The sequence below is a fragment of the Phascolarctos cinereus genome, unplaced genomic scaffold (assembly GCF_003287225.1).
Source record: "Phascolarctos cinereus isolate Bilbo 61053 unplaced genomic scaffold, phaCin_HiC Scaffold_2;HRSCAF=192, whole genome shotgun sequence".
Classification (NCBI taxonomy): Eukaryota; Metazoa; Chordata; class Mammalia; order Diprotodontia; family Phascolarctidae; genus Phascolarctos; species Phascolarctos cinereus.
In genome coordinates this window covers 66,675,960-66,748,048 of record NW_027555625.1, presented here as the reverse complement: position 1 = coordinate 66,748,048, position 72,089 = coordinate 66,675,960, and positions in this window count along the sequence as shown.

Below are 72,089 nucleotides of genomic sequence, written 5' to 3'. Positions count from 1 at the left end.
TTTAAAGAATAAAGTAGATGTGGGAATATTTATAAGCAGTAAAGAACAAGCTAGTGAATAGAGAAAGATTGAAAGTGAGAAAGGGAGAGGATACAGTTGATGGGAGGAATGATACCACAGGGACTGGCATGAAGAGTACAAGCTGAAGAGTTAGTTTTGACAAGAAGGCCTATTTGTCCTCTTACACTGTACTAAAACAGGAGGAGTCAGGTAGAGAAAGCATGAGATATGTATTTGTTAATAAGAATTAAAGTCCATCTGGTGAGAGAAAGGCATTGGGAATTGTTTGAGGGGCTAAGAAAGAAATGAATTAGTTTGAAACTGCTACTGGGGGGAGTATGATAGCCAATCAAAAATGAAAAAAAAAAAGAATATTGCTGTGAAGCTGTTGGTGTGGATCTGAGTTTAAATAACATGAATTAGTATTTTTTTTCCAGTCAGCATGATTTTTTGCCTCCCTCCAACAGCTTTTAGAGGCTCAACAGTAGGAGTGAAGAAAACAAATAATAGAGATTAGGAAAATGTGACTAGAAGAAGTAGGCAAGGCATTAAAAAATGGAGAACAGATCATTGTTAGATCTATTACCTCTAGAGTCAGAACTAAGGAAAATGGAAAATGAGGCCAGAATAGGAGTTGATATACTATAAAATAATGTATATGAGTGACTTCAGGGTCCTATAAGAGTAAGGAACAGGTCTGGGAAGAGTGAGACAGGAAGAAAGGTGGAACAGTAGATCAAGATTAGAAAAGAACATTTCAGAATTCAGTACGTTTGGAATGATTGTGGTGTCTAAGATATGAACACCACTGAGGCTGACAGGTAAAATGCAGATGGAGGTGAGAGAGTTGAGCTGAGAAAACAGAATGTTTAAAAAGTTATTAACTTGAAGGCAAAATCATGAAGACTTTTTGTTGGTGTTGAAGAGGAGAGGAAGAATAAGAATCAAAAGACCAAACACCCTGAGATGCCTGATAAGTCAATCAGTTTGTAAACATGTATTAAGCACCAAGTACTCTGCTAAACTGAGGGAAAACCAAAAAAAAAAAAAATTAAAAAAGGCAAAAGACAATCTCTACCCTCAAGAAACTCATAATCTAATGGGATAGACAACAAACAATTAAATATGTACAAACAAGTTATATACAGGATAAGTAGGGATTGATTAAGAGAAAGAAAGCATCAGAATTGAGAGGAATTAAGAAAGCCTTCCTGTAGAAGACACAATTTTAGTTGGGACTTAAAGGAATCCAGTAGGCAGACCTTAGGAGGGACAGTATTCTAGGCATGGAGGAGAGACAGGGAAAATAGATAGAGCCTAGAGATGGAACATATTACTCATGGAATAGCAAGGGGATCAGAATCACTGGATTGAAGAACACATGGTAGACAAGAAAGTGTAAGAAGTATAGAAAGGTAGAAAGGGGTTAAGTTATGAAGGTCTTTGAATGTCATACAGAGGATTTTGGAAGCAATAAGGAGTCAATAAAGTTATTGTGTAGGAGAGTGACATGGTCAGACATGTACTTCAGGAAAATCACTTTAGTGGCTGAGTCTGCCATTCTGTGTATAGTCATGACTGAATGGCTGTGTCATGTGAATGGCTATGACAAGAGTGGACCATCTTAGTATGGAATTTGTTAACCATGATATGCCATCATTTTTCTAGTCATAAATTAATGAATTCCCATAGCTGTGTCTCTTAAAAAAGAGATTTTTTCCCCTAGGGTCAGTTTACCTATTTTCTTTGTAATTCATTCAGGTCATAAGGCCTCTCCTATTTCCCTATGGTTTTAATTTTAGTAGCTCTTATTAAAATAATTTCCCCACTACTTTAATGATTTCAGTTTTTAATATCAACCTTTTAGTTGTAGGGTTTTTTTTTTGTCTCATTTTCTAAAGAGGAAAGTACCTATTAATTCTGTCTTTCTAAAAATATAAAGTAACATGTTTCTTTCCATCTATTCTAACTTTGAACTACACAACTTAATGATTCATTTGCAGATAGCTGAAAAAAAAATATGTTCCTTAAGCAACCCACCATCATAATCTGGGGCTACAGGATTGCAATATAGGAAAGGAAGGAGGGAAATAGGTCTGATTACAGAATGACAACAAATTAAAATTATAAGGAACCTCGGAGTTCATATACTCCAACTCATTTCTTAACAAAATTATAGAACTGCAAGGTTAGTAGACCTCAACTTATATCTGAAGTCAAGTCAAGTCAGTTTCACAAATATTTATTGGGTACTTACCCTTACCTGGCACTGGCCTAAGTACCAGGAATACAAATAAAATAAAAAAGAAAGACAGTTCCCGTCCTCCAGAAAGTCACATTATCATGAAGGAAGATAACATATAAAAGGGGCCAAAAATCTGAGGGCGGGGGGGGGGGAGGTACACACAGAAGTTCATGATGGAGAAATCTGTAGAGATCAGAATGAGAGATTGAGAGAGTAAATATGGGGAGGACCTGGGCACTTCGTCTACAATGAGGTTCCTGGAGAAACTCACCAATCAGAGAGAAGGGCATTTTCCAGTTTGAGAACACTATGGAGGTAGAGGCATCTTACAGTGAAGAAAGCTGTGGCTGTAGGAGAAATATGGAGATGAAGGAATAGAAGTAGCAGAGCAGTGGGAGAGGAGGAACAAAAGTCTCTTTTACAATCCAGTATAATCCCAAGGTGGCCCTCTGGCCCCTGACTCATTACCATAAGTGAGGGGATGGATGAAAGAACTATTATATCCCAAAGCAGTCATTTTTATTGGTGAATAGTTCTAATGGTTGGTTATCCTGTAAAATGACATAATAGTATTAACCATGACTAATTTATACAACTTTAGTGAAGAGGATCAGTGTGTCAAAAACAGAAAACATAAAGGGGCTTCAGGAACATTTGTCCCTTTACTCTGCAGGGTATCAGAGAAAAAAGGGTTTTTAAAAAATAATAATATGAGAATCATTGGATTACATTGAATAAAGATCAGTTTAGGGAAGACCTGAATCAAATCCTGTCTCTGACAACTAATAGGTGACACTGGGCAAGTCACTTAATGCCTTGGCGTTCTAGGAAATTCTTTTAGTCTATAGATTGTAGACAATGTGCTTGGTGGAGGGAGTTTCATCATCTAAGAGTTTCCTTCACCAGTGAAGCCACAGCCCCTAATCCTGTCCTTTAAAAAAAAATTGTGAAAAAGGATTTAGTGTGTAAGTGTGTAAACAAAGAAGAGTAAAGGAAATGAAGTGATGCAAGGGAATTGATAAGAGACAAGGTGTTAAAGGAAAGGGAGAATTACATGGGGAAGAAGGCAGAGATGGAAAGAATATGTGGAGCTAAGCAATAGTTATGAGACCCTTCTTGAACAGCAGGGAACTGGATGCTTTTAAAAAGCAGCTGCTTATCTTCCACGAAATAATGATATAGATCTTCAGATGTTAACAAGCTAGAGATTGGCTTGTAATACTCATGGAAAGAATAGGCGAACATAGCTATTTGGTGATTGCTGACTGCTGAGAGACATTATGGGAAATATATGTTGTTCTGATAAGCAGCGTTAGAGTGGTGAAGGTGTCAGAAGAGAGAAAGAGGCATAATCAAGAGATGTTGAAAGACCTTGGCAGTGGATTGGATTTGAGGGATGAAACATAGAGAGGAATGAAATATGACACATGGGATGCAAATCTAAGGGATTGGAAGGATGGTGTTGCCCCTACCAATAATTACAGAATTTAGGAAGAGTTAAGAGATTAGGGGAAAGACAATGAGTTCTGCATTGGAAGATGTCTGAAAGAAAATTGGAGCTGTGATTTTGGAGGTCAGAAGAATAGTTGGGGCATGATATATAGGTTTGAGAATCATCAGCATAGATACAGTGATTTAATCCATGAAAGCCAAAGAGATTACAAAGTGAAGTAGCATAGAGGAAGAAGAGAACAGGATTCCAGACAGAATTCTGTGGGATAGTTAAAGCATATTAAGAAAATATATTCATTGAGGAAATACAGGAAGTGGCAGGGGAAAGCCAAGTGGAGAACATTTGGTAATAAATCCCTGCAGGCAGATACATAAGACAGATTGTCATCCAAGTATCCAGCAGACAAATTAGACAGGAAAAGGTGAAATAAATGAGAAGATGTGTAGATAGATCATTTGTCTGGAAAAGAATGATAATATAACACTGAATGGAAATAAGGGTGGAAAAGTATTTATTAAATGCTTATTTGTACTATGAATCCTGTTTAAACCCTGGTGATAAGGAATTCAAATATCCTAAGATCTGGTACAGCTTTCTTTTAAAAAAATAGAGGACATGATAATTTTGATTGATTAATGATGATTTCACCTTTCAAAAGTTTGAGAAGGCAATGAGATTAAATTCTATTCTGGATCTTCTTATTACCAGCAAGCCGCAGCTGGTTTTCAGGGTGGAAATATTGGCAATCTTGGGACCTTGTAGCCTTTCCATGTTATAATATGTGAAGGAGCAAGAGAATAAAGCTGGCATCCACCTCATATTGGACAAAATAGATTTTAGAGTCCAAACAAAAAATAGGTAGCATCATATGGGATATCGTTTACAAGGGAAGTCAACTTGAGATGAGTGCTATCGAGAAGGTATTCTTAAGACCCAAAATGAAACAGTTCTGGTGAGGAGAGAAAAAAAAAGTCTTAAGAGATGAATGTGGACAAAACAGAGAAAACAGACAACTTGAATTTCAAAAACTTTTTAAATGCACTTGCAAAAGGTAGACTTAATGATAGGTCATAGAAGATTAATACAAAATGATGGGATGTTGCTGCAATTATAATGTCAGGTGTGTTAAAGAGAAGAATAAGTTAAGGGTGGTGAGGAAAGTTGAGTGCAATAAACAAGTATTTTGTTTGTTACAGTTTTTAGCCATATTGGAGGAAAGAGGATGATCCAAGTAGGGATAGAACTGTTGTTCAGGAAGCATAGGCGAATGATCAATGAGAAAATATATGTAAAGTTCCAAGTGAATTAAAACACTGCAAACGCCAGTGGTGATGATGATGATGATGATGATGATGATGATGATGATGATGATGATGATGTTAATTGACATCAGACAGAAGGCAGAGATACTCAATTCTTCTCCTACACCCTCTTTCTCCTTCTCATCTTCCTCCCTCTCTCCCTCCCCCCTCCTCCTCCTTCTCCTTAGTGTTAAGTAAGAAGTTGGTAAGAGAGTATCTAACTGCCTTCATGAGTTCAAGTCACCTGGCCCAAATGAATGACATCCTAGGGCAATGAAAGAACTTGATACCGTATAATATCTGAAGAATGGAAAATACACAAAAAGAGCAAACACGGACCTTATTTAGCACTCCCTCCCAAGAAATCAACAATTGGGGGAAATATGCAAACTGTAGGTCAGTCAATATTATGTAAATTCAGTTTGGAATTCTGGAATCTATATGAAGAATGGCTAGTGAATATTGTACCATCTAGCCATTGAAGAACGGTGGTATATTTGAATGAGCATTGGATTTGGAGTCAGAAAACCTAGGTTTGAACTTTAACTTTTCTATATACTAAGTATGTATCCTTGCATTATTCATTTTCCCTCCATTGGGCTCAGTTTACCCTTCTATAAAATAAGGGACAAGGTCTAGCTGATTTCTAAAGTCCTCATAGATTTAAATCTGATGATTCTATTCAGTTGGAAGTATCAGTAATAGTCTGTGTTCACCAACCAAGGACTAGGCCAGCTGAATGTAGAGAAGCTTACCACCAGCAAGTTGGCCACTGAGGCACAATTTTATTTCAGGCACATTAGCCTATTAAGACATTTATTTCATAGAATGCCTCAAAACAACTCTTCCAGTCTACTAAAGTATGTGTAACCATCATATCAGAGCCCTCCTTTGGGTTGGTGCTAGGCACGACTTGGAGACCCTTTCATTCTCTAGTTTACTAGTTTCAATTATGTTCCAGATACTATGCTAAGTACTTTAAAATATCATCTCATTTAATGATATAATTGAGTTCCTCTGGGCATCTGAACACTCTCTGTTGCTTAGAGTACATAACTTGGAATACCTCCTGGAATGGGACTCCTGAAAGTGTTATAGAACTTGAGGTTTCCTACATGTTGGGCATCTTGGTCTCTTTACCCATTTCCCCAACTTTCCTTTTGCTGATATTCCTGCTTTGTTTATCTACTGTGCCTGTCCTTTATACCTGACAGGTACTATGGTTTATCTCACAACTGTTCACATTTCTCTACTCATTATCCTCTGCCTCATTATCCAATGTCACAGTGTGCATTTTTTTTGTTGTTGTTATGGCTTTCTTTCCCACCAGGAATTATGGGTTCTTCTCATACTATTCACATAGCTGTTTCTTAAATTTGCTACTTCTACTGGAGATATGATGCTACATGTCAAATAGCTCCATTGGGTCAATCATTACAGTATTGTAGTTTGTTTTGTTTTTTGTTTTTGTTTTTTGTTTTTTCATGACTAGGGAGAGATTTAACATGTTTTCCAGGAGTAAGGTCAGCATGCCTACTTTTTGTCTTTTGCTGATGGGTTTTATTCAGAAGGTAAGCTTAGATAGCTGCTTTTGTTGGGATTACTCCCAGTTGGGACAGCAGTCCCATTTAATTCCTCCTTTCAATTCCTTATAATCAGTCAACAACTCGCAGTGAATCTTGTGTTTCAGAGCAGCTCCAGGGCTTTCTTTCTGAGCTTATTTTTTTTTCATTCATTTTGTGTGTGTGTGTCTGTGTGTGTGTGTGTGTGTGTGTGTGTGTGTGAGTGTGAGTGTTTTAACGAGTATCAGCAAATTACCCCAAATCTTCATTTTTTTTAAACTTCTATAGAGATCATGGAAAGAATGAGACACAACAATGTTGTTCTGTTATGACTTAGGAACCATGCCTGTATAGCAAAAGGCTCACCTGGAAGGGAAGAGTAGAGATCTACATCTTCGGATTTGGAGTGCGTGTATCGGGAGGGTAGCAGCCACACTGATGAAACTACAGATCATAGCATCGTGCGTCATGTATCTAGAGATCTCAGAAGACATCTACTTCAAACCTCTCATTTAACAGATAAGAACTAACTCCGAAGGAGTTTATATAACTTGCACAAAGTGAACAGACAATAAGCATCAGAGGACTTATTTACACTCATGTTTTCTGGCTTTTTTTTGTTTGTTTGTTATTTTTTTTCCATTGTACCCTGCATGATTCCCTTTGAAATTCCAAAGTACACCATATAAAGGTAGCATGGTTTCTGTGTTTTGTCTGCCTAGAAAAATATGGGAGGGGAAGAGGGTAATTAAGAATTTTCCAAAAATGGTTTTTGCATTGCTAATTTTTGGGTTTTTTTGGAGTTAAGTGACTTGCCCAGGGTCACACAACTAGTAAGTGTCAAGTGTCTGAGGCCGGATTTGAAATCAGGTCCTCCTGACTTGAGGGTCAATGCTCTATCCACTGTGCCATCTATCTGCCCCTCCATTGTTAAACTTTAACAACCAGTCCAGACAATAGTCTACTCTCATAATAGTTCATACAGCCCAAAAGGGAAGTACTAATATACTTCAGAATTAATCCAGTTTGGTCAGATTCTATAAGATATACTGGCACATTGTAAAATGTCCCCTTCCCCCCACTCCCAACACAAGCATTTTCCCCTGGAGACAAAAAAAAGTATGAAACAAGAAAAAAATTCCTATTTGATATTTTGATGCTCATCTCATCCATCAGGTAGAATTGCAAACCCTCCCTATGTTCTGAACAAGGAAAGCCTTGGCTGTTTATTTCTTAGTTGTGGCTAAGAAACAGGGGAAAAAATGCAACCTCATAATTGTTAACATATCACAGGGATCATTTATTTTGAATGTTCACTGTGTTCATTAAACCTCACTTCTCGAGAATAACCTTGAACACAGCCTGCCTTTGACTGCCTGCAAATCAGAATCAGATCTGTAATATAATCTGCAGGGTATGGCTGGCTTTACTATGTCATTTATCTTTCCAAATACATTGTTATTGTAGTCTCCAGTCTAGACCATGAGCATTCCATTATTAACTTGCTTTTAAGTTCTTCAATAAAGCAACATTTAGGGCATTCATAAACATACTGTATGCTTATTAAACATTTGAAAAAAAAAAGGAAAGGCTATTTTAATGCTCCCTTTGCTACAATATGCTTCTATTAACCCAACTCAATTCAATTCAAGGAAGGAATTTTAAGTACCAACTATTTTCTACCAAATATGAGGAAAAGTTTCCAAACAATTAGAGCTATCCATAATGGAAGGAGCTACCTCAGGGAGAGAAAGTTTTGAGGTACCCACCCATTATGGCCTTTAAGCAGAGACTGGGGAACACTTGTTGAGACATCGTTGTGAGGATTTATGCCTTCTTTGTAGCTCAGAGTAGACAACGTCTATAATTATTTCCATTTCTGAGATTTTAAAGACTAGAGACAAGGAAAACATGCCTGTTAATTAGAAAGGTTAATGAGATTAATTTCATAGTTTTCCTTGAAAGTGATTTGTTAAAGATGCTAGAGTGTACAGTAGGACCTGCACTAGGCATAAAAGTAACAATTAATGGTAACAACATATAGCACTTGACATTTTTTTAAAAATATCCAAATTCTTGAAGGACCTGTGTTTTTCTCAATGTTGACAATTCTCCAGGTAGAAACTCCTTTAATCTAATCAGATGGTAAATATAGGATTTTGGGATCAGAACATTATATATCTACAATGAGAAGAGACCTAAGAGTCCATCTAGTCCAAATCTCTCATTTAAAAGATGGAGAAACTGACACCAAGAAAGTCCAAGATAGTTTCCCAAGGTCATCCAGCTACTTAATATCAGAGATAGGATTTAGACTCAGCTCTCCATATTCTGCTTATCATGTCATGCAAATGCATTTTCAGACTTTTTTTTTTATTGATTGGTTTTGCTAATTTTTTAAATTACTTTCTCTTTTTAAAGGAAGATAGGTGTCACAATGGATTGAGGGCTAGACCTGAAGTTAGGACACTGGTGATCCTTAGTTACTTCACTCCATAACCACGTACAGGTTACTTAACCTCCCCCTGTCTCCATTTCCTTATCTATCAAATGGGATAATGTTAGCACCTATTCCCAGGGTCATTATGAGAATCTATTGAGATAATATTTCTAAAGTGCTTTGAAAACATTCAAATGCTGTATAAATGCTAGCTCTTATTTTCTTTTTGTTTGTTTACTTATTTCTTATATGGGATGAGTCTCAGGGAGGAGCAAGAGTGAGAGATATTGTTGGAAAATCAGGAAGTATAAAAATCAAAAGACAGTAATGAAATTGTTTTTAAAATAATTAGAGCAAGATGAACGAGGAATGTTGCTGAAGGCCTTCTAGTTGAAGCTGCAAAAGCACTCATTTAGGGATGTTGTAGAGGGCATTTCCAGTCAAGAATGAACTGAATTAAGTGACCTCTAAGATTTTATCTCACACTGGCATTCTAATGAAGAATAATTAAATTCCAAAGCACCTTATAGCTTCCTGAACTTCTCAATGTATAAAATGTTGTTAATGGAATTCTATTATTAAGATTTTAGATTTGAGCCTAAGGGATATGTAAGAGCTACATGTGAGCCTGACATCAAAGCTCTTTTGGTAAAGTACAAATGCCGAATGTAATTTTTGAAAATTGGTAGCACTTCTAACTTAACTAAATCTGCATATTTTACATACAATTTGCTAACTCTCACAATAGATCTTCAGAAACCCAACTTTTTCCTGAAGCCTTTTGACCTTTGCATGAGTTCTAATCTATTGTCCCAGAATATTGTAGAGACAACACTTAGCAAGTGACCAAAGATCACGGCTGTTTTGGGGAAATAGTTGTTAATGTACTTTTAGTTGTTTGAAAAGATCACTTGGCTATTTTCCATGTCTACAAAGTAAAATTCTTCTAACATTTCTTTTCAAAACCATATTTGAGAGAAGCTTACTTTAGTTTGGATATTGCATCCTATTTTGCCTTTCATATTTGCATGACTTAGTGATCTTTGTGTCTTCAAAAGCAACATTGATGCTTGCTAGTTGGAGTTTAAAAAGGCTAGTTGAGATCTGTCTCTTGGAGCTAAGAAACTTCCTGAAAGCACTCATGTGGTCCTGGCCTAGCACTGGCTTCTGTCTTCCACTTTGAGGCTCATTGACCAGACCTGGTCTGGCGGTATTTCTAACCAAGGTTTTCTTAACTCACCTTTGGGCACCAGCATTGGACAGCTTCACTTGTAATTTATGCACTTTGAATATTTTACTTTGACTAAAGTTTTCTTGGCATGATCCTACCTCCTTCCTCTCAACAACCAAGAACCACAATTAAGTTTTCTTATCATTCATGTCCCCTACCTCCAGCAGAGATTAGATGTCTAGTTAACTTCAGGACCACTTCCTCCTCTACTTATCTAGTAACTGTTTCTTGGCCATACCTGACCCAAACTAGAATCTACCTTTCCCCAGATCCATCCATGATAAGCATATGTATATAAATGCATTACGCTTTATACATTATGTATGAATATACATAAACACATGGATATGTGAATATGAATATATGCATATATACATAAAGTTATCATTGCTGGACTTTAGGAAATTCATATATGAATAAATGGATGGATACATAGATAAAAACATATATATTTAAATTTATTTTTAGTTTTCAACATTCATTTCCATTAGCTTTTGAGTTTTAAATTTTCTCCCCCTCCCTCCCCACCTTCCTCCCCAGGACGGCATGCAATCTGATGTAGACTATACATATACATTCCTACTAAACATATTTTCACAATGAGTCATGTTGTAAAGAAGAATTAGAACCAATGGGAAGAACCACAAGAAAGAAGAAACAAAACAAAACAGAAGAGGAAGAAAAAAGAGCAAATAGTATGCTTCAATCTACATTCAAACTCCACAGTTCTTTCTCTGGATGTGGATAATATTTTCCATCACGAGACTTTTGGAGAAGTCTTAGATCCTTGCATTACTGAGAAGAGCTAAGTCTATCAAAATTAGTCATCACAGAGTATGGCAAAATAAAAATCTTTTAAAAGAATTAACAAGCTATTGGATTTGTTTTCCTGCTTTGCAATTTTGTATTATTATTATTATCTACTTATTATTATTATTTTTCAAAGCTCTTTTAAAAGGCCTCCAAGATGCTCCTTAGGCTGGCATTCAGGGACCTTCACTGCATTGCCCTACATGACCTTTCTACTGTTCTTTGTGAATACTCTACCTCAGTGAGCATGATCTATCCCTTTCCCACAGATCATGTTTTATACTTTGCCATATTCTACATTTCACTAAAAGTCACAGAGAGATATGGTAGGCAATATGGTCAGCAAACAAACAATTTGAGTGGGCAAATAAACCAAAAGCAAAACACCAAGTACTGGGTGAGACGATCTGAGTCTGGGTACTTTCTCTGCTATTTGTTAGTGGTATGACCTGGGGTAGAAGATGCAACATCTCTGGGGTCCCCTTTTCTTTCTTGTGAAATGAAGAGTTTTGAGTCTTTCCTGTTTCTCTTGTTTCCCACATGCCCTATCCTATTCCATTTTACTATTCTTTGTTGGTTCATCATCCTTATTATTTTAACTAACTACAGGTGTTTCCTAAAGCTGAGTCCTGAGTCATCTCTTTACATGCAGTTGCTTTACCTTCTCCTTTCATTTATTTATTTATTTAAAAATGCTTTCCATGTCAATGACCCATAAAACTATATCTTTTCCCCTGAGCTTCAGTCTGTTTACATGAACAATTGTCTATTGGCCATTTAAAGCAGTGTGCTCAGGAGACATCTTAAATTCAAAATGTCCCAAATAGAAGTAGTTATCTCTCCCTTTTCCTAGTATTCCCCATTTCTATAAAAGTCAGAATTATCCTTTGCTCATCACTCTCCCTTGACCCATAATCTAAAGTTTCCAATTCTTGTTTCAAGCACAAAACATATCTCCCATCTCTCTCCTCTCTATTCACACAGAAACCATAGTACTTCAGGAGTATCATATCTTTCCCTAATTAAGGCAAAAGCCTCCTAAGTGTCTCTCCCTCCTAAAATCCATGCTACCCATTGATGTCAAAGTAACTTTCCTGAAGCATAGATCCCACCATGTTACTGCACTACAAAATGAACTCCAGCTTCTAGCTTACCAATCACTTCTAGGAACAAATTTATTCTCTTATTTAAGTTTTAAGAACTTTTTTAACCAAAGTCCAAAATATGTTTACAGCCTTAATATGCATTACTTCCTCTTCTTCATTTTGTTGTTCGTCTACTGTTTTTTTTTTTTTCGATCATATATAGTACTCCATTTTCCCTCCAATAAATGAGATATTTGTAAAGAACTTAGCATGGTCCTTGGCACATAATAGATGCTTAATAAATGTTCTTTCATTTTGTTTCCCTTAGCTCTATACCTTTGCACTGGCTATGTCCCATGCCTAGAATGTACTTCCTCTCCTCTGTGTCATAGAATCCTTCTCTTAATTCGAGATACAGCAAAAGCACCACTTTTTACACTGTCTTTCTGATGCCTTCAAATGCTACTGCCCTCTTTCTCAACCTTCTTGGTATTCAACTGTTTCGTATTTATTTGCCTTTTAATTTATCCTATATATTCTTATATATGTACTTGTCTCTCCAGTTATACTGCAAGCTCCATGTAATGGGATTGTTTTATTCATTGCATTGTATCCACAGTTTCCTTTTATATAGATGGACTGAAATCATCTAAATAGCAAGAGACTATTCTCCAGGAGATCAAGAATGCCTCCATCATCTATCTCTATGAAAGAAAAGGAAATAGGTTGTCTTGTGACAAGCACAGGGATGTTTCTCTCATATTCATTGCCAATAAAATTCTCACCAGAGTCCTCCTTAACAGGGTTGTGCTTCACCTAGAAAATGGCCATCTAATGAAAGCTAGTGTGGTTTAAGAAAGGGCTGAGGAGAAGTCAATTTGGTGTTTGCTATCCAGCAACTCCCTGAGAATGCCATCAACAGAACCGAGTTTAGCATACAATGTTTATCGATCTGATCAAGGCCTTTGATACTGTCAGTCCTAAGGGCTTGTGGAAGATTATAGTAAAATTCAGATACCTAGAGAAGTCAACAGTATTCTAAGCCAGTTCCACAATGGCATGCTTGCATGGGTTCTAGATAATGGATGATACTCTCAGAGTATCAAGTCAGCAATAGAATGAAGCAAGGTTGTATTGCTCCCATAGCGTGATATTTTCAGCAACATTCTTGTATCACTTCAACATCAGCATCAGCTACCACATGGATAATAAATTATTTAACTTGAAAAGGCTACAAACCAAGACTAAAGTGGAGGGAGACTTGATTCATGACTTTTTGTTTGCAAATGATTGTGTACTCAGTGCAGCCTCTGAGGCTGAGATGCAACAGAGTATGGATGAATTTGGCTGCTTATGATAATCTTGTCCTGACAATTAACACCAAGAAAGCAGAGGCTCTCCACTAGCCAGCACCACATCATCCATATCTGAAATAATTGATTAAAGCAAAGGGAGACATCTCAAATACTGTGGATAAGTTTACTCTCCTTAGCAGTATACTTTCCAGGGTTGTACACATAGATGATGAGGTTGATGTACACACTGCCAGACCTAGCTCAGTGTTTGGGAGTCTCTGGAGGAAAGTGTGAGAGAGAGTGGTGTTAGAATGACTACCAAAATGAAAGTCTGCAGAGCCAATGTACTTGACCTCACTGTTTTGTGTGTGTGAAGTCTGGACACATACTATCCCCATACCAGAAAACTGAATTTCTTCCATTTGCATTGTCTTAGGAAGATTCTGAAGATCATCTAACAAGATAAGGCATCAGACGCTGAAGTTCCTACATTAAACGAACGGCCAAGCATTGCACCTCTACGTCAGAAAATGCAATTCTGATTGTCTGGATCCATTGTTCAAATACTAAATACACATTTGACTCGTTGGGAGTAAATATACAAAACACAAAAATACAAAAATATGCAGTTTTCTCATTTAGAACTCACATAAGGCAAGCACTTACATGATCCGAAGAAGTGATGCAAGGACACTTTGAAGGTCTCTCTGAAGAACTTTGGAATTGATTATGAGACATGGGAAACACTGCTACAGGCCTGTCCAGTATGATATACGCACATCAAAGAAGGTGCTGCGTTCCATGGGCAAAACAGAATTGCACTAGGTCAAAAGAAATATGAAGTGCTGTACAAATGCAGTGAATCTCTATTTCAAATGTTTACGTGAACTATTTGCATCCAACTTATGGTAGAGTCTTCTGAGTTCACATTGGTCTGATCAGTTACAGTTGGACACACTTGACCCTAACATAGTGATGCCTTTTGTTTTTGTTTTTGTTTTTTTTGAGTATGAAGGACAACAACCAATCCATAGATTCTCTCAAAGGATCTGGCACATTGTCGATACAGAGTAAAATAGGGTTAAATGATGGATTGATTGATCAGCTCTTGGAACTCCTAGAAAAAAATATAGAGCTAAGTTTATATAGGGCTAGGGTACAGATGTGTGGGGAGTGGGAAGCTCCCTTGACTTGAAGTCAAAGGACCATGATCCAAGGTGTAGTACTCCCATTGATTAACTACATGCTATTAAACAACTCAGTGTCCTTTTCAAAGCCCCAGTTTCTTTATTTGTAAATTAGGATAATAAAACAGCTAAATAGCTAGGCAGTACAGTGGATAGAGTGCTTGATTTGGAGTCAGAAAGACCTGAGCTCAAATCCTTCTTCAGATATTTACTAGTTCTGTGACTCTGAAAGAATCACTAAACCTTTACCAGCCTTTGTTTCCTCATCTGGCCAATGAGTATTTTAAAATAGCACCTACCCCACAAGATTGTACTGATGAACAAATTAGATTACACATTTAAATCACCCTGAAAATTTTAAAATGTCCTAAAAATTGTCACGTAGTAGTAGTAGGAGGAGGAGGAGTAGGAGTAGGAGTAGGAGTAGTAGCAGTAAAAACTTTCATAATCTATCTTATAATGATGTTAGGAGAAAAAATTATAAAAAATAAAGTAATGTGTTATTGTCAGTTGTGTTATTATTACTTGTTGTGGTAGGACCTATGTATTTCAAGGCTAAATAATTTAGTTAATAAGAAAAAGCACTGTGGTTAGTGTGGTTAGTTATAGAAGCATTAATGAAGAAAGTGACCTTTTATCTGAGAATTAAATGTATTTTAATGAGTCCCTTGTGATTGAAAGAGTCTATTAAGAACTAATGGGAAAAATTCTTATCGTTAGCCTTTAAAATATCTTTAGATAATATTCCTTATTATATATATGTATATATACACACACATATATGTATATACATATATACACACATATGTGTACATGTGTCTATACTTATATATTCACATACAAATATGCATATATACATTCATATGCATGTGCATATTCATGTAGAAAATGTTTGTGTGTATGTAATGGAAGACTGGCCAACAATACCAGTTGCTATGAGCACGAACAATGTGCCCACCTAATGAAATATGAACATGGACTTGGAAGTAAGCACCAACATTCCATAACTGCTTCTGGTCTGCTAACCATATACTGAAGAAAGCATACCTTGATTGGCTTTAGAGTCAGAACTGGGAATGGTGGAATCCCAAAGACACTAGTCTACCTAGCACTAGTATGACTCTTAGTCTGACTCATTCCTACTTAACTGTGTTCCATTTGGGGTGGGGAGAGAGAGAGAGAGAGAGAGAGAGAGAGAGAGAGAGAGAGAGAGAGAGAGAGAGAGAGAGAGAGAGAGAGAGAGAGGGTTAGACAGATAAATTTCAATATCACTATAAAGAGAGGCATAAAGCCCACCCTATCTAAGATCAACACATGGTCCATGAATATTGGCTGATTCTTTGGCTCCACATTTGTTCTTTCTTCTTCCTTCTTTCCTTCCTTCCCTCCTTCCTTCCTTCCTTCCTCCTTCCTTCCTTCCTTCCTTCCTTCCTTCTTTCCTTCCTTCCTTCCTTCTTTCCTTCCTTCCTTCCTTCTTTCCTTCCTTCCTTCCTTCCTTCCTTCCTTCCTTCCTTCCTTCCTTCCTTCCTTCCTTCTTTCTTTCTTTCTTTCTTTCTTTCTTTCTTTCTTTCTTTCTTTCTTTCTTTCTTCCTTTCTTTATCAAAGAACATCAGAAGTACCCATGATCTTGTGGAAAGGTCAAGAGAAAAGTCACCAGGAGGTAAGAAAGTGGAGTACAAGCTGGGTTTTATAGACAGACTGTTCAGCATCAATAAGAGGTGATTGTAATTGCCCAATCTGCAAGAAAAACCACTGAGGCAAAGCTCTGAGCCAAAAGTGCTTTATTAAAGGTTCCATGGTCCCCTCCAATGAAGTGGACCTCAGATTTTCCTGTCTGAGATGCCCCCTTCTCCCAGGACCTTGTTTTTATAAGATTTGAAACCCAAATATGTAAAAGAGTTGTGGTAAAATACAGAATCTCATTGGTTGATAGACCTTGCTCTTAAAGGCAAAAAATGACATGTCAGCAAAGGTTGACAGTGACACAATGGACAGAGCACTGGGACTGGACTCATAAAGATACATGGGGAATCTCCACTGACTAAGTGGTCATAAGATGGTCACCTGCTCATGTTGTATGAGAGAGAATAATCTGGAGGTACAAAAATAAGTTGAAGGACTTTCAAAAGCATCAAGGAATCCCACCCAGGCAGGGTTTGGACATGAAATTAGAGTAAAACAGGATGGAAATATCTTTGTCAGCATTTTTGTGGCTGTGCAAGTGAGCTTCATAATTGGCAAACAAGTTGTGAACATTACATTACAGTCTGAAGGCCATTATAAAGCCCTGCTATAAGAACCTATCTTATCTAATTATCTCTATATGGTTTATGTAAAATATCAAACTAATTAATACTGACTGGAATAGAGTAGGGGTTCAAATAAGTCATTTCTCACAGATACTTCAATGTGAAGAATGACCTTGAAGACCACTAAGTGTCAGTCTGCTTGTATCTAAGACAGACTCTTCTAGCTGCTATGCTTTATTTGGAATTGAACTTGTTGGAAACAATGCTATTTAGAAATTGGGTTAGATATGTACCCACTCTCCCCTGGTACTGAGTATGTAGGGAAGAATTTTCTCCCCTTCTACATGTAGGGGAGGGGAAAGTGTGCATTTCTGTACTTATTAAATATTCAAAGTAAATATTCTTTTGGAAAATCTAATTGATGTCAACTGGTTACATGGAACTGAGGAATTAATAATTGCCTGCTAGAAATGGGGTAAAAGCACATGGAAAATGGGCAGGCATTCAAGCTGATAGAATTTAGGAAAAGACTTACTAATCCTCCCCACCAAGAGTACGCTTTGAACCTTGGCAGTGATGGGCAGGTAAGGCCAGAGAAGAAATTATTACATAGCTAGCTAGCTAACTAGATGCACACATATATGAATATATATATATATATACACACATATATATATGTATGTATGTATGTATGTATATGTATACACACACACATATATATATGCATATATATATATACATACATGCACGCATGTTTATATACATATACATCTATAAACCAGAAGTTGTCAGTGACACAATGAATAGAGCACTGGGACTGGATTCATAAAGACCTGAATTTAAAATCTGAGGCCTCAGACCCTTACTAGCTGTGTGACCCTGAATGAATTATTTCATCTCTGTTTGCCTCAGTTTCCTCAATTGTAAACTAGAGATAATAGCACGTACCTTAAAGGGTTGTTGTAAAGATCAAATGAGATAACATTTGTTAAAAGAACGTAGCACAATGCCTGGCACAAAGTAGGCAGTGTATAACTACTTATTCTTGTCTTCTTACCTTCCATATATACACATATGTGCGTGCAAGTATGTATATTTGTTTGTGTATATATGCACCCACATACATGCAATAGATATAATGATAGATAGAATCACTGATAAATAATTAAGGAATAAATATTTAGTCAAAACTTCACTGACTGGCAACAAGGAATGCTGAAACAAGAAATTGATTTATTAAAGATGAAGTGTTTTCTTCGAGCAACATTAAAGATGCCAGTGACACTTGATCTCAGAGTATGGATAAGGAATAGGTATCATAAGACTAGAAAGGTAGGAAGGGGCCAGTTTTGTAGAGTTTTATGTTTGATTCTGGAGGCAATGAGCCACTGGGGTGGACTGAGTAGTGGGGTAGGGAGTTAACATGGTTAGACCTAAACGTTAGGTCTACTGAATAGAGGATGAAGTGGAATGGGGGTCAGGGACTGGGGAGAGATTTGAGACAGGTAGAACAAGTAGCAGGCTATTGCAATAGTCCAGATATGAGGTGTTGAGAGCCTTTACTATCAATCAACCAATAGACATTAGTAAGTGTTACTTCATGCCAGGCACTGTGCTAAGTAATGAGGATACAAAAAGAGAGACAAAAGACAGTCTCTTGCAATCAATCAAGGATCTTATAATCTAGTGGGGAGACAGCATGCAAACATAGATAAACAAAGCAAGCTACACACTCACACACACACACACACACACACACAGAAATGTTAGTACAGGGCAGGTACAAAAATTAAGATTGGAAGAGGAATCTGATAAAAGTTGGGTTTTTAGTTGGGATGTGAAGGAAGACAGGAAATCAGTAAGTGGAGTTGAAGAGACAAACATTCTAGGAGTGGAGGAAAGCCAGAGAAAATACTGGTAACCAAGAAATGAAAGATCTTGCTCATGGAACAGCTGGGAGTGAAGTGTCTGTCATTAGATCAAATATTACGTAGCAATGAATAAAGCATAAAAAAACAACAGGAAAAGCAGGAATGGGCTGTAATTTTTAATGTCTTTGAATGCCAAAAAGATATAAAATACCAAATATATATACATATATATATATATACACACACATATATACATGTGTGTATATGTATACATACATACATATATGTGTGTATGTATATGTATATGTATATAAAATGCCAAACAATACAACATATAGATTTTATATTGCATCTTGAAGGTGGCAGGGAACCACTGGAGTTTATTGAGTAGGAGAGTGATATGATCAGACCTGCATTTTAGGAAAATCACCTTAGATGATGAATGGAGGATGGATTGGAGTGGGGAAAGATCAGAGACTGTTAGACTCACAGTAGGCTATTCACATAATCCAAGCGTGAGGTGATTAGGGCCTGCACTAGGGAGGTGGTAGAGTCAAAACATATGCGAATGATGTTGCAGAACTGAAATCAACAGTCTTTGGCAACAGATTGGATATGCGCATTGAAAGATAATGAGATTCTGGGATAAGAACTCACTATTTGACAAAAATTGCTGGGAAAACTGGGAAATAGCATAGCAGAAACTAGGTATAAACCAACCTCTTACACCACACACCAAAATAAAGTCAAAATGAGTATACAATTTAGATATAAAGGCAGATACTATAAGCAAACTGGAAGATCAAGAAATAGTTTACCTGTCAGATTTATGGAGAACAGAAGAATTTATGACCAAATAAGAGACAGAGGACACTATGAAATGCAAAATGAATAATTTTGATTACATTAAATTGAAAATTTTGCACAGATAAAGCCAATGAAACCAAATTAGAAGGGAAGCAGAAAACTGGGAAATAATTTTTACAACCACTGTCTCTGATAAAGGTCTCATTTCTAAAATATATATAGAACTGAGTCAAATTCATAGAAATACAAGTAATCCCCAATTGATAAATTGTCAAAGGATATGAACAGGCAGTTCTCAGATGAAGAAATTAAAGCCATCTATAGTAATGTGAAAAAGTTCTTTAAATCAATATGAATTAGAGAAATGCAAACCAAAAAACATCTGAGGTACTACATCACACCTACCAGATTGGCTAAAATGACAAAACAGGAAAATGATAAATGTTGGAGAAGATGTGGAAAAATTGAACACTAATGCATTGTTGGTGAAGTTGTGAACTGATCCAACTCTTTTAAAAAGCAATTTTGAACTATGCCCAAAGGGCTATAAAACTGTGCATACCCTTTGACCCAGCAATACCACTTATAGGGCTGTATCCCAAAGAGATCATACAAATGGGAAAAGGACCCACACGTACAAAAATATTTTAGCAGCTCTTTTTGTGGTGGCAAGGTATTGGAAATTGAGAGATTCCCATCAGTTGGGAAATGGCTGAGCAAGTTGTGGTATATGAATATAGTGAAATAGTATTGTGCTATAAGAAATGATGAGCAGGCAGACTTCAGAAAAACTTGGAAAGGCTTGAATTGACTGATTCTGAGTGAGCACAACCAGGAGAACATTGTACGTATCAACAGCCACAACATGCGATGAATAACTTTGATAGACTTATTTCTTCTTAGCAATGTGAGGATCCAAGACAACTCCAAAGGACTCGTGATGGAAAATGCTGCCTACATCCAGAAAAAGAGCTATGGAGTCTGAATGCTGATCGAAGCATATTATTTGCTTTCTCTCTCCCTTTTTTTTTGTTTGCTTTTTCTCTTGGTTTCTCACATTAGTTCTAATTCTTCTTTACAACACGACTAATAAGAAAATACGTTCAATATAAATGTATACGTAGAACTTATATCAAATTGCATGCCATCTTTTGGTGGGGGGAGGGAAAAATGGGGAGAAAATGTGGAACTCAAAATCTTATGGAAATGAATGTTGAAAAGTAAAAATAAACAATGTATATTTTTTTAAAAAGCAACATACTTAGAAGTTGAGGATAACTTCTAGGTTGAAAACCTGAGGGATTGGGAGGATGGTGTTGCTTTTTACAGTAATAGGGAAGGTGGGAGGTGTGGGAGGTTTAGAGGTAAAGATGCTGATTTTAGTTTTCAACATGTTTGGTTTAAGATACCTACTGGACATCCAGTTTGAGATATCTGAAAGGTAAGTGGAAATGAGCAGACTTTAAAATCATCAGCATAGAGATGGTAATTAAATACATGGTACTTGATATCAGCAAGTGAAGTCATTTAGTGGGAGAAGAGAAGAAAGTCCAGGATAGATCCCTAAGCAACACTTGAAGATAGAGGACATGATCTGGATGAGGATCCACCAAAGGACACTGAGAACAAGTGGGTAGATAATTAGGAGGATCAAAAGAGAGCAGTGCCTCAAAAACTCAGAGAGAAAAGAGTACCAAGGAGAGGGTGATCAATATTGCCAAAGGCTGAAGAGAGGTGAAGGAGAATGAGTTTTGAGAAAAGGCCATTGAATTTGGCAACTAAAAGCTCATTGGTGATTTTTGGAAACAGCAGTTTTGGTGGAATGATAAGGTCAGAAGGCAGATTGTAGGTATTAAGAAGAGGCTGAGAGTAGAGAAAATAGAGGTCCTCATTGTAAAGGGCTTTTCACTACAGGTAGTGGCAATCTGGGAGGAGAGAAGAGGTGTTACAAAGGTGATACCTTTGTAAAAACAAAAGGTAAATGTAAGAGATGTTACAAAGGTAGTTTACAGGATATGATAATTAGTTGGATATAGTAAGAGAGTGTGAGGAATTGAGGATGAAGCCTGAGAGACTGGGAAGATAATAGTGCCCTTGACAACACTAGGACAGGGTTTGGGGAGAAAGAAAACAAATTCACTTTTCAACTTGTTGAGTTTAAAATGTCTACTTAGTATTTGTTTTGAGATGTCCCGTGGGTAGTTTGAGATGTGAGCCTAGAGGTCAGGAAGGGGATTAAGGCTAGATAAATAAATCTGACATTTGTGCACAGAAAAGATGATTAAAATTTTGGGAGTGGATGAGATCACCAAGTAAAATAATATAGAGGGAGAAGAGGGCTTAGAACATATTCTTGCCCCCCCCCATAACAGGTATGAGTTGGATGGAGATCCAGCACTGATAACTGAGAAAGAATGGGAGACTTATAGGAGAATTGAGAAAGCAATGCCAGAAAAACCTAGCAAAAGGGTCATTGACAGTGTTTATATAATTTGCAAAGCATTTATAACTATGCACAAAAAGTTACTAATCACTGAATACCCTCTGAATAATAAATACTATTGCCACTTCTATGCCCCTAACATATCTAAGAAAAAGGAAATAGATCAATACGTATAAAAATATTTATACCAGCCCTATTTGTAGTGTCAAAAAACCTGTGAGCTAAGGAAGTGACTATCAATGGGAAATGACTGGATAAATGTTGGTATGCATACATAATGGATTGCTTTAATGCCATAAGAAATATGGAAAGAGATAGTTTTAGGGAAAGTGATTTATAAGCCATAGATAGAAACGCTAATAACTTGGAGAAAAGGAAAACCTTATTTTAGTCTCGCTAAGTACAATTAAACTCCTTTATAGTAATTCAAACAGATTGTGACAAGTGATAAATGGCTGTTTGAACTAAACATTTTTACCTTCCTCAAATGACTCAAACTGTCAATAGAAGTACAAAGAGTGCCCTAATAAGAATCACAGAATCAAAGAATCTCAGAATTGGAAGGGATAGATATCAAAGTCCATCTTGTCCAACTCATTCCTGAGCTTGTATATAGTTTAAATAGGGCAGATCAATTTGAGGTTTTCCCCAAGTTGCTGATATTTAAAGGGAACAAGGATTTAATTTGTACACTGGCAGCTTCAAAACAGTCGCACTTATTTCCTAGTTATCCAGAATAATTATTAGAATAAGAATCTAAAAGATCTTGCTGTTTGTTATTACACTCACTTGAGCTGTTATCACAATTACTCCCCCCTTTCCATACCCACATGATTTTGTCTTGATTACTTCTTGCATATTTTTTATATCTTTAATTCCAAAGCTAATTTGAGAACATTTCTTGTTCTACTTAATTTGGATATGGGTTTAAAAAAAAGAGTATTAAATTTAGCATCATAAGACCTGGGTTCAAATACTTCTCTGTTAACTACTATCTATGTATCCTTGGTCAATCAATCTCTCTCAGCCTCAGTTTCCTCATCTGTAACATAAGTGAATTGTGCTAGATTTTTTAAGATCTCTTGCAGATCTAAACCTACGATTCTATACTCAAATTGATGATTATGAAGCTGAGCAGGAATCCCCTTTAAAACATATCTAACAAGTGGTTATTTATTCAGTCATTGCTTGAATATCTTTAGCAATGTGAAACTTGCTGTCTCCCAAAGGAGCTCATTACATTTTTGGACACCACTAGGTATTAAGGATTTTTCCTTTATTACAAAGTTGAATGTGCCTCTTGGCACTTCCAACTATGGGTACTACTCCTGCTTTCTCTGGCCAAAGAACATAAGTCCAGTGCCTCTATCATCCTTCAAATAGATTTAAAGATTATAATCAACCCCCCATGGAGCCTTCTTTTCTTTCTGTCATATATCTGCATTTCCATTAATCTATATATTAATGATAATCACTTTTTCTTTCATTAAAATTCTACCTTAATGTATAATGTGTAATGGAAAGGACTCAAGGTTTTTAAAGCTATGCCATTGGAGGACAAACTCTGCAAATTTGATTGCAGGTTGAAATGATTTTAAGGTGAGTCTTGCTGATGGAGTAGAATCCTTTCACGTGAGGACTGACCTAGCTATTAGAGAGGGGCTCATCAGCAAAAGTTTGGCCACTGAGTGCTATTTTTAGCTTCAGCAATCCACAAAATCAATACCTAAGCAAAAGAGAAGAGTCAACCTACTCCATTTAACACAATAACAACATTGATTATAGGAACAAAAGATAATCATAGAATCATAGGTATCAAGTTGTTATAAACCTTAGAACAAGTTTATTTTTGTCTATTTATTTTAAGTCTTTATTTAGTATTTTATTTTTCCCCACTTACATGTAAAAATATCTTCTAACATTCATTTTTAAAACTTAAAAAAATGAGTTCCAAATTCTCTGCTTTCCTCCCTCCCCACCCACCCCATTAAGAAGGGAAGGAATTCTATATAGGATATACGTGTGAAGTCATGCAAAACATATCCATAATAGTCATGTAGTGAAAGAAAGCATAGACAAGAAAATAACTCAAGAAAAATAAAGTAAAAAATATGCTTCAATCTGTATTCATGCACCAACAGTTCATCCTCTGGCGATAGATACCATTTTTCATCATAAGTCCTTCAGTGTTCTCTTGGTTCATTGCATTGTTGAGAAGAACTAAGTAGCTAAGTCATTCACAGCTGATCATCTTATAATATTGCTGTTCCTTTGTACATAGTACATTTCACTTTGCATCAAATCATGCAAGTTTTTCCAGGTTTTTCTGAGAGCATCTTGCTCATTGTTTCTTATAGTACAATAATATTCCATCATAATCACATACCACAACATGTTCAGCCAGTCTGTAATTGATGGGCATCCCCTCAACTTCTAATTCTTTGCCACCAGAAAAGAACTGCCATACATATTATTGTAGATAGAGGTCATTTTGCTTTTTTTTTTTTTATTTCTTTTGGGATACAGAACTACTAGCTTTATTGTTAGGTCAAAAGATATATGCATGGCTTTATAGCCCTTTGGGCACAGTTACAAATCACTCTACAGAACAGTTGAATCAATTCACACCTCAATCAACAATGCATTAAAGTTTCATTTTTCCCACTTTTTTATTTACCTTTTCTGTTCTATTAGTCAATCCAATAGGTAAGAGGTAGTACCTCAAAATTACTTAAATTTGCATTTGTCCAATCAATAATCAGAGTATTTTTTTCATTTCACTATAGATAGCTTTGATTACTTCATTTGAAAACTGATTGTATCTTTTGATTATTTATCAATTGTAGAATGGCTTTTATTTTTTATAAATTGGACTCAGCTTTCTATATGTTTGAGAAATGAGGCCTTTATCAGAGAAACTTGCTTAAATTATTTTTTTCACAATTACTATCACTAACTATTTCCCTCCATCCTATCCCCACCATTTATTCTATTCTCTCACTCCTTTCACCTTATCCTTCCTCAAAAGTGTTTTGCTTCTGACTACACACTCACCTCATCTGCCCTCGCTTCTATCACCCCCCTCCCTGCCCTTCTCTTATTCCCTTCCCCTTCTACTTTCCTGTAGGGTTAGTAAATTAGGTTTCTAAACCCCATCGAGTGTATATGTTATTCCCTCTTTGAGTCAATTATGATGAGAGTAAGGTTTACTCACTCCCCCTCACCTCCTTCCTCTTCCCCTCCACTGGAAAAGCTTTTTCTTCCCTCTTTTATGTAAAATAATGTACTCCATTTTACCTCTCCCATTCTCTTTCTCCCAGTACATTCCTCTCTCACATGCCTTAATTTTATTTTTTTAGATATCATCCTTCCATATTCAACTTACATCTGTGCCCTCTGTCTATATATGCTCCTAACTACCCTAATAGTGAGTTACATCTATCATCTTCCCATGTAGGAATGTAAACATTTTAAATTTATTAATTCCCTTATGATTTCCCTTTCCTGTTTAACTTTTTCTGCTTCTCTTGAGTCTTGTATTTGCAAGTCAAATTTCTTATTCAACTCTAGTATCTTCATCAAGAATGCTTGAAAATCTTCCTTCTCATTGAATATCTATTTTTTCCCCGAATGATTATATTCTGTTTTGCTGGGTAGGTGATTCTTTGTTGTAATTCTACCCCTTTTGTCTTTCAGAATATCATATTCCAAGCCTTCTGTTCCTTTAATGTAGAGGCCACTAAATTGTGTACTATCCTGACTGTGGTTCCACAATGCTAGAATTGTTTCTTTCTGTTTGCTTGCAATATTTTCTCCTTAACCTGGTAATTCAGAAATTTGGCTATAATATTCCTTGAAGTTTTCATTTTGGGATCTCTTTCAGGAGGTGATCAGTAGATTCTGTAAATTTTGATTTTGCCTTCTGATTCTAGAATATCGTTGCAGTTTTCCTTAATAATTTCTTCAAAGATGATGACTAGGCTCTTTTTTTGATCATGGCTTTCAGGTAGTCCAATAATTTTTAAATTCTCTGTCCTGGATCTATTTTCCCAGGTCAGTTGTTTTTCAATGAGGTATTTCACACTGTCTTCTTTTTTTCATTCTTTTGGTTTTTTCGTCATTTCTTGATCTCACATAAAGTCATGAGCTTCCATTTGCTCCATTCTAATTTACAAGGAATCAATTTCTTCAGTGAACTTTTGGACCTTCTTTTCCATTTAGACAATTCCATTTTTTAAAGCATTCTTCTCCTCATTGGCTTTTTGGACCTCTTTTACCATTTGGCCTACTCTGTTTTTTAAAGTGTTATTTTCTTCAGTATTTTTTGTGTCTCCTTTACCAAGCTGTTGACATATTTTTCACTATTTTCTTGCATCACTCTCATTTATCTTCCCAATTTTTCCTCTACATCTCTTATTTGATTTTCAAAATTCATTTTGAGGTTTTCCATGGTCTGGAATGAATTCATATTTTTTCTTGGATGCTTTGCATGGAGGAGCTTTGACTTTGTTCTCTTCTTCTGAGTCTGTGTTTTGGTCTTCCTTGTCACCACAGTAACTTTTAATAGGCAGAGTTTTTTTTTCCATTGTTTGTTTATTTTCCCGCCTTATTACTTGACTTTTAAGTCTTTGCTAAAGTAAGGCTCAGCTTCTAGGGTGTAGGGCTAATGTCTCAAGTTTTAGGGGCTTTGTCCTGGAAAGACTTATACGGTCTGATGCTGAGTGAAGTGAGCAGAACCAAGAGGACTTTGTACACAATTATAGCCATGTTATGCAATGACTAAGATTGTTAAACTGAACCTTTCTCAGCATTATGAGGATCTAAGACATTTCCCAGAGGCCTCGGGATGGATAATGCTGTTCACATCCAAAGAAAGAACTATGGAACTCAAATTGCTATCACTTATTTTTACCTTCTGTTGAGTTTTGTTTCATCTTTCTGATGGTTCCTTGTATTGGTTTTAATTTTTACTTACAACTTCACTAATGTGAAAATATGTTTAATGGGTATGTAAATGTAAATCCTATATCAGATTGTGCACCATCTTGGGGAGGGTGGGGGGGAGGAAAAGGGAGAAAAATTTTCAACTCAAAAGCATATGGAAAAAATAATAAAAAATATTTAAATTAAAAAAAAGTTTTCAGGGGTTTGTGCAGCTGTTTTCAGAGATACTTCTAGAGAACCATAAGTTTTCAGTGCTTCCAAAGTGACATGATCTAGGGAGAGGTGTTTACTACTCTCCTGGCCTGTGCTCTGGTCTGTGAGAGAATATAAGCACTTTTTTCTTACCTGGAACTATGAGGACAGGCCACCTTCCACTGTGACTGCAAGCTATGTTATGCTAGCGCTCCTCCTCACCCTGGAACTGTCATCTAGGATTTGGATCTGAGTATGGACAAAGCAACAGGGTCCTGCCTCAGTGCTAGCTAAAAGACCCCTGTAATCTCCTTCTGACCCATTGTTCAGTCCTCTTACCATCTGTTGGCTGAGAGCTCTGGAAGCTACTGCCACTGCTGATTCAGTCAGGCCTGCTCCTGGTTTGCTGGGGCTAGGGCTGTTCTGGCATGGCCTATGCTAGACTGCACTCCTCTCTCACCCTGATGCAACAGATCTTTCCTGCCAACCTTCCAAGTTACGTTGGGCTGGAAATTTGTTTCATTCTGTCTTTTTGTGGGTTCTACTGCTCTAGAATTTGTTTAGAGTCATTTTTAAAGGTATTTGGAGGGGTTTGGGGAAGAGCTCAGGGGAGGCCCTGCCTTTACTCCCCCATTTTGCTTCAGCCTCCCCCTTGGAACAGTTTTAAACCCTTCACTATGCAGATAAGAAACAGAGTCACAAATTATTTGCTCAGGTCACACTTGAATTCTTGATATCCGACTGCAAACCCAACTCACTTTTCACTATAACATCCCGCAACTCTGAAATAAAAACAAAAACATTTGAAGTATTGAAGAATCTCAATCATTATTTTCCAGATTATATAATCATCACTGGCTCCTTTGCTAGTATCTACTGCCATTTAGGTTTTAGCCAGTAGATTTCTTTTAAAGGTTTCAAAAAGTTGCTGAGTTTATAATAAGAGTTCATTTGACATACCATGCTCCAAGCCATGAGCAATCCTGGCAGTAGAAAGAGTCCTAAAATGTCTAGCTCTATATGCCTTATGAGGGACAGCTGGTAACTGATGACCACACATAAATAATAAGTTTAACATTTGAAAATGCTTGAGTCCTGTATAGATCTCCTGATTTTATTAACCTAGACAACTCATAATAATTATGATAAACAGACATTGTCATTAAAAATCAGCAGAAATTTGATAAGATTAAGTATAATGCAGTACATCTTTCTTGACTGCAGATTTTGCATAATAAATTACCCTGAGGCTTCAAAATGAGGCATTTTATAATTGAGCAAAACAGTTCAATTTTAGGGGGTCCTTATTTATATGCAAAACAGAGTTTTGGAGACTGGTAAACTAGATTAAAATCTCTCTGAGTACAAATTAAAAACAACAGCTTATAGTTCTCATAGGCCATAGCTATCCCATTAATATACAATTTATCATGTATGAAGAATGGTAAAATTCTAATTCTATAGCTCTTTAATATGCTTTAACAATTAGAAATGTTAAACTGCAAAGTGTGAAGATGCTGCTAAAAACGGCAAATGGATATTTTGTTGGAATTTCTTAAAATTTAATTCGATTCATTAACTACATAAGGATCATTGAGAAGAATTGGGAATGTTTAGCCTGGAGAAGAGAAGAGCTTTCTGGGAAAAGATAATTTGGCACTAGACTGAAGGGTATGCAGGGTAGCAGGAAGAGATGTGATATACTCCCTGTCTCAAGAGTTAGCATGTTATAGTTGAAAAATTATGGGTTTGTTATGATGAGAAGACGTGGGTTTAAGTCCCAGTACCTCCATTTACTGACTACATAACATATGTGAATAATAATATTGTAGATTTTGTGAAATAGATTTTGTGCATATATATAAACATATATACATAATACATATACACAAATACATATACATGCACATATATATATTACGTGCATACATACATATATACATACATATTTGCAGCCAGTTAGCACAGTGGATAGAGTGCTGGGCTTACAGTCAAGAAGACTCATCTTCTTGAGTTCAAATCTGTCCTCAGACACTTAGTAGCTTTGTGACTCTGGGCAAGTCACTTAACCTTGTTGCCTCAGTTTCCTCATATATAAAATTATCTGGAGAAGGAAATGACAAACAACTCAAGTATATTTTGCCAAGAAAATTACAAATGGGGTAACAAAAAGTTGGACACAACAAAATAAATATATTTGTGAATGTATGTGTGTATACATATGTCTGTATATTATATATATATATATATAATTATATATGTGTATATGTGTGTATATATCTTTGTTTTGATCATGTGTCCTATTATTTTGTTCAGACAATCCTCTTCCCCTCTCTGATCCTTTACTTCTTCATTTCTGAAAGAAAAATAGTATATACAAAACCAACATCAGTAGATTGGTGTGAGAAAAGTGCATCACAAGCATTAAAACATCACATAAGTGTGCGGCATTATTATTGAAAGAAAATGTGGCACAGTGGAAAGAACACTAGATGTTGAGTTAAAATACTTTGATTCCAGTCTGTGCTCTGACATTTTCTGTTTGTGTTTCTATGAGCAAGTCACCTGATCTTTCTGAACCAGTTTTATCTGTAAATTGTTAGTATGATAAACAATTCTACATGACAAGGTCATTGGACAATTGGGCTTTCAATTTAAGAAGTAACTAAAAATGTTTCATAGTTTATAAAAGACAATCTATTTTCCTCATATTCATTTCTAGACCCATCTCATTGTCTACTTCTTGTATCTGTCCAAGATGCATATGCTGAAGGACAAGTTCTATGGTCCTACCATTCAAGACCAAAATGTAATCTAGAAAATGTCGAATTCCACATACACTTAGATGTTAAGACAATCTTTTTCTCTGAATAAGGATATGATCAAAAAATTTCCACTCCAAGAAAGGATCATCTATTAAATACTTATTTTCATTTTGCAATGATGAATGGCTGACAATCATGGAATTCCTCAGTCTCTGAAGAATTTAAGTTGAAGATGACTTAAAGGTTAATGGAAACATGGATGATTATCATTCCTGTTTCAATATATTAATAAATATTGCAAAGTATTAGTAACTACACAAACTAAAAGGCATACAGGATTCTATTAGACAGAAGGTGGACCAGTCAAGTAATGAGAATGAGAAATGATTGAGGGACCAGCCTTATGATCCATTGGTATCCAAAGCACATCAACAATCCTTGAGGAAAAGTTCCAGTATGGTGGGTAGCTCTTCTATATAGGAGAAGGATGGCCTGAATAGTTTACAAGCTCCCATATTGATGTAATATTCACCTTGCTGATACCACAGATCCATCAAATTCCTGAACTGAGTGTATTAAATTAGAAAAGTACAAAAAAAAGTTATGTGAAATAAAACCTCTAACATTGAATCTCTAAAGACTTACACTTACAAACTTATAAAACTGGAGATATGAAGTAGAGTTCATTAATCAAACTTTTGTCGGAATTTACTGATGACAAAATTGAGGCCCATAGAGTTTTAAAAACTAACTCTAGGTCATTCATTAAGTAACAAATTAACTCTCATCCCAATGTTGTTTTGTTTTTTACTTTTAAAGAAGTATTTATTGATGTATTCTGTTTTTATATCATCATAGTTATCCCCAATTTTCCTCTTCCTTTACTTCTCAAAGAACCATCCCAAACAAATAGATTTCTTAAATGCAAAAAAAGAAAAAAAGATAGTACAACTGATCAATACATTGAACAATTCTAAAAATATGTACAATGTGTAACACCTATAGACCTACCACTTCCATAAAGTGATGTGTTGGGTGTGTCTTCTCATATTTCTCCATTCTACTTGTGTTTAATCTTTATACTTTTGTTACATTCACAATTTGTTTTGTATGGATGTGGTTGGTTTTTTTCCCACTATTTACATAATTGTAAGTCACTGTGATTTTTTTTTCTTGGATCCCTTTACATCATTTTGCATCAGTACATTTAAATCTGTCCATGCCTCTCTGCATTCATCACATAGATCATTGCTTATAGCCCGGATATTTTGTTAAATTCATATACCATATTTGTTTACTCATTCTCTAATCAATATCTTTTCCCCCAATTCTTTGCTATCAGTAAAAATTCCTGCTATAAATATTCTGGTGTATATGGAATCTTTCTTATCAATGGCTTCATTGGGGTATAAGCTGAGTAATGAAGTCTCTGGTTCTAAACATGTGGAAATTTTAGGTACTTTATTTGTATAATTCCAAATTATTTTCCAAAATGGTTATACCATTTCACAGCTTTACCAACAGTGTATTAACATGCTTGTCATTCCACAAACCCTCAGACATTTACTACTGTAATTTTTGTCTTCTTTACAAATTGTCAGGGTGTGAAAATTCTCAGAGTTCTCTTGCTTTACATTTACTTTATTATTAGTGATTTAGAACATTCTTTCATGTAGGTGATTTTTCTTTGGAAATTCTTCTTTTGATAACTATTCACATCCCTTAGCCACTTACCTATTGTAGAATGCCTATTGTGATTCCCCTTTGGGTGGGGTTCACAAGATTCTCTCCACAATGATTCAGATGTACCCCTCCACCCCTTGACCATCACCCCTTTCTCCTTGTGGGCATTTAGAAAAGTCACTTATTGGTCTCTCTGCTGTAATTTTGTTGCTGTGGCTGATCTTGGCCATTCCATTTATTTATCATACCTATATTTCAGTTGTCTGGGATGTTCAAGAAGTGAATAATCTCTTCAAGTTTGGATTTATTCCCAAGAACATTTGGAACACCTCTTTCCCTCCCTGATTTTCATAGTAGTGAAATGGTGAGATATTGTGCTGCATCATGAGCTCCATCGTTTTTTAGAACATATTATTCCATTCTTTCATGCTTTTTTCCTGGCGAGTATAAAATAGTCTTGAGTTATTTGAATTTCCTTTCCTGTATATTTTAAGTTCTTTCTCCGGGATTCCTTTCAGAATTCTCTGCAGAATCTATTGTTTATGAACTGAATTATTAAATATAACCACTACGTATCTTGTAGTATTCAGTCCTATTTTTGTATATTTGTTTTGTATTGTTTGATTATTCCCTCTTCATCCCCCCCACAAAGTGATTTATGATTTTTTTTTAAATTGGTACTTCATTTTTTATATTCAGAATGTCTAGGAAGATTTTTTTTGTTAGTTTGCTTTTTCATTTGTTTGGGGCTTTTTGTTTGTTTGTTTGTTTGGATTTTTTTGGCATTATGGTGTTGAGGGTTTTTGACGTGTTCTTTTGAGAGACATATAATCCTTATTTTGCCTTTATGCCTTCTATCTTCAAGATTTTTTTTTTCTTGACTAGGTAACATGTTTTCTTTTAATGTTATTTTCCCCTTCTTTTAGATTATCCTTCATTTCTTTTTATATACATTCCCAAGTAGATATATAAATTCTCTTTTGTTTCTTTGGTGAGATTTGCTATTGCAAATTCGAGATATCCTATTCTCCCATTTTTTTCCCATGCAGGTCATAAAATTAAAATCTATGATTCTCATTTCTCTTTTAAGCCACTCAGAAACAATATATTGTAGTATTATACTTGTTTCAAATTCCACAGGATCCTCTGTCTCATCAAATGTTTAGTCATTTTTTTGGTTTTGTTTTGCAGCATTTATTCATAGAAACCTGAAACCATTTGTAACTCTGGAGGCCATATAGCTGTTAAAGTTTGTTGTGTTGGTTTATCTTTGTAACCTCCAACTCTTTGATTTCTCTTCCTCTTAAGATCCTTTTTTTTTTAATTTGTCTTTTTCCTGTTTTATTTCTTCCTATTTCTCATTTTTTGGACTTATTCCCTCTGATAGTAGGTTCCCTAGAGGCTGGATCTCAAAAAGTGTCTTCATCCTCTCTCACAATGAGCAATTCACAGTTCAGCAGCCTAGATTTCCTTCCCAAGTGACCTTTTGGGGGTAGAACTGGCCCCAACTGGATACTGAGTTCTTTCCCTCAGGTCTAGTGTAATGCTGCATAGTCTCACACAGTCCCCCCTACACTCAGTACCCTGTTCCATTATTTATATTCCCTGGTCCATCTAGGGATATTATAGCCTGATTTATTTTTACTTTTTGCAGTTAGCATGTCCAAAGGAAAGCTCTCAACAGAGGGGAAAGAGTCAGAATGTGGGGTAGAGCTCTATTACAAGCCCAAGCATCCCTCATTTCCTATGATACTTTGCTCTGCTTCAATGGTCTTTTTATTGCATTACAACTATCAAAGCCTCAATAAATTCATGCAGTTTGGGATTTGGTTCTACATGGCATTGGGAAGAGGGATTGGGGCTTGGAGTGTGAATTTGTGTTTTGTTGTAAGCCAGTGAGGCAGTTCATCCTCTTGCGCAATAGGGAAGGGTTTCTGAGTGAGTTCAAGGTAGGTGTTAGTGCATGCAGTTTTATTGCAGTTGATATTTTTAACCTTCTTTTAGGCTCCCAATGTACTAGATAAAGGAAACACAACATTATTGCAATTAATTTATGTTTTAGAGAGGTTTGATAGGTCATGTGGATCAGAGAAAATGTTCTACCCTCCATTTTGTTGGTAATGTGTCCTGAAGTCCTCAGTTTTTTTTTTGTATAATTTAAATTATTTGTCATATAACATTTGAGCTAAAAAAGGAACTTAAATATCAAGCTGCTAACCTCTTTATTTTGCAGTTAGCCTAAAAGGGGAAGTGATTTCTCCAAGATCACATAGTTCATTTATAGCAAAAAAAAAAAATAAGAATTCAAGATTTATTAATTCTGAATCCAATACACTTTCCATTATACACAAATAATTTTGCACGTAGATTCACAAAACTCAAATCAATGCCATTTAGTAACTTCTGAGTGGGTATACTGCAGTTGTTCTTGAGGGTATCAGAGCTGTAGAATGTTTATAGATGAAAGCAACCTTAGAGGTTAACTTATCTAACTCATACCAGGCCATGAATGACTCGTACAATATTGCCCATAAGTTATTAAAAAGTGGAATGAGTTGTTGAGGGAATTTTATTTTATTTGAAAACCTCCACTGATGCAGAATTAACTTAAGGAATCCTATTCCATTTTTACATGGCTCTCACCATTAGTAAGAGTTGCCCTACATAGAACTGAAATATCTCTCTCTTCAACTTCTAGTCATTGCTATCTCTGAGACCAAGCAAAAAGACATTTATTTCATCTTTCACATGATTCTTTAATATTTCCATAGATCTGTTAAGTCATCAATGTGGTTATTCTCCGTATTGACAGATCATAGCCCGCCCACCCTTTCTCATCTTGTATGTCCTTATCCATGTCATCCTTTCATTTCTCCATGAAATATTTACCCAATATGATAGAAACATATTTTAGGTCTTTTTATTTTTTTTTAACATATCATCGCTACTGGTAGAGCACTCAGATCCTTTGTCTTCCTCAAAATAAGTTTTCAAATACTAAAAATGACTTTTTTGCCTATCTTAAGTCTATTCTTCTCCCAGATAAACATCCCCACTTCCTTCAACAGACCTAAATTAGACATGTCCCCAATCCTCTTATTACTACTATTCCCCTCTTGGAATTGAGCTCCAGTTTTTCGATTTCTTTAAAAAATGTGGTACCACAATCTTGCAAATATTCCAGAGACCATTAGCCTAACACAGTGTAACTTTTTAGGGGTAACATTAGTACATTCCAGGGATGAAATCCTTACCTAGCAGTTTCTTATACCTGTCTGGGCACAAACTACAATTCATGAGAGACCTTAAAAGCTGGTAATTCTGTGGTTGGTTTTGTCAAGATTCAACTGCTTACAGATGTGTTGATACTGCAGGTCCAAGTGTTCTCAACTAAAGCCTATTTAACCTCTGGAAACAAGCCTCATGGCAACAAAAGCTTCACAGAAACATTATGACAGTTCATCCAATTGACAGTGGTTTCCACAAAATATATCAGTTTTAAATTAATCATCAGTTTGGTATATCTATTCTTAGCCATGAAGCCAAGAACAAACAGTTATTTCAGGATAGCTTAAATGGTGCTGCATTGATCTAAAGATATAAAAAAGGTGATTGTAAGAGCACTTTTCTTCTGGGGATGTTTAGACAGTTTCAGAGGGCTCATTGAATGTTCGAGCTGCAAAAATGCAACATAGACTATCAGAACTAAAAAGGAAGTTAATATAAATATGGTCCAGGGATTCTTAACCTGAGGTTTATGAACTTTGGAACTTAATATTTTGATAACCGTTGTAAGGTTCAGAAATTCCCTCACCTAGGGAATCCTGCATCTCCCTCCTGAACAGTGGGACAAGTTTTATAGCAAAAGAAGAGGCCAAGGAACTCCAGATTGGTTATAGGTAGTAGTTTAATCAATTGGCTTACTTACATTGGGGGCCAGTATGATGGAACCCTGCCAAGAGTTCAAATAATCAGAGGTCTGGGGTGGCAACCAGACCAATGGTGGATCACCCCCCAAAAAAACCCAAAAGTCCCCATGGTAACTACAGAAATCAGACAAAGAAGGGAGGAGGAGCCATAGTGTGCTTCACTGCAAATTGGTAGATTTTTTTTTCTCTTTAATGTTTTGGCTAATATTTTAGTTTATACTTTGTATTGAATCTGGTTCCCTGGCATCCAATTGTCTCCTCTATTTAAAAAAAAAAAAGATGGGAGGTGGACAAAATGATGCTTGAGGCCCTCTCCAGCTCTAAAATCTATGATTCTACCTTTTAGGAGAATTGAATGAAGAAAAACCTCCAACCAGAGATTTGTGAAAGTGGGTAGCTGTAATATCTACAATGAAAATAAAATTGAAGTGATAATACACATTTTCACAGTTATTTATATCTTGAGAAATTCTTCCTTCATTACAAACCTCAAGGTAGGGATTTAGAATAATATATTATCCTCATTTTGAAATGACGAATATGAAAATCAAGTCACATCCAATATTAATGATGATAATGATGATGATGGTGGTGGTGATGGTGGTGATATTACACTACACATACTTTGCTGTGTTATGTAATCAATCCTCTCATTCCTTTCTATTGAAATCCTACTCATCCTTCAAAGACAAACTCAAATGCTGCTTCTTCCATGGAGCCTTCCCTGATTCCCCCTTTAAAAACGTTCTTTCTGACTTTTGTGAAATGATGTAGAGTGAAGTGAACAGAACCAGGAAAATAATTCACATTAAAAAAACAGCAGAACTATGAAGACTGACAACTTTGAACCACGATCAGTGCAGCGACCAACCATGATTTAAGAGAACTAATGATGAAGTGCCCTGCCCATCTCCCGGCTGACAGGTGATTTACTCAAATGCAGAATGAAATACACTTTTTTGAATATGACCGATAGGGAAGTTTGTTTGGTTTGACCATGCATATTGATTAAATGGTTTTTCTATTTCTTTTTTTTCTTTATGTGAAGGGGGGTAGAAAAAATAATTTTTGTTAATTAAAATACAAATAAAATAAAGTTCAGAAAGTCCTGTTTTTGACCTCAGACTGTTGGCCATGAAAGAATGATTCACCATTCTTTTTTTTTCAGACATAGAAAACTTGCAAAATCCATCTCTCTAGCCTTAGAGAGGTTACAATTTGTGTCAGTAGAAAGAAATTCCATGCCAATAAAGTCATATGCTATTGGGATATTAAAGAAGTAAGTACAGATGATGAATCCAAGGCTCAAAGACTAGGTGAGGTCCTGCAAGTATTAAATGATAAAACTATCACCAGGACAAAATTTTGCCACATTTTTAGCCACTTGAGTAAATGTTATGGTTGACAAAAATGACATATCACTGACCAAAATTATATCTTGATAAAGTCACCCTTTGTGCCTGGGATTGGCCTAGAAATTCCGTGTTTCAGCAATACTCTATATTGTTGCTGAACTTTGATTTTATTTTATTGCTTTTTTGCTGCTAAATCATTCATTTCTGAAAATATCTTGATACATCCCAGTGAGCCATCAATTCTAACAGATCTTTTAACAAAACCCTCCATTTCAAATATGTGTGATAGCATATTCCATATTCTACAATCATAGAACCCCATAGGGAAAGGAACAATAATTTATTATTATCCAGGTATGATCTAAGCACTTTGAAAATTAATTCTCACAATAACCATATGAAGTAAGTGCTCTTATGACCCACATTTTATAATTGAGGAAACTGAGGAAGACAGACATGAATTGACTTGTTCAGGGTCACTGAATTAGTAAATGTCTGAGGTTTAAACTCAATTCTTCCTAACTCTTCCTGACTCCAGCATCAGTGCTAAATTCATCACGTCACCTAGTTGCTTTTATTACATCTTCAATAAAGGGAGAGATGGCTGTGTTTTAACAAGTCTTCTCTAAGATTGTCTACTAATAATTATGTAACATTCAGGTTGTTTTTTTTTTTCATTTCTGTGGTCTCTTTGTACATTGATTTTCTCATTCTACTTACCTAACACTCACTGGTGCTGAATTATTTTTTAATTCCAATTATATTTAAAAATAATCTTTAAAATTCATTTTAAAAATTAGTTCCAAATTCTCTCCTTAACTTTCTTTTCTTTCCCTTCCTTGAGAAGGCATGCAGTGTGATATGGATTACACAGGTATACTCATGCAAAACATATTTCCATATTAGCCATGTTGCAAAAGAAAACACAGACTAAAAGTAAAAAAGACAAGAAAAAATAAAGGGAAAAAATGTATGGTTCAATCTGCTTTCAGACTGTATCAATTTTTTTTTTCTCTGAAGGTAGATAACACTTTTCTGAAACTACATTCTTAACACTGAGTACTACTGGTAGTAATTCTAGAATTGCTGTTGCTTCAATGAGGATATAATTTGGTACAATAGAAAGAACACAAGGTTTATAATCAGAAGACATTGGGTACGTAACTTTCTCTGAGCTTCTACTGGGATCAGTTTACTCTCCTCTAAAATTCAGGAATCAATAGATTTCAGAGGGGAGGCACTTTGCAGATCAGCCCCATATTTTTTTTTTAATGGGGAAACTGAGTCTCATGGAGGGGGTTTGAATGATGATCATTAAAGTTCATTTTAGCTCTTAAGTTGTGTGATTCTGCATGATGGAAATTATTCCAACCATTTTCCCTTGTTCCACATTAATGGAAATTTATAAATTGCTTTACTTAGTAAATGGAAGGGCTTCTAAAAGCCCATATGCTGCCTGAAAGCTTATGTTTGCAGGATTGCAGGCCCTCTAATACAGGATTCATTAATCAAGGTCTGGAGCTTGAAGGATTTTATATACCTTGGCAAAAGGGGGTGATCAACCTTATCAAAGATCACTGAAACCAGCAAAATAAATTTGGTATTTCCCAGGAAGTCTGGGCATCAAAATAAATTTGCCATAACATCTAGTAATTCAAGAAATACATGTAGAAATCTAGAAAATGTGTCACCTGTGCCTGACAGCACCTCCTACAAAAGCTAAGAAAGGGACAAGCACAATTATCTATAACTATGACACTCCCCACTAATTAAAAGTTTATCCTCACCCTGCCTAGAAAGGCACACGGGGATCCTGGGTTGTTGGAAAAGTGTCTTACTAGATACCTTCTCTGCCACCTTTGGCCCTCTCTGCTTTGCCTTAGTCCTGGGCTAGCCTCCTCAGACATCTGAAGCCTTCAGGAGCCCTACTTTTGTCCTCTTACCTAGAGGATGCTGAGGCCTCCTGTTTTGTATTCATAGTGACTGTGGGCGGGGTGCATTGTGTTGCTGTGGAAAGTGCATTGGATGTATGGCTGATAAACATGTCTGAAAGGAAGCTAACTCTGATGATCTGCAGTATTATTTCATTTATTGGTGATAGGGATGTTGCTTGGGGCCCACTGGTCTGCTGCATGGGTGAAGTCACTTTCCTTGTTGTTTCAGTGTATATAGCTAAGGAATTCTATTCAGAAATCCTAGGCCTGCTCAGCTCATGTGTCCAGCTAACAATCATCACTGGCATCCTAAAATAATATGTTACAGACAACAGGTTGGAACAGTAGATAGAGTGCCAGGCCTGAAGTCAAGAAGACCCAACTTCAAATCCAGATTTTTGCACTTACTAGCTGTGTGACCCTGGGCAAGTCAATTAACTTCTGTTTGCCTCAATTTCCCTCATCCATAGTATGAGAATAATATCACCTACTTCCCAGGGTTGTTGTGAGGATCAAATGATAATAAAGCACTTAGTAGCACAGTGCCTTGCACATAGTAAGAGCTATACAAATTATTTTATTATTATTGCTGTTGCTATTATTATTATTAGTAGTAGTAGTAGTAGTAGTAGTGGTAGAACTAGTAGCAGTAGCAGTAGCAGTAGGAGGAGGAGGAGGAGGAGGAGAAGTAGTAGTAGTAGTAGTAGTAGTAGTAGTAGTAGTAGTAATAGTAATAGTAGTAGTAGTAGAAGTAGAAGTAGGAGTAGGAATAGTATATGGCCAGGCCTAGACTGCTCATACTGAGCTATATCCTTTTGTAACTTTGTGCTGCTGCTCATGCATTTCATCCTTGAAACCCCAAAGTTTCCTGCTAACTAAACTTAAGCATGAAGCAAGGGAGATAATGAAATCTCTATTGGGCTTAGATCAGGAGCAGGAGGTGAAACACAAGGACCATATGGTCGTGTGGACTAGGGATTTCACTTGGGCCAGGCTGAAGAACCCAGCCATTAGCAACATTAACAAGCTTAAATTTTTCATCAGTGTATTCCTAATGGTTTTCCTGCAGTTTCAGGGATCAATGCTGTGATTTTTGTTTGTTTGTTTGTTTGTTTTCTTATGCAGAGATCATTTTTGAAACAGCTTACTCTAAGAACAGTGGCCTTGTGGTCAATGTGGGTTTCCTACAGGTGGTCTTTGTTGCTACAGCTCCCTTTGTCATATGCAGAGCTAGCGCAACACTTCTCCTGGTGCTCTCAATTGTTTTCACGGCTCTTAGTGTCAGGATATTTGATGTCTATTTTTAAATGATCATTAAGATTTATAACACCTCTTCACATCCTGATTTCCATGCATAACAAATTCAGAGTCTATAGTAGCCATCTCTGGACTGCCATGGCCAAAGATGTTTGGCATGCCATTTTTCTTTTAAGATTTTCTTCAGGCTGTGATCCTATCCCCTGGATGGTGATGTCAGAAATATTTACCCCTCCAATTCAAGGATCTGGCCAGGAGATTCCGTGTTCTTTTCAGCTGGATTATGGCCTTTCTTGTTACCAAGGGTGTTCTAACTCTATTATGGGATGTCCTGGCTTTTCTCTTCCTTCTGCCTCCTTACTGTTGTTTTCCAGTTACTTTGTGTTCCTGAAACAAAGGAAAGACTTTGGAGCAAGCTGAAGCTTATTTTCAAGGGAGATAATGAGAGTATCTTTGCCAGGGAAGGGAAGACTGACTGATCATAATGGAAGGACAATGGTGATTTAAAATTGGAGTTCTCTTATTTCTCACAATAAGCATTTGTCTATCTGGAACTCTAAGCCTTATCTAGCTGCAAGAGCCAACAGAGAAAATGTGGGAAAATAAGGTTTTAATTGCTGTTAAATCTTTTCCAAGTATGAACCCATTCTTCCCCTGCAGACCCTATCATAATACCTCAGATCCCTTCATTACTGAGCAGGTCTCATACCAGTTGTATGGGGGTGTGGTATCATACACAGGATTCCTGCTAGAGTCTATTCCCAATTAATTCTGGGTTGAATTGGCATAAGAAAAAAATGAAGCGATGGGAGAATTGAAGTCTCAGTACTGTTCTCTTATTCATCCATTTTCCTTTGTAGAATGAAAAGGGAGCCAAGTTGCCATTATTGGCCCTCCTTCCCTTCTCCCCCCACACAGTGTAGAAGAGGATTTTAGGAATTAAGTCTCATCCAGATGAGTTTTGTATTTGGTAATAGTTTAATCAGAAAGAAAAGTATTTTTATTTTTGTCAAAGATTTGATTCTGAATTTGTTAAAGGCCACACTCACGTGTGATAAATAGTCATGTGATAAAATAGGGCTGAGATGAAGTATAAAAGACCCTGGGTGACCCTGGTGACCATGGATAAGTCATTTGACTAAATGAAAGCAGATTATTGAAGCATTCTATAATACACTTTGTGACATTATCTAAAGTTCCAGCTACTGGAATATTACCTTTTTTTGAAAATCCTTTCTAGATATAATACTCTATGAGAATATCATACCATGACCTCAAGCCTACTTTTCTAGATTTTTCTTCTACTGATCCTCTCCTCACCCTACTCCCCACTCCCCATACACATACATTTTTACATTTCTATATCTGTACATTAATTCACCTTCCTTCTCCAAGCTGAAATTGATTTTCTTCTCCTCTGTTTGAATAAGCCTAATCTATATATCCAAGTCCATCTCAGGGCTCACCTTGTTCATGAAGCTTTCTTTGACTGTCCCCACCAACAGCTTTCTTGAAAATCAGGACAGCAGATATCTGTAACAAAACATGCTGTGCCTTTTGTCTTCTGCATGATTTTTTAAAGATCACATCCAATACTTCTTTCAATACTCTCAGATGTAGCTCACCTGGACCTTGAGAACTAAATTGTCTAGTGTTCCAAGTATTCTCTAAATCTTGACTTACTTATCTTGGGTAGCCACTCCCTAATAGCCTGGTTTGTTCTATTCTTTTCTGATCAAAGGTCATCTTCTTTTAAAGAAGAGAAAGAAAAAAAATATTACTTGAGCTGTTCTACCTTATTTGGGGCAGATCTTATCATTGCATCTCATCACCTTGCCCCCAGAAATAGTACTACATCTTTTTACCTTTTTGTTCCTCTTTTCCCCAAAAAATATTTGAACATACACTCTACCTTTCCATTAGCCTTCCTCACCAGCCTCTGCACATGCTGAGCTTTAGTGATCCTGACTACAGTTAAAGACTTGTGAAATTATTTTGTATCTTTTTTCTTCATAACTGACCCATGTGTCCGCCTTCTGAATATGCCTCCAAAAATATCTAAGTTGTTTGGTGTGTCGTTATTATATTCATTTTAGTCTCCTCCTCATCAGAACTCTGAATCCTGAGAACTTCATCTCAAGTTTCCCATTTTTACTGATCTGATTTCTTCCAAATGAAGTCCATACTTTCCAGCTTATCATTCTACTGAGCTACTTGAAACCTGCTTTCACAAAGTCTAGTGAGACAACATCCAGTCTTGTCCTCTCTATCAGAAGTTTTAATATAGAGTGATTAATTTTCCCCAAGTTTCCCATCTTTTCCATCTCATCTATCAGCTTCTGCTTTTGGTGAGAAATAAATTCCAGATCATCATGTCTCTTTGTTCATTCTCCTAGTTATTGAATAATATTATCATTGTCACGACGTTATTAGATGGCCAGAGCCAAAATGGTAGAGCAACATGAAATACAGCCATCTCCCTGCTTCCTCCAGACAGATAGACAGACAGACAGACAGACAGACACACACACACACACACACACACACACACACACACACACATCTGTAAACATATCTAGAAATATATATCAAACAAAATCTTGATGGGGAAATTCAAGAAAAAGACACAATGAGTCATTTTTTTTTCTCCTGCCTTGATCTGCATAATAGGACAAAGAAGTCTACAAACTCTGGGGATGAGTTTTGGACAGGAGAGCAACAGTAAACAGTCCAGCACCTAGGGAATGGAAAAAAAAATAAGAACTTAGGTTATACACCAAATTAAGGTGAGATCCCAGACCAATGCTAGCATCAGGACCTTAAGCAGGGCATGGAAACAAGTGCCAACTATCAGTTTTGGTACTAACTACTCAGTTCCCAGGTGCAGATCCAGAGCAGACTAAGAAGGGGACCTGTGCTGAGGGTGGTGATTTGGGATAAGGTCTAGTTACAGACCTTAGGCTATATACTGAAAGATGAACAAGTTTAGAAGTGAGAAGCAACTTTCTGGTACTGACCCAAGGAGCAAAGCAAGCTATCAGTTCCAACTTTTAGCCCAGTATGAAGCCTTTGGAGGAATTACCAGGCCAAGAATCCCAGACCAAAAAGAAACCCATAGTTCTATCTTTATGCACCATTAGAGGTTTTTAATCTGTCTGATAGTGGCTGAGTTCAGCAGCAATGTATTGAAACTCCAAAAGAAGCAATCAATCACATTGGCTTGTTGTTTACATTGACACACAGGTCAGGAAATTATAGAGCTCATTCAAGGTGGGGAGTGATCATATGTGCGCTGTATCACACCATTTGGAAGAGCCCTGAAAGCTTACAGCTACCCAGTCTGAGGTTGAGAGACTGACAACATTGATAAACATTCAATACTCCCATGAAGACAGTAGCAGGACCAATCCAAACCTTGCCTCAAGAATATAAGTAAACTGGGGCAGCTAGGGGGCACAGTGGATAGAGCACTGGCCCTGGAGTCAGGAGGACTTGAATTCAAATCTGGCCTCAGACACATAACACTTACTTGCTGTGTGACCCTGGGGAAGCCACTTAACCCCATTGCCTAGCCAAAATATGTGTGTGTGTGTGTGTGTGTGTGTTTGTGTGTGTGTGTGTATGTAAATCTTCAACTATTTTTTAAAATGAAACTAGAAGAAAGAGTTTTTAAAAGGTTTTTTTTTCAATAAATGAAAGGAGAATGTTAGAGAAAAATGGAAATCAAATGACAATTGGGAAGCAATTTAGCAGCTTGGCACAAGAGGTATAAATTCTTACCTAAACAATTTCTATGAACATTAGAATAGACAGAATACAATACAATGAGTCCATGAGGCAAAAAATATCAAAACAAAATCAAAAAACTAAAATAATAGTGATAATAAAAATAATATTTAAATTTACTCAACTAATCTAGAAAACATATTGAGTAGAAACATTGTAAGAATTCTTGGACTAGATGAAAGTCATGACCAAAAAATGAGCCTACAATATCATAGGTTAAAAAATCATAAAAGAATACTGCTGAGATTTTTTAGAGAGGGAAGACAGTAGAAATAGAATCATTCCTTCATCATCTGAAAGAACTTGGAAAATTGAAAAATCCCAGCAACGTTATAACCAAAATCCGGAGTCTGAAGGTCAAAGAATAAACACTGCAAGCAGACAGAAAGGATTCAATTACCAACAAGCCACAGTAAGAATTACAGATGATTTAACAGTTAACAACATGAAGAAATAGAGAGATTGGGATATCATATTCCAGAAGGCAAAGTTGTAATCAGGAAGGATTACAATGAAGAATAATTTACCTAGCAATGAATGTAGAAATATGCCCAAAGGGCTATAAAATGTGCATACCCTTTGACCCAGCAATACCACTTCTAGGACTTATCCAAAAGAGATCATAAAAACAGAAAAGGACCCATATGAACAAAAATATTTATAGCAGCTCTTTTTGTGGTGGCAAAGAATTGGAAATTGAGGGAATGCCCATCAATTGAGGAATAGCTGAACAAGCTGTGATGTATGAATATTATTGTGTTGTAAGAAATGATGATCACAGGGGCTTCAGAAAAACCTAGAAAAACTTGTATGGACTGATGCTGAGTGAAGTAAGCAGAACCAGAAGAAAATTGTACACAGTAACGGCAACGTTGTGTGATGGCTAATGTTAACTGACTTAGTCCTTTTCAGAAATGCAAGGATCTAAGACATCTCTAAAAGACTCACGATGGAAAATGCTATCCACATCCAGAGAAAGAATTGTGGAGTCTGAATGCAGATTGAAGCATACTACTTGCTCTTTTTTTTCTTTTGTTTATTCTTTCTTGTGGTTCTTCCTATTTGTTCTAATCCTTTGTTACAACGTGACTAATGTGAAAATTATATATATATATATATATGTATGTATGTATATATATATATATATATGTATATATGTATATATATATATGTGTATATATATATATGTATATATATATACACACACACATAATAAAAAAAGAGAATGTAATCCTATCTGGGAGGGAATAAAAAAGGCCCTTTAATAAATAGAGGTATTCCAAGTATTCCTGATGAAAAGCCCAGAGCTACAAAGAAACTCTGAAGTACAAGCAGGGGAGTCAAAAGAAATGTCTAAAAAAAAAAAGATAAATGTGAATGAACAAACACAAGGTACTATACAATGATGAACTGCTTTCATTCTAATAATGGGAGATGATACATGTGCTCCCTCTAAACCCTATTATCACCAAGGATAATGTATCCTAATTATACAGAAGACCTGGGAGCAGTTATATTGTGTCTTGAAATCTTGAAAGAATGGAAAGGGAGGGGGAATATAAATGTATTGGAAAACAGAAGGAAAAGGAAAAAAAGGAGAAGAAAGAATTAGAGAGAGGGTAAATTTAAAGAAGGAAAAATCCTAAGCAAAACAAACTCTAAAGAAGCACAGCAATATTCATACTCTTGTTTCGCTGTCATAGAATTGAAAATTGAGAGGTTGTCCAAGTGGAAAACTATGCCATATAAATATGAAAGAATAATATTGTGTTCTCAAAAAAGAAGGGTCTGGTTTAAAAAAAACCTGGGAAAACTCAAAATGTTGTTGAGTGAAGTGAGTACAATTAATACAAAAAACAATATTCTAAAATCAAGTAACTGAAAAACTTAGAAGAATTAATTAGCATAACGAACAACCTTGATTCCAAAGGACTAATGATGAAATATGCTGGTATGCTGATCACCTCCTGGTAGAGAGGTGAAGGAATCAGGGTAAAAAAAATATTAATGTGTGTGTGTGTGTGTGTGTGTGTGGTGTGTGTGGTGTGTGTATACATGGCAAATATATACTTTTTTTTATTTGACTATGTTTATAACAGGTATTTTAGTTTTCTTTTTCAGTTGTGAGGGAAATGAGGTGAGTTTGAGCTTAATAAAAGTAATTTGAAATGTTATTAACTGTTCTTTTGGAAGAGATAACAAGACAAGAATAAGGGAGTGACAGAAAGAGAGATAAGACAGAGAGTCAGAGAGAGTTTAGCAAATGTGTGCACAACAGATGCCCGTCCATATGCAACAACACACATATATACATTCATACATATATACATGCATATATGCATACAGACACATATCTATCAATATCTATCTATCTATCTATCTATCTATCTATCTATCTATATATGAATATATGAATGTTGGTATAGCTATTTGGAGCTAAGGCACTTATGCCTGACTTATTCTCTGAATTTTGCATACTCTGAATTTCCAGTTGTACCTACTGACACTCTTTTTATTCCAAGGCAGATAATTCTCTATGGTGTAATACAGTTGGTGACTTTTCACTTTTTCTTTAGAAATCCTGTTGATCAGATATGTAAATCTTTAAGAAATCCCTTTCTTACCACTCCTTATAAGGATATAAGTGGCCTTGTTTGGCCACTTATTCCAATAGGAAAATAAAATTAAAAGTGGAAAACACTTCAAAACTATAAAGTACAATGGCCTCATTTTCCATATGGAGAAATGAAGGCCCAGAGCTATTAAATGATTTGATCAAGGGTTTCACAGACACTATGAAGAAGAGGTAGGTTTTGAACCCAAGTCATTCAGCTCCAGAGCTCCAGAGAAAGTTAATTGCAGAGGAGATGGTAGAGCCCAGAAGAATAAGGATACCTCATACCTCATGCAGTTCTAGTGTTCTTTCTGCCAAACCACATATTGGTTCAAAAATTCAAATTTCGTGCTCAGATTCCATCTTAGTCAGCTATGCATACTGTATATATTCCTGCCTTTCTCTTTTGAATAAAAGCCTTTGGATATCTGTTATTGGATTAATTTTTTAAAAAAGCATTAATCAAGTGCCTACCAAAGTACCAAAAAAACAGATATTGTACTAAATATTAAGAACATAAACACAAAATGAAATATGTTCTGCATTTAAAAAGCTTACATTCTAATGGCAGAGTTAAAATATGTTGTATGTATATATGCATGTATATGTATATACCAAAAAAAAAAAATCATCCGTAGTTGCATTCTAAGGGAGTGAATTAGCAACTACAGGCATCATGAAAGGATTTATGGAGAAGACAGCCTTCAAGCTGAAGAGTTTCGAATGATTCTAAGAGGAAGGAAAACATGGGAGAGAGATAATACAAAGGTGAAGAGATAGAAGGTACGGTGTCATGTGTGAGGAGCATCAATTAGCCAGTATGGATAGACAATAGACTGCATGGAAGCAAATAATGTGTATGAAACCAGGAAAGGCGAGAGAGTCATATTATGAAGACCTTTAAATGTCATAAAGAGAATTTAATATTTTATCCTGGAAGTAATAGTGCATCAGTGAAATTTAATGAGAAGGGAAGTGATATGGTCACACCTGCCCTTTGGGAAATTACGGGGCTATGTAGATAATGTAATGAAAGTGGGAAAAACTAGATACATGGAGACTGAACAGGAGACCATTTCAGTAGACAAGATATGATAAAAAGGAATGAACTAGTGTGGTGACTGAGTAGAGAGATGGGGATAAATGTGTATGTGTATGTGTATGTGTATGTGTATGTGTATGTGTATGTATATGTGTATGTATGTGCACACATACACATTATATATTATATATGTACATGTGTGTACATGTGTATACATGTGCATATGTGTATGTATGCATATATACACATATATAAATATACACATGTATATTTATGTGTATATGTATGCATGTGTATAGGTATGTGTATATCTATAGGTATATATAGCCTCTGTATGTATATACATATATACATACACATGTACATGTACATATATTCACATTCATATATATACATGCATGTGCATATATGCACACATATACATACATATCCATATACCCATATTTCTATATATCTCTTTGTCTATATCTATATCTTTTTATATGAGAAATTTTGTGGAGGCAATCGATTGTATATGTGGAATGAGAACAAACCTCATCTGGTAACTAACTGTCTCTTGATTTTGCATTATTAGCCTGTTGCTTCTAGCTCAACACTTAGCATGAACTATCTACTTCTGGCTTTCCAGATTCAAAAACCCTTTGCTTGAAGCAAGACGAACTTCATTCTTAGAGCATAGCAGGTCTTATCCTCGGCATTTTTACTTGGACAGTATGTGAGAGGCATTACAACCTCTCTCATCCTTTTCCCCTCTACCCAAGGCCTAGGTGTGCACTGAGTGATGTTTTGCCTGTAGGAAAAAAAAATGTATTTTTAGCCATCGCAAAGGAAGCTCATATTGTAGCACAGGAGGAAATAAGAAACTAGAAGGAAAGTGAAAAAAAGGCAGAGAAGAGACATAATTAAAAGGCTTATCTACTGAGCAATTCTTTCTGCAGTGCCCTGGAGGCCCCTTCTTTGACCTCACCAACCCCTGATAACCAGCCTAGAGACTGAAGAAAGTTAATTGCAGAGAAGATGGAGGAGCCCAGAAGAATAGGGATGCTAAAAGAAAAGAGTTCCAACTCTAGTGGACTTTTAGATTCTGTGAAATGGGGTCCCAAATGGTCACTGTATCTCTCTGAGGGAAACATATCTCATCCAATTCTGGTGTTCCAGTGAGAGAACAGAGAAAAGGCAGTAAATTGAAGGGAAAAAGCATAACAGCGTTGGACCTTCAGAAAGGAATATGGTTGGGAGTTATAAGCATATTTAAAAAAAAAGACACCATAGAAAAATCAACAGAGTAATCGATAAAGCAGTCTTTGCAGATCCAAATGGAATATGGTATAGTACTGAAATGGTTAAATGATGAAGAAAAAGAAAAAATAATCAAGGTTCAGGCACCCCAAATTATAGTCACAGATTATAGTACTGCTTCTACCAAAAATTAAGGGGTAATGAATAAGAAATGAGATGAGCTTAAAAAGAACATTTGGAACTTGACATTACAAATTAATGTTGCTGAAATAGAAGAATATCTGAAGTAGGGGGAGGGGAAAGGTAGGATAAGATACTGTACTTTCATGAGAATAGAAATAGTGAGAGGAGACAGAAATGAGAGACAGAGACAGACAGGTAGATACAGAACAATAGAGGTGGAAAAGAGAGGGAGAGAAAGACAGAGAGAGAGAGAAGAGAGAGAAAGAAGGAAGGAAGGAAACAAGGAAAGAAACAAGGAAAGAAAGGAAAGGAAAGAAAGAAAGAAAGAAAGAAAGAAAGAAAGAAAGAAAGAAAGAAAGAAAGAAAGAAAGAAAGAAAGAAAGAAAGAAAGAAAGAAAACAACAGTAAAAGTAAACTTGAGGATTTTGAAGAAGGTCTGGTTTAATAGTGGGGAAGGTCAGTAGGACAGAGGACATGAGGTTCAAATTAGTATAAGTGCATGGCCTGCATTCTAGGCCCTCAGGAAACTCTGGGATCACATGACCTGGATTTAATCATGACAGGTCCATCTTCTGAGAAGCCAGCATATCTCTCTGGCTGCCTTCACCCTGGAGTAAAACTCTAGGAAAATCTTCAGATGTAAAAATAAAACAAACAAAAACCCTAAATATGTCTTGGCTCAAGATTTTCATCAGACACAACCTAGGGTAAAAGAGGCTTCTCTTGCAAAAGGACTCAGTATACCATAAAGTGGCAAAATTTTTAATTCCTCTACCACAGAAATGGTACGATGAGAATTCACAGGAACATATGGAATACATGGATATACAGAAAACATAAATATTCTAAAAGTGTTATACTCATTAGATTTTCCTAGAAGTGTAAAACCTTTACATTCAAACACTTTCCAATGATCTCAGACTTCACCAGTCTGAGTAACTCTCTTTATGGAGGGTTGAAGAAGTCTAGATTTCATGGTGTCCCATGCCATGATGTTAGCCTTTTGGGGTAATTCTTTGGGTTTTCTTTTTCTCCTCTGAGATGTGTGTTTTTAAGGAAATCTACTGCTGAGCAGTCAGCAGGAAATTCAGAAACTCTCAAACTCAGTGATGTCTTTAAGGTAAACCCCAAGGCTGGACATTTCCATTCTCAGGATTAATAATCACTGACCTATATTAAGAGAAAGATAGAGAATGAACATCCAGAATTTCACTTTCAACCTTTCAGCCTTTTCTATATAATGATAGGCCACTCACTATCACCGTGTACTTTGTTGGGGGTAAGAAAAGGGACACTTCTTCCTCCCCCACCTACTCCCTCACATCCTCCATTCCCATTTGCCATATTCTGGTCTGGAAGTTCAAGAAAAAGTATGGGAAAATGAAAAAATAAAAGATTAAAAATATTACTTTTGTAGACCACAGAGGACATGATTTATCTGATCTTAGCCTGTCCTCCTAAGGTCAAGTGAAACAGTCACTAGGAAGCAACATCCATTCATGGGAAACCAACCAGAACCATTCCCCAGGACTTCTTATTAAGGGCTTAGGTCAATTGTCTAGCTCCTAGGAAAGTATACCTTTTCAATAGAGATTATATCCTTTAATCTCATCAGTATGGCTATGGACATGCATGTTAACAAGGGACTCTGATCACCTTCATTATATAAGTGATAGAAAGACCAGCATCTAAATACTGACTTAAAATAGGTGAGTGTATAAGTATAAATATGCAGATAATAGAAGAAAATACTAATTCAATCATTATGAGCTTAAATGTGAATAGATTAAATTCCACAACATAAAGGGGAAAAAGATAAAGGAATGGATAAGAAAGCAATACAACTTGTACATAAAGAAACATCTTTAAAAATACCCATGTCATTTGATATAAGGCATGGCAGAAACTGTCCAAGAAACTTTTCATTCTACCACTACTACCTTGGGGAGATATCTCTTAGAAATGATTTTATTGATATAATTTAATTAATATTTCCCATGGTATTTGTTCCCTGTTTAAATCCTCCAAAAGAGTCATCCCTTATGATAAAGTAAGAACAGAGGAAAACAGGAAAAAAAAAAAGATCAACAAAACTAGACAATAGTTCAAAAATTTTGATAAATGCACTGATCCGCCTATAACCATGGTCTCCCATTTCTGCAAAGGTGTGGGGAAAGATATCATCTCATATCTCCTCTTTGGAAATAAACTGGGTCATTTTAATTTTGCATTTGGTTTTGAATATTTTGTTGTTGTTGTTGTTTCTACTTATGTCGTGGTAATTGTGTACATGGCTTTCCTAACTCTATTTAGGTCACTTGCATCAGTTCATGTACAACTTTTCATGCTTCTCCTTGTTTATCGTGTCCATTGTTTATCACAGCTCTACAATATTTATTTACTACATTTACTACAATTTGTTTAATCATTCTCTGTTCACTAGGCATCAAGGGCTACTACAAATATTGTGCTGTATAGGTGTTCTGTCTTTTTGCCAGACCTCTTTGCAGTATATGTTTCTTAATGAAATATTTGTTTCAAAGGGTGTGGGTTTTTAAGCCCCTTTATTTTTTTTTCATAATTCAAAATTGCTTTCAAAAGTGTTTGCGTGAATTCATAGCTTCATCAACAATGCATTAATCTGCTCATTTCTCCGTATTCTTTCTAACATTGATTATTCCCATTTTTCATTATTTTGGCAAACTGCTGGATAGTAGGTGAAACCTCAAGCTTGTTTTGATATGAATTTATCTTATTATCAGTTATTCGGAGTGTTCTTTCATAAGGTTGTTAATACTTTGCAATTCTTATTTTGATAAATATTTGTTGATGTCCTTTGACCACTTAGTTGACCTTGTGGGATGGGTTGTGATTTATATATTTCTGCAAATTGTCTAGAGTGTAGATATTACACTTATAATAGACATTTAATACAAAATTTTCTCAGCCAGTGAATGATTCTCTTCTTATCCTAGTTGCAATAATGTTCTTCATGCCAAAGCAGTTGAAAATCATGAAATAGAATTATTATTTTTTTTTTTTGGTTTTTGCAATTGCCTCTTTTCTTTATTTGGTTAAGAATTCATTCCCTACTCAAAGCTGTGCAAGATATATGACCTGCTTCTCTTCTAAATTTCCAAAGTATTGCCTTCAGTATTTGTGTCAAATACCCATTTTAAACTTGTTGTGGAATGTGATGTACATTGCTAATTTGAACACATTTCTGCTAGACTACTTTCCGTTTTTCTCATTGGTTCTTATGAACTAGGGAGGTCTTTCCTACATGACTGATGTTTGCCTGTTTATCAAACACTGAGATATTGAGTTATTTCTGAATCTACTTTATCTAGTTTTATGTGTTTTTTTTTCCAACTTGGTGACTAATGGTGATCATCTTTAGGGTGGATGGGGGAGGGAAAAAAGGGAAAAATAAGTTTACATGATAACTTTGGTGTATATTTAAAAGCAATAGCAAGTTGTACATAGTACATATATTGTTTCATATGCAATCAGCTTTTCTATTATATTACATTATAGAAACACTTGTTTTATTCCATAAATCAAAACTAATAATTAAATCAATAAAACAATCAAGAAAGACCTGAAAAAAAAGAGAATTAACAGCTTGGTAAAAGAGGCACAAGAAAATGCTGAAGAAGATAACATTTAAAAAATAAAATTGTTAAAAGTGAAAAAAAAAGCACAAAAGCTCACTTAAGAAAATAATTCCTTAAAAATATGAATTAGAAAAGTGAAAGCTAATCACTCAATGAGACATCAATAAATAATCAAAGTCAAAGAATGAAAAAGTAGAAGAAAATGTGAAGTATTTCATCAGAAAAATACCTCATCTGGAAAATAGATTGAGGAGAGATAGTTTAAAATTATTGGACTACCTGATAGTCATGATCGGTAAAAGAGTCTAGAAGTCATAATTCAAGGAATTATAAAAGAAAGTTGCCCCACTGTCTTAGAACCAAGGGGCAAAAAGGAGATTTAAAAATCCACCAATCATCTCCAGAAAAAGATTCCAAAATGAAGACTATCAGTAATATTGTACCCAAATGCCAGAACTCTCAGGTCAAAGAGAAAATATACATGCAGTCAGAAAGAAACCAGTCAGATACCAGGGAATCAATTTCAGGAACACATAAGATTTAGCAGCTTGCATTTTAAATGACTGCTGGCTTTGGATAAAAGGAGCTAAGATTACAACCAATAATAATCTAACCAACAAAACTGAGTAGAATCCTTTGGGGGCGTGGTGTGTGAATGGACATTAAATTAAATAAAGGGTTTTTAAACATTCCTTATGAAAAGATAATAGCTGAATAGAAAATTTGATATTCAAACACAAGACTCAAGAGTAGAAATTTTAAAAAGTAGAAAAAGAACAAATTACAAATCTCTAATTAAGCACTAAAAATAATTCTGAAAATCAAAGGACATATTAATAAAAAATTTAAAGTTAAAAATTGAACTAGTAAATAAAATTAGGAGCTGAATTGATTTAAAAAAAATAAACCGTGAGTTACTTTAATTTAAAAAAAGATAAATAAATTACCAATATCAAAATTGAAAATGGTGAATGAACACAAAACTAAAAAATATGTGTTAGGAGTAATTTTGCTCAATTATAGACAAATAAAATTGAACATTTAAGTGAAATAAAGGAACATTTACAGGAATATAAATTACTAAGAGAAAACAGAAGAGGAAAAATAATACTTAAATAACCTTATCTTAGAAAAATGTATTGAACATGTCACCAATGAGCTTCCTTAGAAAAAATCCATATAAATTTACAAGTGAATTATACCTATCTTTAAAGAACAATTAATTTCAATATTCCCATATTTCAACAAACTTTTTAGAAAAAATAGGTGCAGGAGTACTACTAAATTCCCTCTATGACAAAAATGTGGTTTTGAGACCTAATCCAGACAGAACAAAAATAAGAAAGATTAGGTAAATTTCCCTAATTAATATTGATGCAAAAAGTTTAAATATTTTAAATAAAATGCTAAAAAGAATATTACAGCAATATATCACAAAAAGCATACAGTATAATGAAGTGGGATTTATATCAGCAATGTAGAATTTGTTCAATATTAGGAAAAAATATATAAGCACAATTGTGAAATAAATAAATAATAAAAACAAAAACCAAGAAACATATACTTGTCTCAACAGAAGCAGAAAAAGCTTTTTGACAAAATACAACACCCATTCAAATTATGAATTATAGAAAGTTGTGAAATAAATTGAGAATTTTTAAAAATAATGTAAAGTACCTAGCTAAAACCAAGAGCAAGCATTACCAGTAATGGAGATAAACTAGAAGCCTTCTAAATAAGATCAGGAGTAAATCAAGGCTCTACATTATCACAACTATTCAATATTGTATTAGAAATTTTAGTTATAGAAATAAAAGAAGAAACTAAATTAAAGGAACAAAAATAGACAATGAGGAAAGAAAACCATCACTTTTTGCAGCTGATATGATGGTATACTTAGAGAAACCTAGAGAACTAAGTAAAAATCTAGGCAAAATAATTAACCTTAGCAAAGTTGAAGAATAAAAAATAAATACACATAAATCACCAGCATTTCTATATATTTCCAACAAAACCCAATAAGAAGAGATAGAAAGAGAAATTCGGTTTAAAATAATTGAAACCAATATAAAATACTAAAATCTAGCCAATGGCTGAGAGATTTATACTATAGCTATCTTGTCAATAAGAGCTTCACAAATGTTTAGATTCCTTAAGAGTCTGTCCAATATGGCAGATATAATAAACCTTGTCTTTGGCCGAAAGAAGGTTTGGTCAAATTCATTTGCGCAGGACCCACACGGCACTGTTTTGGGGTCCCAGAACCCCTAAAACTCAACATGTGGTTCCCTGAGACCAGAAATACTGCCTAACCTTGCTCTTCTCCAGCCAAGACTGGAAGGTATATAAGCCTCTGCACTGACCCTAATCTCTTTCTTGCCCTGCAGTTGAGGTGGACTTCCATTCACCCAGGATTGCTTGGCTTGGAATTGCTTTTTTGGGGCTGACCACTCACCGTCACATTATGTCAGGCAACTAGGAGCCTGTCTCGAAGTCAGCCTGGCACTCTCAGGTTCTCGGTTCAGGGGTTCTGTTGGAGACCATGGACCTGGGCACACCTTCTTTAGCACAGAGGACAGGCTCCCTGTCCAGAAGCATACCCCCAATTCTTTCAATTCTCTCAGCCCTAGGGAATTGGAGAAACTTCAGATATTTTGTTTGTTTCTTTGGTTTTGTTTGTTTGTTTGTTAGTTTCCTGAGACTTATTCTTACATCCTCCTTTACAAAGGGAGGGACTTTCAACCCTACACCCACGATGGCTCAATTCTTTTCAATTCCCAAAATTTTGCCTTTGGATTGTCTTTTACAAAATTGGGGAAAAAATAGTTTCTCTAAAGAACTTAAAAAAGCAAAGGCTGGTGTTCTTTTGCAACACCATTTGGCCTCAGTATCACCTGGAAAATCATGAGGCAAGGCCCATTTTGGGGACATTACAGCATAATTCTCTTATTCCGCTAAAATTACATTGTCACCAAGAAGGAAAATAGGTAGAGATTCCCTACCTAATGAGTTTTGTGGAGATTTTTCATGACCCCATTCTTAGAAAAGATTGTAAGATGCTCATAGCTAGAGCAGCCTCACAAAGGAGAAATGAGGACCAACTAGACCTTTTGGATGACACTCTTCTTATGGCCCCCAACTCTATAGCACCCCCCTTTTCCCAGACTCCTTCAGTACCATCTCCCCAGCTCCAATCCTCACCCCATTCTCTACTGCCCCTGCTGTTTCCCATGCCCCTCTTTCCTTGCCTACCTCCTCTTTCCCTTGGTTTTCCTTCCTTTTCCTCTAGCACCCTCCCCTTCCTTTCCTGCCTCATTCACCTTACACATATTCCCTGCATTTCTTCCCCAGGCCCCTGCCCTGGAGCTACCTCTACTCAAGCCCTGGCCTTGGCCTGCTCTCACAGCAGAATCACCTCCTCTAACCCCTCTCCCTCCTCCCCTGCCAGCTGATCTTTCCCCTTGCCAGCAGGATCCCCAGGCTTTGCAGTCCAGTCCAGTTCATCCAGCATTCTTCAGCCACTGCCACACAGAAAGTGGGACTTCCTATCTGCTTTCCTCCTTAGCCCCCTTTCCACAGTGCCTTCAGCCTTTTTCCTCTAAAGGAAGTGCCTGCCTCTCCTAGTGTGATAGTTAGGGTGCATGTTCAGTTCTCTATACCAGATCTCATTCAGGTTAAAGAGAAACTGGGGAGATCCTCAGAAGATCCCACTAAGTTTACTGAGGGCTTCAGGGACATGTCCTTACAATTCAAGCTTTCTTGGGGTGATTTGCACATCCTCTTCTCCACTTGTTGAACCCTTGAGGAGAAGAGAATCTGAGAACAAGCCCAAAAATAACTGTTTGGCTAGCAATAACCCCACAAAATACCCCTCAGGAAGTTGTTGCTCCCACTAGTTAACCTAGGACAGGACTTTCAAAAGAGTGAGGATAGGGGAAAGAGAGACCATATGGTAATTTGCCTGTTAGAAGGCCTGTGAACTACATTTTGAATGCAAATAACTTTTTAAAAAATTAAGGAAATTACTCAGGGAGAAAAGAAAACCCTGCACTTTTCCAAGAACAGCTAGTAGAAGCTATTAAAAGTATATGAATTTAGATCCTGACTCTATCTGAGGGGCGGCAATCCTTAGCATGTATTTCATTAATTAGTCTGCCCCAGATATTAGGAGGAAACTGCAGAAATTGGCAATGGGACCACAAACACCTCAGGCCCAATTACTGGAGATGGCCTTTGGAGTTTTTAACAACAGAGACTTAGTAGCAGCAGAAGAAATTGAAAAAAGGGAAAGGGCTAGAGACAGGGAACATGCTCGATTCTTGGCTGCTGTCATGGCCAGGAAAAGACCCAAGGGTGCTCCTGGCAACTTGGGCAGGGGGGAGCCCTGCTTTCCATGTCACAAGGAGGGTCATTGGTCCACAGAGTGCCCCTCCAGGGTGCCCTTTCTCCCCAAGCAATCCCCCACAACCGAAGCCTCTGGGACCATGCCTAAGATGTGATCAGGAGGGACATTGAAGGAAGGATTGTCCCTGAGGTTGGAAAAGTGGTGGTCATCCCCCAGCACCCCGTTCTCCAGTCTTCTCAAGACTGTGAATGAGTTGGAGCCTGGGGCTTGGCAGTGCTCTTACTTTCTCCATCTCTCTCGACAATCCCTGTGCAAAAAATCAAGGCTGAAGGTAAGGTTACCTACTTTATCATGGCTGTGTTCTCTGGTTTAACCAATTACTCTGGCCCTACTCAACCCTCAACCTGTATCAAAGTGAAAATTAAGGGATGTCTCCAGACATACCCCTTCCCCTGACTATTTGAGGATCTGTTGTTCAAACACTCCTTTCTTATGCTTTCCTCTTGCCCCACCCCCTTGTTGGGAAGAGAATTGATGGTGAAGTTGGGGAGCCAATTTTCTCTAGTTAAGCCTCCCATCTCCCTTTTCCCTCTGTTCACCAGACCTCCCCATATTCCCCCAGAAGCGTGGAAGACAGTTGAGCCAATTGTTTGGGATAAGAGAATTTAAGGGTGAGCTACTCATGCCACCCCACCCATTGCTCACATCTGAGACCCTAAAGTGTTGCCCCATCTCCATAATTGTAGCCCCACCCAGAAGGCTTCTTTGGCTGCTGCTGCTGCTGCTGCAGAAGCTCTTAATTTCTTGGTCACTGGAGGCTATAGGGTCTCTTTGAACATAGTCCAGATAGCATATCAGTCTGTAAAGTATCTGGGCCACAAACTAACACCCACCTCTTGCTCCTTAACTTCAGAGAGGAAAAAGACAATCCTGTCTATCCCTGTTCTAGCCACTAAGAAACATCTTCGAACTTTTCTATGTGTGGCTGGATTTTGTAGACTCTGGATCCCTAATTTTGGTCTTATTGCTAAGCGCTTTCATGATTCTACTCAACGTCCTGACTCACTCCCTCTTGAGTGGGGCCCTGACCTAGCTAAAGCTTTTGAAACTTTGAAAACTAAATTGACCGTCATGTCAGCATTAGCTCTACCCAATCTAGAAAAACCTTTCATTCTGTATGTGAATGAAAAGAGAGGACAGGCTTTGGGGGTACTGAGTCCTTAGGACCTGATCCCAGGCCAGTTGCTTATTTTTCAAACCAATTAGACTCTGCTGGACGGCCTTCATGCCTCTGGGCAGTGGCTACTCCAGTGAGTCTATCTAAAGCCATCCTAGTAAGCAAGGAAAAATCACCTAACAAGGCTGTAGGGCTTACCCAACTTATACCCAGAGACTCTGGAATATACCAGTGAATCCTTGGAGGATCTCAAGCTATTATTTGGGAAGGCCCCAGCCCCAACCACAGGACAGGCGGATAAAAAGAGGTAAAATCATACATGCTCTTTTCCCTTTATATTTTTACCTTGCCATAGTCATCTTTAATCCCCTCCAGGGAAATTGTCTTTTCTTTCTACTCCTTTTGTGGCTGTTTGGTACTTGTTGGCTTAACCTCCTTGCCAGGTTTGTTTCCTCCAGGGTCCTAGTCATCAACTTCCAGATTACTGCTCAGGCTATACACCAACCTCTGACTGAGTATCAAAGTCTCTAGCCCACTGGACCTGAAGTCTGTCCCTTGAAAGAGACTCAGCAAAGCAGGGACAACTCTACAACCCTTGTCAGCAGGAAGCAGTTTCAGAAGCCAAGACCTTCACCCCTTACCTCAAAAGAATTTGGATACCATTTGTTTGAGGGGAGAATGATGGGGTATGAGCCCAAGCAGAGACCTTTGCCCCTTACCCCCAAAAGAATTTGGGTCCCATTTGTCTACAGGCCATAGAAAAAACCCACCTTTGACTCTTCTTAAACTCCCGCTTGATGAAGGAAGTCTCTAGTGTTTCCCTGAGGCTATAATCCTATCAACTGGCTTTTCCTTATCACCTAAAACTAATCTCCCAATTCTCCTTTTTTTTTTCTTTTTGTCTTTTCTCTTTTTTTTTTTTTTAAGGCAATTGGGGTTACGTGACTTGCCCAGAGTCACACAGTTAGTAAATGTCAAGTGTTCGGTCTGACACTGGATTTGAACTCAGGTACTCCTGACTTCAGGGCCAGTGCTCTATCCACTGCACCACCTAGCTGCCCCCTAATCTCTTAGTTCTTTACCTAGCCTAGCCCTACCTCTAGATGGTCCTCAGCTACTTCCTATCCTTAATTCTATCTATTGACCTCCAGTCACCCCAGCCTACTGGCCACTCCCATCACGATCTTCCCTAGACTCCCTTCTCCCAGACCCCTCCTCCAGTTACCCCAAACTACTCGGCCACTCCTAGATCCCTTCTACAGTATTTCTGTATATAAGGTCCATCTGGCCTCCATTAAAGTGCTCAGATTTAAAGAATCCTTAAGTCCAGCCAAGGACTCAGATTCTTAAAATCTGGTCAATGGTTGAGATTTACTGTAGCCAGTTTGTCAATACAGGCTTCACAAATGTTTAGATTACTTACGAGTTTGTCCAATATGGTGGATTTTTAATAAACCTTGTCTTTTGGCTGAACAAAAAAAAAAAAGAATAATTGGGAGTCTCACTGCCAATAAAAATTCAGGAACTATGTCACTTCTTACATAAATAAAAATAGATCTAAACAACTGGAGAAATATCAATTGACCAGAAGTAGGCTGATCTAACATAATAAAAAGGAAAAAAAAATTACCTTAATTAATAAATTTATTCTCTGCCATACCAATCAAACTTCCAAATAATTATTTTCTTGATCTAGAAAAATAATAATAACAAAATTCATTTAGAGGAAAAAACGGCCAAACATATGTAGGGAGTCAGTGAATAAACAATGTGAAGGAAGGACGATTAGTAGTAACAGATTTTGTACTATATTACAAAGTAATAATCATCAAAACAACCTGTTACTGGCTATGAAATAGATTAGTGGATGATTTGAATATATTAGGTACACAATGTACAGTAGTAAATGATCATAGTAATCTCATCTTTGGTAAACCCAAACATCCAAGCTCTGGGCACAAGAACTCAATATGTGACAAAAATTGGAGAAAAACTGGACAACAGTTTGGTAGAAACTAGGCACAGACTAGCATCTCACACTGTATACAAAGATAAACTTAGAATGGGTACATTATTTAGACATAAAGGATAATATCATAAACAAATATGTGAGAATGGGAAAATTTACCTGTCAGACACACTAGATAAGGGAAGTATTTATGACCAAATAAAAGACAGAGATAATTATAGGAAATATAATGGATAATTTTGATTGCTTGATTTATTTATGTTTTGCACAAACAAGACCAATGCAGTCAAAATTTGAAGGAAAATAGAAAACTGGGAAATTATTTTTATAGAAAGTTTCTCTGACAGAGATTTCATTTCTCAAATATGTAGGGAAACGAGTAAAATTTGTATGTATAAGAGCCATTGCCCGATTTATAAATGGTTAAAAGTTATTAATAGGCAGTTTTGAGTAGAAGAAATCAAAGTTATCTATCATCATATGAAAAAATGTTCTAAATAACTATTGATTAGAGAAATGCAAATTAAAACAACTCTGAAGTACTAGTGCATACTTATCAAGCCACCTAACAGGACAGAAAAGTAAAATGGCAAACACTAGAGGGGATGTGGAAAAGCAGGGATGCTAGTGCACTGTTAGTGAAGTTGTGAACTGGTCCAACCTTTCTGGGGAAAAGTCTGGAACTATACCCAAAGGGCAATGAAACTGAGCATGTCCATTGAACTACAATAACACGACTAGGTTTGTATTCCAAAGAGATAAAGTAAAAAGTATAAGGACTTATATGAACATATATCTATCTATCTACCTATCTATCTACCTATAGATAGATAGGTAGATAGATAGATAGATAGATAGATAGATAGATATAGATATAGATATAGATATAGATATTAGCTCAATTAGAAATTGAGGGAATGCTCATCAATTGGGGAATGGCTGAACAAGTTGTTTGTTGTTGTTGTTGTCATTTGTCCCTCATTCTCAGAGAGGACCATGACATCAGGAAGGTGGTGCCTTGACTTGCAAGTGAACTTGGATTTCAGTGAAGGAGGGCTATGCAAAGTTCCCAGCCTCAAGTTCTCCTCTGGAGCCACCTGGGTATGGTGGGAAAATGTAGAAATCACAATGACTGGAGATAATCCCAGATGACTGTGATGGAATACTATTCTTTTATAAGAAATAAGAAGGAATGGTTTCAGAAACATTTGAGAAGACCTAAATAAATTGATGCAGATTGAATTGAGCAGAATTAGTGGACCCAGGGGGTCATTGCATACTATAACATAAAGTATGTAATGATAATCAACTACGAAAGATTTAGCTACTCTCATCAATACAATGATCCAAGAAAATTCCAAAGGACTCATGATAAAATATTTTATATATCTACAGAGAGAGAACTGATCAACTCTGAATGCAAATTAAAATATTTTTCACTTTATTTTTCTTTCTTTTTTAAAAAAATTAGGCCAATATAGAAATAAGTTTTGCATGATTTTGAATGTATTCTTTATATCATACTGCTTGCTTTCTCAGTGGTTGGGGGAGAGGCTAGAGGCAGAGAATTTATATTTCATTCTTTTAAAATGTTTTAAATAAATAAATAAATAATAACTGATTAAAAAAATAAAGATTACTGCTCAGACGAGGACTATCTTAAGTAGTCACTTAGTTTTCTCCTAACTCTAAGATTCTATGGCTCTGTGATTTGAAAGCAAACTCAGAGCTTTCAAACATAACTAGAAGTTAATGGGACAGATGTATCACAAAAATTCATCCTAGGCCATCTTCAGTATGTCTGTTTTTCACAGAGAATCACCCATATTGAGAAGCTTAAGTCCCAGGGAAGAAAAACCAGAGACACAATGCAGCATTCCATTTGTCACCTTCTCATTGGCCAACATAGCAGAAGCTATGATAGAAACAAGTCTATGTCAGGGAATGCTATACAAGATTCCAAATAATACTACCATAGCTTTCTCTTGTTCAGGTATTTTCCTGGAGATTGAGTCTCTTTCTGTAAGCAATCCAAGCTGCCAAGAGGCTAACTGAACAAATCTGTCTCCTCAAGGCCCTGCCATATGTTCCCACATGACAATAGTATCCGAAGAGTGTAGCCAAACTGTAGCTAGCCCTAATGCTTGTCATAAACATAGCTTTGACTAAGCTAGACACTATATATAGGCTACTACTTCTTGATATGACATTAATATACTGTAGTCCCAAACATCTCTAAGATGGGGCTAAAAGGGAGAACAGATTTTCCATGAATGCATTCAAGGATACATTAAGTGTGATGTAGCTGTGTTCTAATAATAATAATAATAATAATTTAAAAAATATATGGGAATTTGACTCCAAAGATCTCTGTTGTGAGTCCTGCATCTGTCATTGAACAGTATGCGACCTTAGAATAGCCTCTTTACCACCACTTTGAACCTCCGTTTCCTCACCCTACAATGAATGGAATTGGAATAAAAAGGCCTCTAAGTTCACTCCAGGATCTAAGGCTCCCGTGCCATTAAGATTTCTGAAGTTTACAATCAGACGTAGGCATGAATTAGAGTCCAATGCAAAGTTTTGGAGCAGTCCAATTAATATTAAGAATGTGAGGCCCACAATGGTTTTCCGGTCAGTGATGAAGACCCTGAAGTCACTTTTATGGTTTGGGGAGATTTAGGTATTTAAGTACTTAAAAAAAAAAGTTCATGAATAATTCTTAAAAAGAGAATAATAGATGCTTCAAAGCTATTTTGCTGTCTTCTATTAATCTTGTTTATGTGTATCCATGCACTCTAAAGCCCTGATCTAGCGGAAAAAAATAAAACATCTGCATGTATAATCGTTATCCTAGGCAGAAATTCATAGGGACCAGAATGGGTCGTAACAAGTGATGCCTTTAAAAAAATGTTCCTGGGACTGCATAAAATATTGGCAGACCAGGAGCTCTTTTTAAAAGATTGATTCATGAATGAGTAAAATGCTTTCAGAAGTGCTCGAAGAGCCTGATATTCGTCTTAGGGGAGTAGTGATTATTCCCTTTTCATAGTTGAATAAACTGAGGAAGTGAGAGGCTAAGTGATTTCCAAATTAAAAATCAAATTAAAATGCCATGCATTTATTCCTACATTCTTTGAAAAAATGTTTCAAGGGATTGTGGTGTACAAAGCCCTGGTTTCAGCTGGAGGGGGGTGAGGGGGACACAATTTAGATACCCCTATTTCTTGACCCCTTGAGGTTTACGGTCTTCTAGAGAAATTTAGACAACAATAATGCCGAATATTCCCTAGTAAATAGAATAGAAAGATACATAAATAAGTGCTATGTTGTGTCTAATGAAGAAGGTTCTTATCAATCAGATGTTTAGGGGATGACTTAGTGGGAAAGGTGAATCTTAATTTGGAAATAACAGATAAGAATTAATCTATTCAATATGACTTGAGAGTACACACACAGCAGCAGTTATGTGAGTGTAGGCCATGTTTATATTCCTTTCTGCTGTGAGTGCATTGGGAATAGAAAGAAGTAATATGAGATATTTATGAAATGTAGAATGGTATCAAATTATGAGGATCTTAAATGCCAGGCAAAGGAATTTCTCGTTTTATCATTAGTCAATGTGAAGCCCTGGTGTGGGCAAGGATGGAGGGGGCAGGAAAGGGATTGAGTAGAAGAGTGCTGTTTTCAAGCCTGTTAAAACCATTGTTTTCACACTAGTATTAAAGTTGGACTGGATAGAAGAGAATGTTGAGATGGGAAGAACCCTGAAGAGGTTAGCATAATATATATGGTGATATTGGAGATCATTATGTATTGGGCATTATGGGGGGGAGGGGAAGAGAAGAGGAAGGAGAAAATTCTCACCACGGCTTGGATTTATTCCCTCTCTCAATTCATATGGTCTGTTCTCTAGTACAGGCCCTTATCTTCTCTCACCTGGACAGGAGTGATTACAATAGCCTCCTAATTAGCCTTCTTGTCTCCAGGATATATACTTTCAAATCCACCCAATCAATTCTCTGGCTATCTTCTCACCAGTTGCCTTACTCTGGAAACCAAAGACCTTGCCCCAGAGAACTTAAAATGTTCATCTCAGAATTCTTACCCTACAGCACCCAATGTCCTGATTAGTAAGAATCTCAAATGGCCCACCATATCTAGGCCACACCCAGCCACATTTTATTTTGCTATCCATCCACCATCTTAAGTTTTGCTGGCCAAAAGCTACCTACCTAATTTAGGGTTTACCGGATAGATTTCTCAAAGACCAAGCCTTAAACCCAATTCACTCTGAATCTCATGGATTGGACAACAATTGATCCTTGCCCAAGCACCATTCAATGTTTATTTTTTGGGGCCTCCAGGCTCAGAGGGAATACAAATGTAAATGTTCCTCTTTTGGCCAGCAACCCTGAGGGTCTCCCTCCCAGTTTGGTTCTTTTTTAAAAAATTTTGATTAAAGGGGCCATCCCTTGACTCACTCCTTAAAGAGGCCTATTCACTGGATGGGTGTTGCCTCATTCAAAGTGAGAACTTGAAAAAGACCTTAACTTAAAAGGGCCAAGGTCTCCCACCTGGACCATCTCCAATTGGCTAATATCAGGCCACTGGACCCAGATGGCTCTGGAGGAGAAAGTGAGGATGGTGACTTTGCACAGCCCTCCCTCACTCAAATCAAAGTCAATTGCAAAGTCATATCATCATCTCACTGAAAGAAGGAAAAACCACACCCACCCACCCACCCACCCACCCACACACACACACACACACACACACACACACACAGACACACACATACACACACACAACCATACAAGGTATCTTTCTTGCTACAACTCTTCCACCTGCTACAGATCTCTTCCTGGCTTTCTGATTCCAGACTGATGATCAAATTAATACTGCCAATAAATACATGCCAAATCAAAACTAAAAAAAAAATACTTCAGTCTTCTACCCTATGATTCCATTAATTATCCCTTTGACTTCCCAAATCAAAATATCCTTCCCTGGTCACCACTCCCCTATATGTTTTGTCTCCCCATTGCAATATAAGCTCTTTGAAAGGATGCTATCTTATCTTTTAATTTTTATCTTTAGCACTCTCTCTCTCTCTCTCTCTCTCTCTCTTTCCATATATATATATATATATATATGTATATATATATATATATGTATATGTATATATATGTATGTGTGTGTGTGTGTGTATTTTACATACCAATCACTTGATAAAACTTTTTTCATCCATCCATCCATTTCACCATACATCCCCCACTCAGATGCCAAAGTGACATTCCTAATACATAAGAATAACCATGTTACTTCCTTGCTGAATAAACTGTCTCCTCCCCATTACCTTTCAATCAAATGTAGAGCCTTCTTTTGCTTTTTAAGCCCCTCAAAACAAGAACACCAAACATATACGTTGCTTATTCTCTTTCATGACCATATAGTCCATTCAAACTCACATTCCTGATATATATGTATACACTTTTATATGTGACACTTCATTTTTCTGACTCTTTGCCCTTGCACTGGGTATTCTTGATGTCTAGAATACATTTATTTCCCTTTTCTTCATCTTAGAAACCTTATTCTCTTTCTCAAATGCCATATCCCATGTAAGGTCCCTGATTTTCACCAACTTCTAGGGCCCCTCCACCCTGCAAATAACAGCAACAATATAAATATGATCTTATATTTAAATATACTTTTACATCTATATGTCATCACCCTCATTATTCCCTTCATGAAGGTAGGAATTGTTTCATATTTGCCTTTTATCCCCAGTACTTAACACATAACCTGACATGGAGGAAGGTTCCTAATAAATGCTTATGGTTTGATCAATTGATTGATTGACTGATTGATTGTTGGAGTAAAATGGTACCTACGTCTTATGGAGGTATAAATTACAATATCTATGCATCTTGTCCAACCCCCTAATTCTACTAAAAATATTTAATGGAGCCCAGAGTTTTTATTAGAACAGAGATAAGAAGCCATGTTTCCTAACTCCCAGTACAGAGATCCTGGAATCAAGATGCGAATATTTGGCCTTCTGAGGCATGACCAAAGCTCACTCATCCTTTCTGGACTGTGGATCCTAGTTTCATGACTTGCCTCTAAATAGTAAGGCTCGTGTGTGGCACCGTTCTTGCTTTAGCTGAGGAGACCAGCTTCCCTCCAGATCCTTAGAGCTCCAATGCCCCCAACTACGGCCTCTAGAATTACCCTCTCCTTCAGACTGGGGACCCAAATAGAAGAACCTATAGCCATAGCATCAGCCCCACTGTTCCACCCCTCAAGCTCTCACCAAATTTCTCTCCGGCTCCCTTTTATCCTCTTCCCCTCTACCCCAATCACCACCACCTTCTCCTTCCTTCAAAAAGGACAATCCTTCAAGAATCTTTTAAATTTCCCACCCTGTGGCACTTTTCCTACCTGAGACAAAACCTTGGTCAGAACACCTTGTATCCCCAAGTTTGGAGTATTGCTATATAAAGAACTTAGTCAGCCTGGTACCCAGAAGAGTGATTAATATGTGTGACCTCAAGTGCCAATTATAACTATTAGATAAAATACAAATAAGATTACCATCCCCATTTTACAAATTAGAAAACTGAGGCTCAACATAGTAAAATCACGTATCCTAGGTCACACAGGAACTATGCCTAGAAACTAGAAACCCAGTCTCTGGGCTCCTTGTCCACCACTCCCAGCAACACAACATTGCCTCTTGGTTCTACCATTCTGACATGTCTGGTATTTCTAAACTTCTAACCTGCATGTGCTGAACACTTTTGCCAAACATCCCTGGCTGCTTAACGAGCCTACACGAGTACCCAATGGAATCTGTGCTTGGATTCTGATTATCCCCACACACTGGAGGTGATGAATTGCAATATTGTTTGTTATGGCATGTACTGCTACCTCAGAAGTTATTATCTAGTCAACCTCAGTTCCAAAAGGCAAGCGGATCAGCCCAAACAGCCAATTTATAACGGATGTCACTGTGCAAGGGAAGATGAGTTTGCTTGCTTAAAGAGATGGGATTACATTGGCAAAGCAGTCGTTTTCCACATGCACAAATGCTGTATGAGTACTTTTGTGGTAGTTATTAAAAAATCATGTTCTTCAATGTTTCTATCCTTCTTTGCTCTACATTTGCATAGGCTAGAAATTCATCCTGAGTTTTCTTGCTCTTATGAATGGACTAGTTGATCATAAAGTTGTAAGTTCCATATTCTGAGTACAAGACTACATGGAATGTCAGAAAGAACACTGAATAAAATTCAAGAGACCAGTATTTCTTGTGTTGTAAATCATTCTGTAATCTTGGGTAAGTTTCTTACCCATCTCTTAGCCTAAAGTTCCTTACCTCTAAAAAGAATGACATTGGACAGCATTCTTCTCAGCAAGACTGAATCAGTTCAACCATAAGAGAGAAACCGAGAGCCAGAAATTCTTTGTGGTAAATTTTTGCACAGGAGAATAAAATGGTCTCACATATGCCTTAGGAAGATTATTTTTGTAGCTGTTTAAAGGATGGTTTGGAAAGAGGAGAGATTGTTTGGAAGGATACTCAATCACTGTAATACAATAGTTCAAGTGAAAAGCAATGAAGGCCCTGCCTGAAGTAGAGTAGTGACAGTGGGAGAGGAGAGAAGAACACAAATGTCAGAGCTTTTCCAAAAGAAGAAACAGCATGATTTGAAAATTGGTTGGATATTACATGTGAAGGCTTGCCCAAGTCAAGATGACTCTGATGGATTTTGCATGTACAGAACACCTTACCGGGGGAGGGGGAAATGGAAGGGAGTAGATGATAACTCTTATTTTGGATAAGATGAATAAGAGATGCCAAATGGACACCTAATTGGGAATATCTCTCAGACAGTTGTTTGTGTAGGAATAGTGTCCAAGATAAAAATTAAAATTAAATAATAGTAACGCTAGTGTTGTAGAACTGACATTTACCTTTCTTTGTATCCCCGGGACTTAGCACTTTGGCTGGCACATATTATAGACACTTAATAATTGTTTATTGATTGACATCTACATGGATACGAAAATTGAATCCCTGGAGGAAGATGCAATATTCTATTAGAAAAACTATAGAGAGAAAGGAAAAGGGGGCCCAGAATAGAGCTTTAGGAGGTTCTTATTCTTAGGGAGCAGGAGATACCTGTCCTTATTTACTCCTAGCCTCCAAATTTCATAGTAGAAGAGAATCTTAGCACTGCAGCTAGGGTTGCACAGTGGACAGAGATTGGACCTACTGCCAAGAAGATTTGAGCCTTAGACTAGCTTGGGCAAATTACAATTTCCATCTGCCTCAGTTTCCTTATCTGTGAAATGGGGATAATAACACTGCCTCCCAGGCTTGGTGTGATGATAAAATGAGAACATTTATTACATGCTTTTCCCAACCTTAAAACATTATACAACTGAGAGCTTTTATCATCACCATCATCATCATCATCATCATTATCTTAGACATAATCTAGTCCAATTCCCTTCATCCCTCATTGGCCTGAGTTTCCTAAGCTGCAAAGTAAGTGATCTGGCCAAGGTCACAAAACTTCTAAATTCAGGAGGAGATAAGCATTTTATAGTACCTACTATGTGTCAGATACTGTGCTAAACGCTTTACAAACATTATATTATTTGATCTTCAGAAGGTGCTATTATTATCCCCATTTTACAGGAAACTGAGACAGAGGTTAAGTTACTTGCATGGATCACACTTAGTGTCTCAAGCCATATTTGAACTTGTCTTCTTGACTTTAGATCCAGTGCTCTAGTCATTGTACCAATTAGCTACCTAAAATCAGTATAAAAATTTATAGACTATTAGCATTGGACAGAACCATTGAGACACAACTTTCGAACTTCAAGAGACCTTGTACCATAAACAGTTAAAGCACAAAATATAATAACTGGAAAGCATGTTAGAACATAGAGTTTCAGAATATAGATTTACAGAAGGACAATGCTGGCAGAGGTCTAAGAAATTAAAATGTTACAGCCCAAAGTACCTCAGAACATAGAATATGATAAAATAAAGTGCTATATTTAGAAAAGACTTTTGAACTTTAGAGCTAGAAGCAATCTTAGAGACCATCTTGCCCAACCCATTCATTTAGAGATGGGAAAAATAAGATTCAGATACTGGATATGATTTGCACAATGACAAAAAGCCAGTTAGTTGCAGAGCCAGGCCCAGTAGTCAGGTTTCCCAATTCTAAGATTGGTGCAAATCCCAGCACCCCACTCTGCCTTTCTACATAATCTTTGATGAACTAATGAACCCAGAGAGTGACTTCAGACAGGCGGTTGTTAGGAGACATTTCAAGGCCCTTCACTCCTTTTGTGACAGAGCTCAGGGTGGGAAGCTCCATTCTATTTCTCTGTTTTTCATCCTGAATTTCAACCGGAATGTATCATTCATCTGTCTGAGCTAAGCCCTTTGTAAAAATGAAGTTGCAACAGTTGGGAAAAGTAATTAAGGAACATTAAGCAGATTGCCCTCACTCAGAATCTTACCACTACGGCCCTTCTCTGTCCTATGGAGGAGGTACCCACTTGGAGAGAGCATATGGAAGCTCCACATTTGAAAATAACAAGCTTCGAAACCGCTCCCTCTCTTTTACTGTCCCCATTCCAACTGCCTCTTCATATCCTCAATCCCCCTCACCGTTTCATGAAGGACTGCCACCTGCTTTGAATTAGCAATGTGAGGCAGCCAGCTGAGGAAAGGAGAACCTTCATTTGCTGGCTCCTGTAACAACACTGTAGGAATGTAGCAGAAATGAAACCAATCTTTTTTTTTTTCTCCATCCTTTCTTTTAGAACCAGTCCCTACCAACAGCTCATTTTAAGACTTTGTTGCTATCGTTCAGTCATTTCAGTCATGTCCAACTCTTCGCGACCACATTTGGGGTTTTCTTGGCAACGACACTGGGGTGGTTTGCCATTTCCTTCTCTAGCTCAAGGCAGACAGAGTTAAGTGACTTGCCCAGGGTCATGCAACTGGTTTTTTTGTTTGTTTGTTTGTTTTCCCAGACAGCTAGTTATTAAATTTTTACCAACAAATATCTGATTAAATTCCTTTGACAGTCTGGTATAGCTTATTGACCCCTTACATAATGTTGCCAACATTCATATTGAAGGAAATGTTAAATTTTTATTGGAGATCAGTGAAAATAAAAATGCAATGTTTTCCTGTCCAAGTTAATGGACCATCCTGAAAACTTGAATGAACCCCTATTTAAAAATCCTTTCTTTAAGCTTTCTTCCAGTTTTAATAGTCCATAATTTGTTCTCTAACAATCTATGATTTAGGATTTCTTCTATCTCTGACACTGGAATTCTAAGCGCCCATGGTTCTCATTATGTCATACATATAGAGCTTGAATGGACGGACCTCTTAGGTCTAGTCCAACCCATTCCTTTTACAAATGAAGAAACTGAGGCCAAAAGATGTTAAGCGACTTACTCAAGGTACAACACAGGGGGTGTCAGAGGCAGAATTTGTACCCAGAACCTGTGAATCCATGTGGCTTTTAATGTTTTGAACAATATCAGCCTGGTCAGAATCAGTGTATCACTTCCCAAGATGACTACTTTGAAAGGGAACATTGCCCTTTATATTTATATTTTCTTATGATTCAGTGGCACATTTTGCCATAGCAGTAAGTGGAACAGCCAATGAAAATATTCATCTTTTGTTCTGTTTTGTTTTGTTTTTCCTAACCTCTAGCACAGCATCTTGAAAATTGTAAGTACTTAATAAGTGATTGGGAAACTAGTCTGTTTGTTCACTAAAAAAAAAAATCTAAGCAGTTTTCTTTTTTTTTTTTTTAGTAACCGACCTGGTAGGCACGGATTGCTCATATTTTAAAACAGTAAAGTTATTAATTAATGTGTGCTGTGTTGAGGTGAATGAACCTGCTCCCATCCTAATCTTCAGGAATCTTTTTGGTTTCTATATTCTCAAACCTAGCCCTGTCACGCAGAACTACCAGCAGAGGAATTTTGTGGTGAATCACCCCTTCATTTCTGCCTTTTGACAGGGACTTGTGAATGTCAGAGGATGCCATATTTGTTTAGTTTCTATTGTGGAGGGCATCATCAAGATTTTATACCCTGAACAGATTGTTGTGATTAATAATACAAGCTTCACACTCCAACATCACACATATTGTAGTCTTCTTTTACCCACAAAATTGCTAAGGGAGATATCACATCCCACCAGAAGAGAGTCATCACACCCCTTTGAAAGTCATGTATTTCAGGTATCAGCTTCTTTAGTGTACACTTTAAGAAGTTGGGAATTTGACTGTATTTTCAGATAAACCTTCATTGGAGTTCTAGAATACTTGCCTTTTGGAGGCAAAATAATATCTCACAGGTCGTATACTTTATTCTCCCATCTTAAAGAAGAGGACATTGAGGCTGAGACAGAAGGAATGACTTGTTAGTTATAGACATTGTCCTGGGATGCAAGAGACCTGGCTCTGCAACTTAGTTGCTATGTGAAGCTGGGTATGTGAGTTTCACTCCTTAGGGGCCATATTCCTCATTTGTAAAACCACAGGTTGGGGGGGGGGGAGAATTCAAAGGTTCATAATTTTTTGTATCCCAGACCCATTTAGTAGTCCGGTGAAATCTATGCAGTCCTTCTCATCGTAATATTTATAAAAGCATAAATAAAATATATGAATAAAAAGCATAAAATACACTATAAGGCAAGCTAATGATACTTAAATGTAATGTTTATATTCTTTAAAAAAAATTTCATAGATCTTTGGTTAAGAACTCCCAGCAGATGATACAGGAATCTCTTGTTTATATTTATATCCTGGAATGTTAGAGAACAGGTATGTGCTAGGGCAGCTAGGTGGATAGAGCACCAGCCCTGGAGTCAGGAGGACTTGAGTTCAAATCCTGCCTCAGACCAGACACTTGACACTCACTAGCTGTGTGACTCTGCGGAAGTCATTTAACCCCAATTGCCTAAAAAAATAAAAATAAAAGAAGGTATGTGCTTCATGTAAGAGGGGCTGATTAA